The 66,514-nt window shown below is 37.7% G+C and overlaps 2 protein-coding genes and 2 pseudogenes across 4 annotated transcripts; 2 read left to right on the plus strand and 2 right to left on the minus strand.

Moving 5' to 3' along the window:
- The first annotated feature begins 10,420 nt into the window (after nucleotides 1-10,420).
- Nucleotides 10,421-11,361, plus strand: LOC308642108 (olfactory receptor 52E5-like; annotated as a pseudogene). The gene has a single exon. The product of its transcript is annotated as an olfactory receptor 52E5-like (transcript).
- Nucleotides 11,362-21,631: 10,270 nt separating this feature from the next.
- Nucleotides 21,632-22,579, plus strand: LOC308642075 (olfactory receptor 56A3-like; the record flags this gene model as incomplete). The annotated part of the gene is made up of 1 exon (XM_081280676.1): nucleotides 21,632-22,579. One exon carries the CDS (start codon nucleotides 21,632-21,634, stop codon nucleotides 22,577-22,579), a length of 948 nt encoding a protein of 315 aa, XP_081136802.1.
- Nucleotides 22,580-29,917: 7,338 nt separating this feature from the next.
- On the minus strand, nucleotides 29,918-33,216 carry LOC308634788 (olfactory receptor 56A4-like; annotated as a pseudogene). The gene is made up of 3 exons: nucleotides 33,168-33,216; nucleotides 32,443-32,666; nucleotides 29,918-30,613 (listed from the first exon to the last, which is right to left on the minus strand). The product of its transcript is annotated as an olfactory receptor 56A4-like (transcript).
- Nucleotides 33,217-50,305: 17,089 nt separating this feature from the next.
- On the minus strand, nucleotides 50,306-51,235 carry LOC308642135 (olfactory receptor 56A4-like; the record flags this gene model as incomplete). Its single annotated transcript, XM_081280741.1, has 1 exon — nucleotides 50,306-51,235. One exon carries the CDS (start codon nucleotides 51,233-51,235, stop codon nucleotides 50,306-50,308), a length of 930 nt encoding a protein of 309 aa, XP_081136867.1.
- Nucleotides 51,236-66,514: the final 15,279 nt, after the last annotated feature.

Here is a 66,514-nt window from a genome sequence, read left to right on the forward strand (position 1 = left end):
CTGGCCCCCACAGCACCCAGCAGGACCCGGACCAAGAAGCAGTTTCCACGGGTTCCCCAGCCCTGGGCCAAAGCAGCTCCAGGAGCCTGAACCCGGCCGCTCCGAGCTCAGTGCACGCTCTGCTAGGACCAGGCTCCAAGAAGCAGTCTCCGCGGGTTCCCCAGTCCTGGGCCAAAGCAGCTCCAGGAGCCAGAACCCAGCCGCTCCGAGCTCGGTGCACGTTCTGCTAGGAGAAGGCTCCAAGAAGCAGTCTCCACGGGTTCTCTAGCCCTGAGCCTGAGCTATCTGTCTGTGAGACGCAGGCAAATAACAGCCTGAAATCACCTGTTCCGTAGCTGAATGAGCTGAGATCAGTAGAAAACAGGGATGATTACGTCAGCTCTCCAAGATGGCGGCCACTGGCCTCCTCCGTGGTCCGGCCGGTGTGGAGAACCGAACTGGACCGCTTCCCTCCTCTGTCTCAAACCCAGAACTAAGCACTGAGCACAGCCATTGCACCGCTGGTAGGAGCCCACAGAATCCGCAGCGCTGCACCTTCTTGCCGCCATCTTGCCGCTTCCCAGCGCGCGCCGGACTCCAGCCGAGGGGCTATCTGCCGAACAAGCAGTGCGACCCTCCGTGTGGAGAAATCGCCCGCGCCCAAGCCCCCGCAGCCAATCCTCGCGCGATGAAAATCCCTCCACTCCCATTTATCCCATGTTAAATGGGGTATTTGGCAGTGAGCTCACTCCTAATCAAAGGACAGGGAAATGTTTATAAAAACAATAACAACTCAAAGTGTGTATAATCTAAAATGTGTAAATTTAAGTCACTATTAAAAAATTCACAATTAGTTTATTCATTCTTCAAAACAACAATAATAAGATCAGTATCACCATTTTCAAGGTAAAGAAACCCATGGTCCATGAGCTTAGCCCAAATTCATGAAACCTGAGTACACAAATTTAGCCAAATTCACTGATATGAGAGTTAAATTCTATCTATCCAGACTATCCTAGTGCTAGTCTTCACTGTATAAAAGTTAATTTAGTGCTGGCTATAGAAATAAGGATCTGTGTTAGGTACTGTAAGAACAATAATATCACCAGGCTCAGGGGCATGTGCCTGTAATCTCAGCAACTTGGGAGGCTTATAAAGGGGGATGTCAAGTTCTAGTCCAACCTAAGTAACTTTGCAAGACCCTGCCTCACAATAAAGACTAAACAGGGTTTGAGGAGAGATGTAACTCAGTAGTAAAGTGCTACTGGGTTCTATCCCTAGTACCAAAAAAACCTAATTAATTAATTAATAATAAGTAGAAAGGAATGGGGATGTAGGTCAGTAGTAAAGTACCCCTGTATCAATACTCAGTAGTGGAAAAAAATAAAGACAAGGGGTAAAAAATTAATGGCATAAGACATGATTTTTGTTTACAAGTAGTTACAAAGGAAGGAAGGAAAGATATGTACTGTTAAAATGCCCATTTTGTTACACACATTTAAATCTTTTTTTTATCTTTTTAGCAAAAGGAGAAAATTACTTTTTAGCTTGTTTATTGAAAATTTGAAGCAGAAAATAAAAAATAAAGATCTTTACACAAGTTCATTAAGTTTCATACTTTAAGGACTAAAATATCTTTGTACAAAACTATTTCTGTTTTATTTATACACCAACCAATCATACTTTTATTTCAATTATTTTTTAAAAGCAATAGCAACCATCTTTTAAATAGTTACAAAGAACTATTAAAAATCTCTTTTTTTATTGGTTGTTCACAACATTACAAAGCTCTTGACATATCATATTTCATACATTAGATTGAAGTGGGTTATGAACTCCCAATTTTACCGCAAATGCAGATTGCAGAATCACGTCGGTTACACATCCACAATTTTACATAATGCCCTATTAGTAATTGTTGTATTCTGCTACCTTTCCTATCCCCTACTATCCCCCCTACCCTTCCCTCACATCTTCTCTCTCTACCCCATCTACTGTAATTCAATTCTCTCCTTGTTTATTTTCCCATTCCCCTCACAACCTCTTATATGTAATTTTGTATAGCAATGAGGGTCTCCCTTCATTTCCATGCAATTTCCCTTTTTTTCTCCCTTTCCCTCCCGCCTCATGTCTCTGTTTAATGTTAATCTTTTCTTCCTGCTCTTCCTCCCTGCTCTGTTCATAGTTGCTCTCATTATATCAAAGAAGACATTTGGTATTTGTTTTTTAGGGATTGGCTAGCTTCACTAAGCATAATCTGCTCTAGTGCCATCCATTTCCCTGCAAATTCCATGATTTTGTCATTTTTGATTGCTGCTTAGTACTCCATTGTGTATAGATGCCACATTTTTTTATCCATTCATCTATTGAAGGGCATCTGGGTTGGTTCCACAGTCTAGCTATTGTGAATTGTGCTGCTATGAACATCCATATGGCAGTATCCCTGTAGCATGCTCTTTTAAGGTCTTCAGGGAATAGTCCGAGAAGGGCAATAGCAGGGTCAAATGGTGGTTCCATTCCCAGCTTTCCCAGGAATCTCCATACTGCTTTCCAAATTGGGCGCACCAAATTGCAGTCCCACCAGCAATGTACAAGAGTACCCTTTTCTCCACATCCTCGCCAGCACTTGTTGTTGTTTGACTTCATAGTGGCTGCCAATCTTACTGGAGTGAGATGGTATCTTAGGGTGGTTTTGATTTGCATTTCTCTGACTGCTAGAGATGGAGAGCATTTTTTCATGTACTTTTTGATTGATTGTATAGCCTCCTCTGATAAGTGTTTGTTCAGGTCCTTGATTTACCTACACACAGAAAAATAAAAGTAATCATGTAGAATTAGAAAGATGAATAAAATACTGTCTCAGATTAAAAAAGCTTAGGACATTGTCTGAGAAATATAGCTACTTGAGAGACATATATACTGGAAGAGGGGCAGGGGTTCCTGGAATCTAGAGCCCAAGAGCACATTATGGAAAAACCTAAATGTCAGGAATTGAGATTGATTGTGAGGCCCGTGGGGACACTAACGACATCATCAGTGAGGGAGAAGGCAGAACCAGAACAAATATCTTAACCACAGTCTCTCACTGCCCTCCTGTTGGCATGTTCCCTTTTCTGAATCCAACCTGATGCCATCAATCAAAGGAAACTATCACTGAAGTACGTAGTCCTGAGTCCTCAGCAGAGTACAGTGTACACCTGGATACACAAAGGAGGTCACAGACAGCACACTGGCCCAAATACATGAAGAGCTGAAGGAAAACAGACTTGAAGGCCAGAGTTTTTACAGATTCCCTTTTCAATTATTTATTTGCTCTTTATTTCAGGATTTTTATCTCTAATACTAGATACTGTGTCCCTTTTTGTTCTGAGTTGTTAGAATAGTTTTGCACTATTTTAGATAATTCAAGAGTTAACTAAAGTGATGTTGATTTAAAAAAAATCATTTACACTAATACACTTTGAAATCAAATCTAGTATGTTTGCACTGAGGTTGACATGGGAAAAAACGAAACAAACCTTGTAATCATCACACATATTACCTGCTTATACTCCTAGGTTTCTCACACAATTTTATAGAATTAATTGTACAAGGTCCAAAGTGGCATGAAGAAACAATTGACATGTTAAGAGTATCCTTTCCTATTAGAATATTCACAGATATTGAAGAAAACATTGCACTTTTAAAGCTTTGATGAATATTGTAATTTAAACAAATGAACATAATAATGTATAGTGAAATTATCAAACTTTATAAATAATACCTAAATTATCAGGAAAAGTTACCAATGTCCTTTATATTTGGTTGTCCATCATAGTTATACAAAGTAGTGGTGTTCATTTTGACAGATTCATAAAAGCATATAACATAGTTTAATCCATTGCAATCCCCAGTACTTCCTCTTCCCTGCTTTATATTACTGTATTGCAAAAGAAATAAGTGATTCATCATGATAAAATTGTTTTAACCTTGGAGATATTCAAACAAAGATATGCCTAAAATACCTTCAAAGTTTGCAGTTAGCCTGATAGCTCACAGAAAAATTCACATTGTTTGTTTAAAAACTGTAGTTGATTTGATGATTACATATACATATTACTCAAAAGACAAAAAAAAGTTAATTTAGCTTTAATTTATTACCCATTTATTAATATTATTATTTATTTTATTTAACATATAATTAGTATTGTCTCATCAGAAATTCAACAAATGTAGACTCAATTAATCAAGGAGCTTCAGATTGGCATAAGAGTATTACTGACATCTAGTGGCCAAACTAAATACATTTCTTGAACAAATAAATGAGGGTCCTTTACATGAGCAATCTAGTGAACTAAAAGGGTAACTGCTATTGGTCCATCTGATATTTAATCTGGTTTTGAGCACCAATAAATTCTATTTCAAATAAGTCATAATAATGATGTTCATTTCAAAAAGAGTATGGCTCTGTTTTCAAACACACTGCTACTCAAGCCACATGTATTCTTTCACTTGTTAGAAAAATTATGTGAAATGTATATTGTCTTTTTTATGACTCCTGGGTGTCTCTGACATCCAGGTGTTAACTTCAAATATAAGGTTGTTAAAAATTATAAAAATTACCAGTGTTTGTTTATCAATAAATGCCTAATAGTTTCTGAGAACTTTGCAAGAATTACATTATTATATCATTACAGAAATCCTACATGTTGACATAATATTTTCTCATTTTCCATGTGAGCAAACCAAAACGAGGACTTAGAATGACACATGAAGTAGATCAAAATCGTAGAACAAATTAAGTGGATCAGAAGTCATATTTTTAATCTGTACACTAAACTTATTCCCTTTATGTATATATATATATATATATATATATATATATATATATATATATATATATATTTATTTATTTTGTGTTTCTTTAAATTAATAACATATAGAGAGTTAGAGTCACTAAATGCTCATGAAAATCATGTAATATAATTCTTACAGTTATAAACCTTGATATATATATATATATATATATATTTCAAGGATTAGAAACAAGTTCAAATCATATCTCTGCCACTTATGCATGTTTCTGAGTTGACTTTGAGGAGTTTCTGGGTTTTCCTACAGTGCTCTGTTTTTGCCTGTGCTGTCTCTCTGCCAAAAGTAACACACTGGGATTTAAGGTGTTGGTGTGAGGCCACTATTCCTTTGGCTGACTAGACTTATGGGACCTGTTCAGGAAATAGCACTCACTAGAGGTTGCACAGATAGCAAGTGACTGGGAACCAGAAGTCTCTGACTAGAAAACAGAGCTCTATCCTTGGGGATATGAAAATCCTCTATCCCAGGTCCAGAGACATAACCTGCTTCTGAAGGCTTTTCCCAGGGGACTAGAGTGGCTGTCAAATTTCTTGGCCCTGGCTTGTGAGAACTCAGTCACATTCAGTTTGCAGTCTGTGGCATACAGTCCTTGAGGAATGACTTCTCAGATGCTGGGCAGAGGTAGGTGAGTCAGCTCCCCTGGTTTTGTTGAAAGGGGGCTCCAGTGACAATAACCAAAGTGATCCCAGGAGTGATAGAGCTCCAGTGAATCAGCCAGTGCTTCTGTAGAGGGCCATTTCCAAGGTCTTCAGGAAAAGACAGAGGAGTCACGTTGAGAATAATCTGGATCAATTGCCACAAAGCAGACACTACACAGAAGCACACAGCAAAACATGCACAGTGACAAACAAGCAATCCAGTTTTAGCAAATGCAGGAGCATATGCGTAGACACAAACATATGAACAAATGTTATTATATGAGAACACTCATGGTAACCTACCAGTTGGCCTGATTGAAGTTTTTTTCTCTCTAAATCCTTTCATTTTGTCACTCAGAAGAGAAGCTCTTAATAGTCATTCCAGGAGGAGAAGGTTTATCGACTATACAAAAATGGAGAACAGATGGTTTGCGGGATGGGAAGCCTGTGAGCCTGGGTAGAGAGGTTATTAAATATTCTGCCTCTGAGGTTGGAAGGCAGTCATTAGAAAAAGTTCAACATAGCTGAACTGGGGAATTGAGTATCTGAAAAGGGAAGAGAGGTTCAAAAAGGAAAAGGAAGAGAGAGGCACAGAAAGTTATGGTGGAAAAAGACAACATGCATGAAAGTGCATATTAAACAGAAAAAAAGTACAAAGTATATAAAGGTGAAAATTATTGCACTAGTAGTTGTCACAATGATGGTAGCAGTTCGCAGAGAAGTAGTGACATAATAGAACTTTATTTTATTTTTTTCTGCTGTTGCTAAGCTTATTGAATATTCTGAATTTGTCATATATTTAGAGTATCAAAGGAAATTTTAGAAAGAATATTAATAAATAAGAGGATTCTAATAACATCAGAAATCTTGTTTGAGACCAGGAAGCAAAATATTGCAATACTAGGATTTAAGACGCATGAATTCAAGAACTTTGACTAAATGGCTGGTGTACACCTGCATTTGGAGCAGCACCTGCCACAGCATGCTATAAATGTTTCTCTTATGGGAACTTCTGTAATATACTTGATGGGGTCAGAAAATGGTAGTAGTGGTTAAGTTTTCAGATAATTCTTAATATAGGAGGTGGGAGACTTAAGTGACTAGAAGCAGCTAGAACATGTAACAATATATAAGGTTTTAGGATGTTGGCACATGAGCTATGTTGCATATTAAAAACAATATAATAAATAAATACATGTGAAATTAACATCAACCCCCACCCACTCATTCTATGTGCTGTCACAAGGCGCCAATGGGATTTCTAAAATATATATACATATAAACATACAAGATATATATACATATATAAATTTTTGAGGATGCATCTATACATACCCTCAAACCCTTTTCCTTATCCCCTCATGGAGTTCTGCTCCCTTCTCCCGTCTCATAGCATGTAATCACTGCTTCCCAATCTCAATAATTAATCTCATTAATAATTAAGGTCAATATGTTGATCCATCAGATGTTTTTCAAAATGGAAAAATATGAAGGACTTTTGGTGAAAAGAAATGAATTAGGGGGGAGTTATGGTAAGAGATATACTATTAAATCAGTATCAGTAGGAGGAAAGAAAAACTGATTGAACAGCAGTTTCTGAAGATTAAGCCTACAAAATTATTTTTAATTTGACCTGCTCTGGACAACCTCCATCACTAGCAGTAGGGTACACCATAATGTCATCTTCAATCCAATGTCAGTGATAAACTTGTAACTGATTTGGCTACATGTATGCTTCCTGACTTTAATACACTTTTGACAGTGCAAGCAGATTACGGTTTTTGAATTGCAGTTGAATCATGTTACACTGAAGCTTAAAGCTTACATTCTTTTCCATTGTTCTTAGCAAGATAAAACTTGTTGGATAACCACAAGAGCCTACATTCTGGTTTTCTATCCCCTCTCATCTCATCTATTCTGTGCCTTCTTTCTCAGCCAGGGTCACGCTGACCTTCCATTCCTTCATCTTTGCCTTGTCATTCCTCACCACTCAAATCTTTTCCCATTCTTTTCCATAAACTAGATTTTTTTGTCCCCGACTCACCCTTCCATGTATCCATTCTCATCCTTCTGCTGTCAATTTAGCCAAAGCTCCTCAAGAAATCATTCCCCAAAAATAATGACCAGGTTAGTTAAGCCCCTAGTGTACAGCAACTCCTCTTTGCAATCCAGTTGCCACTTAAATGATCTGATTAGTGTTGGTCCTCCTCACTAACCTATTTGACCCACAAGAGCAGGACCAGTATGTCTAGCTCCTTGAGCATTGATACTGTGAATGCAGTGATTATCTAGTATTTAAGTGCACTTGAATGAAGAATTGATGAGTGTTTAGAACTGAAGAGTGAGGAAATGTAGAGAAGAGGAAAGTACTGAGGATGTCTCCAGGGTTTCTTTCCTGGAACAATGTGTGTATCACACAATTAAGTAGGGTTGAGGTAAATGGAAGAGGAATGGTTTCAGAGTGGAGATGATTAAGTTGAAATGACCTTTATTAAATAAGATGTTACATATGTGAAAGTTGTTTTGTAAGCAGCTAATGAAGCCTGGGGCCATAGTTTGCAACCCCAGAAGATGAAGATTTCACTTGCTTCTGTAATGAATTTGATTTAAAAAGAAAACAAAACTATTTCAACATCCAACACAGGACAAAGGCTACCTTAGACATTAAACCTAGAAATATTTTTTCATTGATAAGAGAATTACTAGAAATTTTTCATTTGCCGAGTTTAATTATGAAAAGATTACTGAGGTTATTGGGAGTTAATTCACTGTGACGGTGTTAGTGGGCAAATTCAAATTCTGACACCAAAACTAGTTTAAAACTTTAAGGAAACAATACAATTTTCCAATGCTAATACATTTTTTCTTTTTAGTTTTTTAATAGGTTCCCACTTATACATAACATTAGAATTTATTTTGACAGAATTATAAATGCATGGAGTACAGTTTGCTCCAATTCAGTGGCCAGTACTTACCCTTGCCCTCTGCCTCCTCTCTCCCCTGTTCCCTACTGATCTGTCCATTTATCTACATTATTTTTATTAGTATCTTGTGGCATAATGGTAAAATTCACTGTAATATATTCATATGGGTATATGGAAAAGTTAGGTCAGATTCATTCCGTTCTTTTTCCCTTACCCCTACTATCCATTCTCCATCTCAATTTCCTTTTTCCAAAGCTAATATCTTTAGAAAATATAGTTCTTGTAATAAGTATAGCCTAAAGGTTAAAAAGAACAACCATTTGACTGAATGTAGCATATTACAGAAGAGGACATGAATTTAAAGTCATAGAGAGCTGTGAAAGTATAAAACGAAATTTAAACCTTGCTACTTTTGCTGGTTTTTATCATTGTGTTTCTAATGCAGCCAAATTTAGGTATTCCTTATTCATTCTTATTTTGCTGATAAGAAAAAATTATTTAGCTCTAGAATTTAAGTTTTTTCTCCTAAGTTCTTTCTGCAGCTTCTTCATTGATATAACTAATATTATTAGGATGTATAACCTCTATTTTAATTTAATATTTATAATTAACATAGAGAAATTAAACATGTGGTTGATCTTTCTAGAAGGTTAGATTGGAGGAAGTATGAAGACTGAAAAACCACATAAAACAATGTGGAAATAGCTCAGAAGAACAAAGTTGGTCAGATGTTTCATATCAGTAAAAATAAAAATAGGTAAAAAAATAAAAAGTTGAACATGGATATAAATAGAACTTTCCAAAATTGAGCCAATGGGACATAGTAACTATACATGGAACTTCTCAAGATATGTCACTGCCTAGATACAACTAGCCCAGTCTCTATCTGAATCCCACCTATAACCCTATCGCAGAGCATACATTGTCGAGTTTCTAATAATGTCCTACCTAGATTCATGCGCACCTAAGCACCACATTATTTTACAGCTTGCCTCCATGTCATAGGGGAAACTACAACATAAGTAGAACACAAGGCACCAGACATCTTCAATTATGATAGTAAATTATCCTGCAGCCAACTTAGACATATGATTTCCCATCCCTATCCCTATATCAGAAACTAGCTACAGAATTAATACAAACTAGACTGTTCTCAGGTTGAGGCAAGTATTTAGCCTTGGTCTTGCTCTAACTTTTAAAAAGACAGAGACATTGCCACTGTCACTTCCCTGGTAGTATGAAGGGATTGTCCATTTACATAACATGACATGAAAAAGAATAAATTATAAAGGCTCTGAAAACTATCTGGGTGAATCCAGTGTTTTCTGTTCAGCTAAGGAATGTAAAGTGGTGAAGGACACAATGTTTTAGTTCTAGGAAGGAGCATTGTTTTCTTGAAATTATATAAAAACACCCAGTTGCATCTAAATGTTGTAATTCCATCCCAAGTTCAGATCTAAATATCAGTTATCCAATCATCCACTTTTTCTGGATTTTCTCACAGATAGCTTCTTCTTAATTTCTCAGGAATATTTTGCAGGAAAATATCATTGCTCAAACCACTAGACAGGTTGGTTTATCATCTCCCCCTCAATCACAGTTTCACAATCTGATGATATTTTACACACACACACACACACACACACACACACACAATCTCAGTTATTCTTTACATCATCATTAGTAATTATAATCAACAGTTAGTATTTGCTAATTTAATACCATATGCAGTGTCTTCCTTAGAGACTGACGGGACAAAAGAGATGGAAAGTTCAGGATTGTTGTTATATTCACAAAATTTACAAGTGGATTTTCTATAGATGAGGAAAATATTTCAAAGCAAATGTATCTGTTAACTGTCCTTGATATTCCCTCTCTAGGTCTCCTCTGCTGTGTTATGGAAGTAAAGAATAGACGTCCCATTTCTCCAAGAAATAGGCAACATGCTATGACAGAAGTCAGGGTCTGTCCCTGGAAGCAAGAAATCTTCTGTCAGAAATGTTTCTATAACCAATTCCCACCAACATGCTCCAGATCAACAGCACACAGTTCCACCCGTCCTCCTTTCTTATGATAGGTATACCAGGGTTGGAAGATGTGCACATGTGGATCGGCTTTCCTTTCTTTGTAGTATATCTGATAGCCCTGCTGGGGAACATCATTATCTTGTTTGTGATTCAGACTGAACACAGGCCCCATCAACCAATGTTTTACTTTCTGGCCATGTTGGCCTGCACTGATCTGGGCTTGTCCACAGCCACCATCCCCAAGATGCTAGGCATTTTCTGGTTCAATCTCAGAGAGACTGTGTTTGGTGCCTGAATCACACAGATGTACACCATCCACATATGCACTGGCCTGGAATCTATGGTGCTGACAGCCATGGCCATAGATCGCTATATTGCCATCTGCAAACCCCAACATACACCATGATCCTAACCAACAAGGTGATAGCCATTCTGTGCATAGTCATCTTAGTTAGGAATTTGGTGTTAGTGACTCCTTTCATCTTTCTCATCCTGAGATTGTCTTTCTGTGGTGTCAGGATTATCCCCCATACCTACTGTGAACACATGGGTTTGGCAAAGTTAGCTTGTGCCAGTATTAGGGTCAACTTTATTTATGGCTTCATTGCTTTCTCAGTGGGATTCATTGACCTTTCAGTGATTGGATTTTCTTATATTCAAATTCTCCAAGCAGTCTTCCATCTCCCATCCTGGAATACATGGATGAAGGCACTCAGCACCTGTGGCTTCCATGTCTGTGTCATGTTGGCCTTCTACCTGCCAGCCCTCTTTTCCTTCATGACATATCGCTTTGGCCACAATGTCCCCCACTATATCCACATACTTTGGGCAAATCTGTATGTGGTTGTTCCCCCTGCCCTTAATCCTGTTATCTATGGGGTCAGGACAAAACAGATAAGAGAGCGAGTACTAATGATGCTTCATCCTAAAAGCCATTGACATTTAGCCCCAAGAGTATCTTCCACAGTAGTCCAATAAGGAAATAATGAGATCACACCAGATGTAAACACTGGAAATATTTTTGTTAAACTTCCCTAGTAAGTCAATAATGAGATCATAAATAGCAGGAACATTTTGTTTAACTCCTCTGACATTCCTACACAAGCCAATCACATTATGTGTCCCTCCATTGCCCATATCTCCAGTACACCCATTGAAAGGCATAGCATAGAGATTCCACAACAAACTCTCTACTATCATCCATGAAGAGTAAAAATAATGTTCATGTTTAAATCTACTGGTATCTCAAAATTCCTGAAGGGAGTAAGAGGTTTTGCAAAAACTTGTTGCAGCAATAAGTACCTTGAACAACTTCCTCCCACCTGGAGATTTTCTCCATTCACATTCACAAGGTCAAGTTTATGGGTAGAAAAATGATGTGGGATTTCTTGTAAACCAACTAAAATACAGTGTCCAGAAAAATTAACTGATAATCTTAAATTTTACGTACACATTCGGGTTCTGGACTTATCTAGAAGTTTGACCAGAGAATTATAGTGAAAACTCTTTGAACATCAATATCCCTGTCCATAAAATGTTATAAAATAATATTAATTCAGTACTAGGAACTTGAAAATACTGTAGTAAAAATCTTCACAGCTTGTAAAACATTAAAAGATTTGGAAAAAGAGTACATACTAAGGTAGTGTTGTTGTGCCTTCTAGCACTGCTTCTAGATTTAGCTTACTAAATCCAGTTTCAGTGCACAGTCCCTAGTCCCAAAATTGATAATCTTTGTGGTCCTCTCAGCCCTTACCTTCAGAGACACTCTCAGGCAGGAGGAATAAAGCCTTGACTAGTTTAAAGTTCTCTATCTGGGCTTGAGGGATCAGAGAAAACCTTTGCTTAACAATCCTCCTTGAGATGAGCTTTGGGAAAGACTGCAATGGTGGCTCCTGCAAGAGCATAAAGTTATTCTCACTAGGGTGTGGAAGCTAAATAAGAGCATTGATTCTTTGGGTATTCTAGGAGCTGCAAAAACATGAAACTGACTTCTAATTGAAAATAATACCCTGGTTGAAACTCAGGGTGCATTGAGCAGAAATACACAGAGAATGGGACTAAGGTAACAGTCAATGTAAACTGAAAGAGGAGAAAGAAAAATTTGAAGAACTGAAACAAAGACACAAAGAAAAAAATGGTCAGGAAATCTGTATTTTTTCCCCCAGTGCTGGGGATCAAACTCAGGACTTCCCATACACCAGGGAAGCACAAATCCTTAGCCCTTAATTTTCTAAACAGAAAGTTTTAAATACCAGAAAGAAGAGCTCAAAAGACTAAAATCAAAACATAACAAAAACTGAAGATGACAAAAGAGTCATTTCAGATTGTCTTCCAAATAAATGTCAAGACAATATAGCTTTTTAAATTTGTTTTATTGTTACATATGAATTACTCTGAATAGTGGGTTTCATTGTGGCATATTCATGCATGTACATATCATAATTTGAGTTTCCTATACTATATTAACTGTTCCACAGAACTACAAAATTCAAAAACTTGCAAACTCAGTTTCAAAAATTAAATTATCCTTATGGCAAAATCAGAAAATAAACAATAAAACAAAACAGAATAACTTAATAGAGAAAAAATTTATCAAGAGAAAAAGATACATAGGTTAACCCGACATATGAATATAGATAAAATTATAAATTTTACATCAGTTTGCTTGTATATATTTTATTAACTTTTAAATTAATTACCACCTTATAATTGTAGATATTTTTGGAATACAGTGTGATATTTCATACATGTGTGGATTTTCTAATGATCAGAACTGACTGATACATCCATAATCCTATTTATCATTTCTTGTGTTGGGAACATTCAACACCCTCTCTAGTAGCTATTTTGAAATATACAATTAAATGCTGTCAGCCATAGTTACTTACTGTGCTAGAGATCATTACACATTATACCTTCTGTACAATTGGACACCTGTACCTTTTAATTATCCTCTATCTCCCCCTATTCTCCACACTTCCGAGACTCTGCTAACCACTATTCTACTCTCTATTTCTATTAGGTCAACGTTTTATCTTCATATTTGAGGAAGAGTGTACGGTATTTGTCTTTCTGCACCTGGTTTATTTCATTTAATAAGTGTCCTCAAATTGGTGCCAATGACACAATGTCATGATTTTAATGGCTGAATAACATTCCTTTGTGTATTTATACCACCTTTGCTCTGTCCATCCACTCACCAATGAACACTTCGGTTTATTCATACCTTGGATATTGTGAATACTACGGCAATAAACATACGAGTGCAAATATGTCTTCAACATACAGATTTCCTCACCTTTGGATATGTACCCAGTGGTGGAATTACTGTATCCGGTGGTAATTTTCTGAGGAACTTCCATACTGTTTTCTATAATGGCTCTACTAATATATGGTCCCATCAAATGAGTTATCAGATTTCCTTCTCTGAATTCTTGACTGACGTTTTTTACTTTTTATTTGTCATTCTAATTGGAGTGAGACAATATTTCATGGTGGTTTTGATTTGTATACAAATTGTTTTAAATTAAGTTTATCCCTATTACAAAACCAAATGAAAAGAGCTGGACAGATTGTGGAATGTCTGACTCTAAAAGTTAGCTACCCAATATGTGCAGAGTTAACTTTGAGGGGAATTAGAGGATGATTTCAAGAAGCTAGTCAATAGTCCACAAGAAATGACCCTAGGCTATAGAGGCCCATAGGCAACAATTTTTTAAAATTCTCTGAGCCAAGTAAATTATTTTTTATAAAATTAACACAAAACCAGCAATTATATGTACATGTGTTCCAAAGACTGGGCACTGATTTGAGATTAAGATCCATGGACAGTTTTGTATAATGGGCTCCAATTTGACTAGCAGCAAACATTTAGTTATTGCTCATTAGCATTTTCCCCCCAAACATACTGAGAAGCCTATTTTTAGGGATTAGTAAAAATAATATTAATAATTATAATAATAATAACAACAACATTGAACCACCAACAAGAACCTCTAAGGGCTTTACAAACATTCTCACATTCATTTTTTCCAGTAAATAAACAAATTAGAAATATAATATTCTAATAATTTGTGCAATTTGTCCAGTGTCAAGACATGGAAACAAAATTCTGTCCTACCCAAATTCTAGGCTTGAATCCTTTATTACAAGGAAGGCGACTAGTCAGAAAAAAAGAAATCATTACCACAAGTTCAGCCATATATTTTACCTGCAGGTACTAATGGAGTAAATTATGATAAAGTTAAGAATAATCAATCTTTCTGGATGCACACACAAGTGGATATCCAATGAAATGCTATAATACACATGTGGATATGAGGGATAATGAGGGGAGTGGGAAGAGGGAAGAGTTTAAAAAGGGAGGAAAACCCAAGGTCCATAAAAAGAACAAGTTTACAACTCCCTACTAAAATTCTATTACTTTGTTACTTTTGCTCTTGCAATAAATTTTTTAGCTTGCTTTAAAAAAAAAAAAGAATGTGTCAAAAGAACAAGAATAGGACTCCCTGAAAATTTCACTGAAGTGGTTATTTCCCTAGATACAGAAAAATTAAGAAGCTTCTTGGAGTGTATTATAATTACTATGAGCTATCAGTGTAGGAGGACACATGGTTGCATTTGTATGCAGTGTGTCTACTCTTTATCAGTACCTTTCTGGAAATTTGGAACTTAGTGCCCATAGGCATTTGCATTAGAACCTTCTTGACTTCAGGTTTTGCTTGTGTGTAAACAATCACTACTTTTATTTCCTAAGTATCACGTCTTCCTCATTCAACTGGTGCAAGGTGATCAGCTCAGACTCTCCCTAACACCTTCAGTGGCAATAGTAACTCTACCTTGTGAAGGATAAGACATCAAGAGCTAAGAGCATAGAGGAGAGATTTCTCCCCTGAGAATAAGAAAATGTTGGACTCCTGATTCTTCAGCCTCTTCAGGGCCAGCAAGGCCACCTTTCTCTGGAGAAGCAGAAGCAGCTGAATTTAAACATCAATTCTCCTTTCTGAGAAGCAGAGTATAGAATATTGAGTCAGATTCAGGAACATTTTTTTTTCAGTTGCAATCTTTTTTTATTTGTTTTAATTAGTTACACCTGACAGTACAATGATCTTGACATATCGTACATTTGAGTCAGATGGGATATAATTTCTCATTTTTCTCAGTGTACAGGTTGCAGAATTACATTGGCCATGCAGTCACGTATATACCCACAGCAATAATAATGTCTATTTTATTCTGCTGTCCTTCCATTCCTCCCTTCCCCTCCCCACATTCAGGAACATTTTTGCCTGACAGAGTCTGGCAACATGGGAATACGAAGGCATCAAGTCACCACTCTGATGTTAGACACCTGCCTAGAACAGGGGTTGTGATGTGATGAGAGCTGGGCTTGCAACTGGGAAAGCTTTGTGGTTGAAGGCTGGGGATCAGGTTTGAAAGCAAGTAGAGAAGAGCCCTTCACCAGAAAATTGTCCCACTACCCTGAGGCAGCTCTGCTATGAGGGAGCCCAAGTTAGTCATATGGAGAAGGCTCGGAGAAAGGCCAATGCCTAGCCATTCTGTTGTGTTTGAGCCATTCCAACCAAGGAGCCAGACCTATGAGTAAAGAAGCCATATTGGGCACTCCATCTACAGTAGATGCCCTGGGGTCCTAGAATGTAACTCAGGGTTACATGGTGCAAGGATATCAACTCAGACTCTCCCTAACACATTGTTTTAAAAAAATGTGGGAAAACTGAAGAAACAGAAGAAGGTAAAAGAATGTGACTGGGAGAAATTAAGCAACTAGGATAAAGAGGATCAAAAAAGGCAAAAGACGGAGAGGAAAGGACATGAGGATGAAAAGGGGTAGAAGTTCACTGTAAGCTCTGATCCCCACCTCACCCCAGAAACAGCAGAAGCAGAAGGAAGGAGGATCTTTGGATGCCCAAACTATAGTCCATGTTTCTCTGAAGGAGGCTCAATGGTAAGGAACCAGATTGTCTTGGAAGAATATGTACAGAGCAGAAGGCTGATGTCAGAGCAGGGATTCCACTCACTGAACCAGTTTCAATAAACCCATTTCCAGATTCAAGATAATGAAATCACACAAGATATGGTAACCTGACTGGCTTGCTACTTTGTGAGATCATCTTTTAGATAAGCCAGAATAAGTGGTCAAGTGGTGATAAAAGGTAAAGTTTAAAATTCCCATAGACTTCAGCTTCTAGCTAAGATGGAGTAAAAGGTACTGAATTCGCATTAATAACTGGGAAAAAAAGAGCAATCAAAACTGAGTGAGATATATTAACTAATGGTTCTAATACAGCAGACAACATGCAAGTGAGAACAGAGACCCCTGCGATATGGGAAACAAGTGAGGCAGTTGCTCCAGTTTGCTGCCTTGACTCAGTTCCCAGGCTACCGTGAGGGAGAAGGGATGGAACTTAGGTGGGATTCAGTGGAGTCCCTGAATTGAAGAGGTCTAGTTGGAAGTATTTAAAGAAGAATAAAGCTACAGTTAACAGGGCAGAGTTCTGGGGAAGAAAGAACTGCACACAGAGAGAATGGTCACAATCTTCAAAGAATCCTCAAGTAATGAGTGTAACAAATGAGGAAGCTACATGAGGTAGGGGGAGAAACTACAGTACCCTAAGGATTAAAAAAGAGAGTATCCAACTCTCACATGGGCCTAAAGAATAGCCATTCTACCAGCCAGCAAAGGAAAAAAAAAACATAATTCATGAGGCTTCAAACAGAATACTCAAAGGAATCTTTCTTCAGTTCTGAATCAAAACTAGTTCTAGACCAAAATTTGTTCTAGTTTGTGCTAACAGAGCCCAAAAGTATAAAATTGTTTCCAAGTAACTTACATGCATTCAGAGAAAATATTAAGAATATTTGCAGAATTAAAACTAAATTAAATATAGTATCTAAGCAAAATCCAAAATGTGTGATATACAATAAAAATTTTCTAGAAATGAACATAAGTAGAAAATAAACCACAAATAGGATGAGGAAGGAAATTAATTGGTCAAAATTAGCAAATTAGAAAACAAAAACATTGAAGCAATAAAACTGAATCCCATATATTCAAAAACATTAAGTAGAGTCATAGAAGACATTCAGAAGACAAGGAAAACTGCCAAAGATGAAAAGGTAGATTGATGGCATCAAGGGTAGATTATTACTGCATAAAGAAAAAAAGTTGGATTTGCTTCATTAAATTGAAAGATTCCTGCTGAATAAATTGCAGCATACACTATGATTTTCATGGTATTTTTAAAGGTCCATGACAAATGCCATGAGGAGTTAACTTTGATTCATTCAATTGAATAGGCTGTACCTATCTAATAAGCATGTGCCAGAAGCCCACAGAACTTCTGAAGGAGTTTTTGGAATATGCAAAAGGTTCTGAATGTGCACATGTAAATGAGCATGAACATACGTAGATGAGTAAATAAACTTTCTACCCAGGAGACCACCTGTTGCACAGTATTGGGCTAAATTACCAGGAGAGCATTCAGAAAGAAAGAAAATCACTTTATTTTTTCATCCACCTGCCTAACCTAGGAGGACCTTTTAGGCCCAGGGGAAGGGGAATTGAGAAGTTCAAAAAAGGTAGTGTCCCTGAGCATCTAGAGTATAATTATCTGCAGATACCTCTGGAACCAACCAGAGCCTCAATTCCTGTGAACCTGACCCCATGCTTCATCTCTTCTGTAAGGGAATCTTAGCACAGGTTGCTGTACTGAGTTTAACCAGAAGACAAGACACCTATCTCAATCTGTTTTTCTTTCCTGAGTCAGTACTGCTGAAGTAGTCTGAAAAGGGAGAAATACAGACCATCTCCTCATCAGGTAAAGAGGCACAAATGGGTGTCTGTGCTGTGGGACCTTCTCTGCTTGTCCTCCTCTGGGAACTCTGTAGCACCAGAAATATAACAGCTGGAGTTTGTCCAAAGGATATTAATAGCAGGTAGAAGAACTAGGAAGTGCATCCTCTGGAACCCAGTTGAGAAAATTTGGAGATTTCAGCCATAAATATAAAAATCTTTGATCATTAGCTAGAAATTACATTTGGTCTATGTAACTTCAGAGGCAGGGGACAAAGACCACAGCTGGGTGGCAGTAAGAAAGTAGTAGTTGAGCAAATTTCAGCACAACCCAATCAATTGGTAAAAGATATTGCTGCCAAAATAAAAGAAAAGTGTACCCAGAAAAGTAAGGAGCTACCTATCACTATCTGCACACAATAGTAGCTGGAACTACATGTGCAGAGATGCCTTCCATGCCAGAATTTTATCCAACTAGGTGATCCCTCCAACAACCTTTCCACTTCTTAAAACAAGGCTTCCCTGGTGCCATGCTGTGGGCCTGTTGTGCAGCCTAGGGAAGGGCTTGGACTTCAAGGACTTTGATTTGATTTTAGACTTTCAGCTTCCTGGCTTCCTCATCCTGTCTCTGGCTGGAAACAGAAAACACAAGATCTTAGTTCTCATCACCAGTTCGGCCTCTCACAAATATTTAGTGATATCATGGGTAAAGTATATTTCATTTTTATAAGATTGATGGCCAAGCATATTTGCATGGAATTATTTGCAAGGCCTAAAGGGGTTCTGTAAATTAATTATATCCAACCTTCTGTGTAAAGTGGGATTAGGATTAGAATAGTACAGCATGGTTGCCTACCAACCCAGATTGCAAACCAAGATTAAAAGAGGAGGGGAGGCCAAAGGACAAGTGCTTTGCTAGTAGGGCTGAGCAAGTCACTCAGAGCTTTTTAGATGACTTATGAGTGAAGAACATGCAGAAATGTTCAGAGAAAGGAGAAGTAAATGAATGGGAGACAAAATAATCTTATAGTTCTTATATTGCCCTCAGAAATGCCATGCTAGGGTAAAAATAATTAAGGGACAAAAAACCCCCACATATTTCTTCCCCTAGGCTTCTCCACAAATATGGCTGAATTGCCAGTCCTTCCATTTGACTTGCACTTCTATTTCTTACACATTTGAATCCAATCAGTTAAACCATAGAAAAGGCATAATATCACTGAATCTGAACTTGCACAGTGAAAGTCAGACGGATAAAGTAGTCAACTTACCCTACCTACTTCAGAGCATTGTGAGTCACAAATGAAACATTTTGTTTAAAATTGATTTTGGACTTGCCAAAGTCATTGCTAATATACTCTATTTTAGCAAGAGAAAAATAATTGGGAGATTTTCTAAGTATCAGGCAGGAGAGCTACATCTGTCAGATTTGCTTGGGGAAGCAGAGGTGAAAGGGGGAAACCAGGGAAGGAATGTCCATCCTCCCTCCATGTAGAGCAGCCAATATCACTAAAAGTCTCCCAAATGAGAAGAATCTGAGATGAGCCAGCTGACAGGATTGGAATGGCATTTGGGGAAAAAGAAATACATAACTGAACAAGTGTACTATTTGAATCTCTTGAAAAAGTTATGCCTCTATCAATGTGTCAATATCACACAGTTTGGGGTCTACAGTATAATTACAACTTCCTTGTCACATTGACTCTACCACAAACTATTCCTTCTTTAAAAGATTCCATTTTTTAAATGATTAGTTACATCATGGGTTAAGTATATTTCCTTCTTTATAAGATTGATGGGCAAGCAAATTTTCATGGAATTATTTGCAAGGCCTAAAGGGATTCTAGAAATTATCTGTATCCAACTTTCTGTGTAAAGTCGGATTAGGATTAGAATAGTGCAGCATGGTTGCCTACCAATCTGGATCTTGAGCTCTCAGTTCCATATTTATAAGATATATTTGATAATATAATATATTTTACTATATATAATACATTGATGATTAAATGTAATAAAGTTCTAGAATATTTGAACACACTTCCCTGGAAATAGTAAGGGTTCCAAAAATAATTATATAATTTTATGTTATATTGGAGAGCCTAATGAAAAAGAAACAGGACAATTCTTAAATGCTCACTGGAAAAGAGCTTATAAACCCACAAAATAACACCTTAATAGAGATTTCTGTCCCAGTAAACAGACTTAAGTACAAAGGACTATATGATTTGAAAGGCCTGACTAATACTTTTGCCAAGCGGCAGCATTCTTTGGGATCTCCTTAACAAATACATGTTCAATTCTTTTTCTCCAGCCTATCCCTCAGGTCAGAGGTAGCCATCGCTCTTGCAGATGTCATTATCGTTGTTCATGTTGTTTGTTCTCATTAGTACCCATCAGCCTCCAGAATCATTTTAGTTTTACTCCTTCACAGTAAGAGTGTTTCTTTTTCACTTTGTGACCCTGTCACCTTATGGAATAACAGGGGAAGACTAAATAAAATGAAAAAAGTGGCAATATTGAACTACTGTCTGGAGGGTGAGAAACATATACATGGATCATTATATTCAAGAGAGAAAAGGAGCATGAAAAAGGGATGGAAGGCTGGTAAGGTACCATGTAGCCCCTCCCCTGCACAATTACAATCAGAAGATTTTCACTTGTTCAATGACACTTGTTACTCCCTTGTAACTGTGTGAAATTGCTCATTCACTTTAAACTTGTTTCTTCCAGAAATTAGCTATTCTCCAAATATGAAGATCCATCTAAGAAGTAGAGGAGGGTACAATTATGTGGTAGGGTCATTTTACCAAATAAAAGTGACCTCTTACATAATCGGAAGTTAATTTTATTTTTAGTATATAATAAATAAAAATCTCTAATTAAATAAAAAATAAATTCAACTAAAATCTCGAAATGTAAATTCCATGGGAACTAGGGACATTTATCTGTGTCCCTTTTATGTCAGGCTCTACCAGGCATACTGTGAAAATTAAATTGCAGATATGATAGTTTATGTGGCTGTGAAAAAGAAAACAGGAAAAATTTACAGATACATATTGAGAATCTCATCTGTCCCCAAAGTTTCCTAAGTAATTTTTTTTCCTTTTAAGTTTCTGAAAGTACCCAAGAATTCTATTGAAAGCAAAAATTGATTAAATCAAGCCTATAATAAATCACATTATCTCATTCCTCTGCACTGTATAGTAATAGGAGTAGCCCAAATAGCATGGCATTATGGATAAACAGACAAATAACAATGGCCTGAATATACTGCCACAAGTTGTGTCCACATAAAGAAATTTGTTCTGTTTTCGTGTACTTAGAGTCATCAGATGATTATTATCCTCATTTTACAGATCACTAAAAGAAAGTTGTAAAAATACATGACTAAATATGGTGGCACAGCAAAATGACACCGACCCCAGTGGAATTTCAGACTTCCTTCTGAATTGTTTTGTCACATCTCCCTGCTTGCAACTCTGGCTGTCCCTGCCCCTCAGTCTCCTCTTCCTCCTGGCCATGGGGGCCAATGCTATCCTTCTGATCACCATATGGCTGGAGGCCTCCCTGCATGAACCCATGTACTATCTGCTCAGCCTCCTCTCCTTGCTGGATATTGTGCTCTGCCTCACTGTCATCCCCAAGGTCCTGGCCATCTTCTGGTTTGAACTCAGGCTCATCAGCTTCTCTGCCTGCTTCCTTCAGATGTATATCATGAATAGCTTTCTAGCCATGGAATCCTGTACATTCATGGTAATGGCCTTTGATCGCTATATAGCCATCTGCCACCCACTGAGATACACATCCATCATAACTGACCAATTTGTAGTCAAGTCTATAATTTTTATTGTGGCCAGGAATGTCTTCATATGTCTGCCCATCCCCATTCTCTCAGCACGACTCTATTACTGTGGGAGAAATGTCATTGAAAACTGCATCTGTGCCAATATGTCTGTCTCCAGGCTCTCTTGTGATGATGTCACCCTCAATCGCCTTTACCAGTTTGCTGGAGGCTGGACGCTACTGGGATCTGACCTTATCCTCATTTTCCTCTCTTACATCCTCATACTGCGAGCTGTGCTAAAACTCAAGGCTGAGGGTGCTGTGGCCAAAGCCCTCAGCACTTGTGGTTCCCACTTCATCCTCATCCTCTTCTTCAGCACCATTCTTCTGGTCTTTGTCCTCACACATGTGGTCAAGAGAAAGGTCTCTCCTGATGTGCCAGTTTTGCTCAATGTCCTTCACCATGTCATCCCTGCAGCCCTAAACCCCATTGTTTATGGGGTGAGAACCCAGGAGATCAAGCAAGGAATCCAGAGATTACTGAAGAAAGGGTGGTAACAAGGGCAACTGACTCTCTGCTTTCCTAATGTAGGATGACTTGATAATCACTTGATGGAAAATTGGGCTGAGACCTATAACTTGGAGACAGGATTTCAAAGTAAATGTAAGTACTAGTTCTGAAATAAGTTCCTGACTCCTTACACTTTAAATCCAATAAATTCTTCCAAAACACACACGCAAAAAAAATAGAAAAAAAATTCCAACATCTTAGTAACCTTTCAATGATTCCTTAATATTTATGATTCTATTTTGTCTAAAATATAAGAACTCAAGAAGATGAATACTATAGTAGAGAAATAACTCCCAGTGAATACTAAACGTACATCTTTAAGCATTTATTTTTTTAAAACAAATATAACTGTGGATATCAGTGGCCTTGATAATAACTTGCTATTATAAATATTACTATTGTTATCCCATCTGCATAATGCAATTGGGAAAAGACCATGATAGTTTAAATGTCAGTATTGACAGTGGTTAGTGTCCATAATCTCTTTCACTTCACTCCAACCAGAATAATACCTTTTTCTCCCCCTCCTCTTTTTCAAGCAAAGCCCTTTTTTTGTTGGCAGAATCCTCAAAAAAATAAATCTCCTGTAAAAATTAAGGACACATGGAGTAATGAGTTTTTCTGGTATTACCATAGAAAGCCTTCTCCTTAATGTCTTTTCGCCACATGTAGGAATCACAGTGACTCCACTTGTGATCTGTGGACAGGACTCTGCTAGAAAATTCTCATATGTTACAATATCAGAAAACACCCTAGAAAGGACACTTAAATATACTAGGGTCTATTACCAATGGGGCAGAGGTTTCCTAAAGCAACTTCTTTCTTCCTGGAACTTGGTTAGAGAACTGGTAAGTATAAAGACACATAGAACAATTGGCAATGATTGAGAAACTCATATGGTATTTAGACAAAAATATAAAACAATCTGGGACCTATGATTATTAAAGAATATTTTATCCTATGTAAAAAGACAGGAAAAAAATGGGGTACAAATCCAGAGACAGTGGTGCATACCTGTTATCCCAGATATGTGGGAGGATGAGGAAGGAGAATGGCAAGGTCAAGAGCAAAACAGTTCATCAAAATTAAAAGAAATAAAAAATAGGTACATACACATTCAGGAAATGACTCAAATAAGAGAAAACCTGAGATGTGAGATGGTGAGTTTCATGTTCTGCATTGTGGTGCTTGAACAACCATAGGTGCCATAGGTGACTTCTGTGGCTAAGAGGAACCCAGGAGTATCACTCACCTTCAGGATCCTTGTCTGTCACATGAAGGCCGAAAACTAATTGTTTAAAATGGCAGAAGACATTCTTACTAGCTTTCTGTATGTTAAACAGGCTCACAATGAACTACATTTAAATCCAGGAAAATGTACATTGTAATTACTTTTATCAATGAATAATAAAAAATAATAGCATTAAAATAAGCAATAATTGTTTAAGTTAGGAGTTAAAGAAATAATTGCATCCTAATTTTTATGTCTCAAGATAAATTTGCCTTCAACAGATTTTCACAATTCTATACATCAATATCAGAAACTGGCTAATTTTAATTGTAATAAAAAAATTTAGGGAGCACATAAGATATATGGAATACTTCATAACCTACCATTCAGTAAGGAACAGATATAGAAAATCTCATCCTTTGAACAATGGAACACATAGATAATGTTAAAATGAAGAATTTGTCAGTAACTTTTTATGTACCTTTATTGTATTTATTTATTTTTGTATGGTGCTGAGGATTAAACCCAGTACCCCCTCACACATGCAAGGCAAGCATTGTACTGCTGAGCCCCAGCCCCAGCCCTGATTCGTCAATAACTTTAACATTACCTGGAATTAGTCAATCTTCTATGTGCATCCTACAGATATCAAAGGAAATATTTCACTAGAGAGTGATAAGGAAATATTGATCAAAATTGCAAAGTGTCCACAGCACAGCAGTAGCCCTGCAGGCCAAATCTGAGCACCAGCTATTTCTTTGTCCAATACATATTCACTACCTGATAAGTGTCACACATTCTATGTGCTGACTACAGGGGCACGAACAAGACAAGATATATGTATATTCTGAAGGGAAATTTAAGACATTAAGTAAGGAAACAAATTTTTAAATTACTTCAGAAAGTAGTACATTCTATAAGAAAAAAAAAGATGTTATAATCTATCTTTCCATTAGAGAAGCCAGAAGAAGGACACTTTGCAGTAATTTCATTCTTCTTCATAACTGAGTAAAACTCCATTATGTAGATATGCCACATTTTTTTATTCATTCATCTGTTTCCTTGCAACTTGCCAGTAAATAGAAGGAACTGGAGAATATCACACTAACAGAAATAAGCCAAATTCAGAAAGTCAAGGGTTGAATATTTTCTCTCATTTGTGTAAGTCTGAGAAAATAAGGAGGGGATGTGGGCAAGGAAGACGCAGGAAAATGGAAGGGAAATTCAGTGGTGTAGATAAGGAAAGTATGAGGAAAATATGAGGAACTGTGGAATTAAGTTGACCGAATTATGCTGTTTCCATGTGTGAATGAACCATGGTGAGTTACACCTTTATTTATACCTATAAGTACTAACTTATAAAAACAATAAATTTATGCCGGGCCGAGGCTATGGGAATAAGAAGTGGGGATGCCAAGGGAGAAGGAAAGAGAGTGAAGAGGTACTGGAGACTTAAATGGAACAAATTATAATCTATGCATGTGTGATTATATCAAAATGAACCCCACAATTATGTACAGCTAATTTTTAAGAGGCCACTTTTCATCTGATTATTAAGAACGTGATCTCTGTCTAGTACAAGATAATTATTTATATGGGTTTGTCTCTGTGTCTTCTATTCTGCACCACCCATCTACATTTCTGATTTGGTGCCAATACCATGGCATTTTTGTTACTACAGCTCTGTAGTATAATTTAATGTCTGGTATTGTGATGCTTCCTACTTCACTTTTCTCACTAAGGATTGCTTCAGCTATTCTGGGTCTCTTAATTTTCCAAATGAATTTCATGAGTGCTTTTTCTATTTCTGTGAAGAACATTATTGGAAATTTAATAGGAATTGCATTAAATCTGTATAGTACTTTTGGTATTGTGGCCACTTAGATAATATTAATTCTGCCTATCCAAGAGCATGGGAGATCTTTTCATCTTCTAAGTCTTTGCCTAATTTCTCTTTCAGTTGATTGATCACTGATGTATAGGAAAGCATTTGATTTATGAATGTTAATTTTATACTCTGCTATTTTTCTGAATTTATTAGTTTTAGAAGTTTTCTGACTGAGTTTTTTGGGTCTTCTAAATATATAATCATGTCTTTGGCAAATAGTGATAGTTGAGTTCTTGTTTTCACATTCATATCCCTTTAATTTCTTTTTCGTGTCTAATTGCTCTGACTAGTTTCAAGGATGAGGTTGAATAGAAGAGGAAAAAGAGGGTATTCTTGTCTTGATCCAGTTTTTAGAGGCAATGTTTTCAATTTTTCTCCATTTAGAATGATGATGTCCTTGGGTCTAACATTAACAGCTTTTACAATGGTGAGGTCTGTTCCTACTATCCCTAGTTTTTTCTAGTGTTGTGAACATGAATGGGTGCTATATTTTCTTAAATGTTTTTTTTCTGCATCTATTGAGATAGTCATGAGATTGATGTCTATAAATCTATTGATGTGATGAATGCTTATAGCAGCTCAATTTACAATAGGTACACAATAAAACCAACCTAGATGCACTTCAACAGAAGAATGGATAAATGCAATGATGATATGTTGTATATACACAATGAAATATTACTCAGCCATAAAGAGAAATGAAATTATGGCATTTGCCAGTAAATGGATGGAATGAAGACTATCATAATAAGTGAGTAAGCCAATTCACAAAAACCAAAAGCCAAAAGTTCTCACAAATATGCAGATGCTAACACGAAATTGGGGGTGGGGAATAGAAGTACTTTGGATTAGACAAATGAAATGAAGAACAGAAAGCAAAATTAAGAGTAGGAAAGTTAGTAGAATCAATCAGACATTACTTTCCTATGTTTATATATGAATTCACAATCAATGTAATTCTACATCATGTACAACAAGAAGGATGGGAAGTTGTATGCCATATATACATACATATTTATATATTTATATATTTTGTTTTGTTTTTCTAAAATACATTCTACTGTCATGTATAAATAAAACAAAAAAAATTAGAAAGAATGTGATTTCTGTGAAAATTATTTTTAAACTAAAATTATGCATATTGAATATTGTTCATTTGCATATAAAGAGTAAATCTGTGTCAGTTATATAGGACAGTAAATACAAAGTCTAAGCCTAGAATAAGTGGAAGTCCAAGGAGTAGTGGAGATCCCAGCAGGATGATAGGATACAGTCATGGGAAGCGAAAGGCAGAAGACAGGTCAGTGGAATCTGAGGAATTCTGACTACAAGTAGAAGGAGTTCTTTCTCTAAACAAAGTAGCCCTGATCATGAGAAGGTGACTTTCAAAGCCCAGACCTGGCAGATGACTGAAAGTCAATGCAAAATGTTAGAATGGGAACATGAATCAGAAGGAGAGCCCTCCCTATGAGCCAGAGCCCATATAAAGGAAGAGAATAGGCCTTAAAATCTGTATTCTTATTGGTATATTGGTACTGGAGAAGGAATACTATAACCCAGATACATTATATCTTGGATAAGTTTAATTATTATGGTGCTCAACTCTAAAGCATACACCTCAATTATTCCATCCTTATTACTTCTTGACAGGAGGCATCTAAAGGCAGATCTCAAACAAATGGTAGAAAATCATTACAACAGGCTGATGGCTATAACTAAAGGGAACCTAAAACAATCATCCATCCAACATATTTTACAAGGAATTCTTGGATGGAAAGCAGGGGGTGGGATGTTGTACACATTCAAGGAGTCTTCTTAAATTCTTTCTGTGGAATAAGTATGTAATATCTCATTTTTATTGGTGTCTCTTTAAAGCTTGCTTTAAAAGTATATCTTCCATTTTAAATATAGAAAGTCCATTTCTCTGCTACATTACACTAATTAATACTTTTAATATTATAAAATAACATATGTTTTAATATGTTTGCGAAAACAACTATATGAAATATAATAGATAAGCAGTGCTGTCTTTGGAATGAGACTATACTTGAAAAATCCCTTGGTGGAAACAAATGTCTTGACAGAAGCAAAAACAAGTTATTATATAGTATTATATCTAATGCTAGATGTTACAGATGCAAAGAAAAATGAGTTCACAATCTATTGGTAGTAGCAAGAAATTGTGAATGCATGTTATTCAACAGATGAAAAAGTTTCTTGAGTGAAGGGATGGAAATTAGTGATCCTAAATGAAACATCTAAGTGAGATTAAAATACCATACTAATGAAAAGATTTACCTTGCTCTTGGATAGTCAGAATTAATATTGTCAAAATGACCATACAACCAAAAGCACTATACAGATTTAATGCAATTCCAATCAAAATCCCAATGACATTCCTCATAGAAATAGAAAAAACAATCAAGAAATTCATCTGGAAAAATAAGAGACCCAGAATATCTAAAGCATGCTTAGCAAGAAGAGTGAAGCAAGTGGCACCACTATACCAGACATTAAAATATACTACATTTTGGAGGGAACTTTAGCACACACACATCAGATGGAGCACTAATCTCTAGGATATATAAAGAATTCAAAATCTTAACACCAAAAAAAAACAAATAAACCAATCAATAAGTGGGTCAAGGAACTGAACAGACACTTCTCAAAAGATGATATACAATCAATCAAAAATTTATGAAAAAATGCTCAACATCTCTAGCAATGGAGAAATGCCAATCAAAACTATTCTAAGATTTCATCTCACTGCAGTCAGAATGGCAGCTACTAAGAACACAAACAATAATAAGTGTTGATGAGGATGTATGGATAAGGGCACACTTATACATTGCTGGTGGGACTACAAATTGGTGAAACCAACCTGGAATGTAGTATGGGAATTCCTTGGAAAAAGGGGAATGGAACCACATTTGACCCAGCTGTCCCACTCCCCAGTTTATACTCAAAGGACTTAATAACACATACTACAGGAACACAGCGACATCAATTTTTATAGCAGCACAATTCACAATAGATAAATTGTGGATCCAACTCAGATGCCCTTCAGTAGATGAATGGTTAAAGAAAATGTTGTATATGAAAACAATGGAATACTACACAGCATTAAAAGAGTATAAAATCATGGCATTTGCAGGTAAATGGATAGGAGGAAAACAAATGCCAATGTCTGCTCTGACATAAGGATGCTGATTAATAATGGGGATGGGAGGAGGGAAACATGGGAGGAATGAACTTCAGATAGGGTAAAGGGGAGGGAGGGTAAGGGAGGGAGGATGGGTGTAGGAAAGATGATGTATGAAAACACAAATGGTGTGAATCTAATTTGTGTTCAACCAGAAACATGAAAAATTGGTTCGACTTGTTTAATACGAAATGAATTGCATTCTACAGTTGTATATAACAAATTAGAATAAATAAAATTAAAAATTTTTTAAATACCATTCTGATGACTCAAACTTCTATTCTAAGCTTTTATCTTACCCTGATAAACATCAGTTGCTTACTTCTTCACTCAGATACTTTAGTTATTTCAAATATGCAGTCATGAAAAGAATTGGTACAGAAATGAAGTTCATCAAAAGTGGATCTCCTGATATTATGGACCAAGTTAGCTTCTCAGTTAATGGAAATTTCAGTATTTCAATTGATCTTGCTAAAAGCTGGGGAGTCCTCCATTAATCCATTCCAGCTTTTACACTCTTCAAATAGACTCTCTGTAAATATGGTGAACCCATAACTTCAATATTCAATCACAACCTTAACATAAGTTATTATCATTTTTAACACAAATTATTGAAAGAAAGGCTTTATTGTTTTTCCCAATCCTGTTCATACCCACAATGTTCCTTGAAAGTGCTTCCTCATTGTTGCCTATAAATTAAATGAGACTTACTCAGAATGTAAATACAAAAAAAAGAGCATAGAAAATATTAAACACTTATTTAATGAATAATTAAGAGATTGTGGTGGTACAAAGTAAAATAAAGAATGTAATGGATACCTAAATGTGGGTTTAGCACATATTTGTAAAGAGAGAATGAGAATGAGTATTTTAAAAGTAGTTTAGAAAGTTTGGGATGAAGATGAAGATAGACACATGGATGCCATATGATATCCCTTGAGATACTCAGATGAAATCAAGACATGTCCAGATTTCTACAGTGTCTGATCTTGGATTCATATCTCTCAAGACCAGGATTTGAATAGTTTGTTGATCCCCTGCTTAATTTCCTGGGTACAAACTCCATAAACAATGGAGTTGAGGGCTGGTGGGATGAGGTGATGCAGGACGTTGAGAAGAATAGGTACCTCTGAGGGTATCTTCTTTCCTGCCTTGTTTGTAAACATGAAGACTAGCAGCAGTGTATAGAAGAAAAGTATAAGAATAAGATATGAGCCACAAGTACTCAAAGCCTTGGTGGTGGCACCTCCCGACAGCAAGCTTATAACAGCCCTCAAAATGAAGCAGTAAGACAGCAAGATGAGCACCAGGTGATAACCTAGAAGGCACCAAACACTCACGAATTGATAGAGATTATTGAGGTGAATATCCCCACAGGAGACCTTGGCTACAGAAATGTTGGCACATATACACTTCTCCACCATGTTGCTGGCACAGTAGTTGAGCCTAGCAGCCAGGACTGGAGTAGGAAGTGTGGCTAGCAGATAGCGGAAGACAATGAAGATGGCTACATTGATGAAAAACTGCTCTGTGATGATGGAGAAGTATCACAGTGGGTGGCAGATGGAAACATAGTGATCATAGGCCATGACCACAAAGGTGGAAGATTCCATGGGGAGGAAGGTATTCATGATGAACATCTGCAGGAAGCAACCTGAAAAGCTAATGTTCTTCATGTTGAACCAGAAGATGAGCAGGACCTGCCAGAATCATTGTTCTCAAAAACACTGTATATTCATTACCATGTTAGAGCACCTAACTCTTATGAAAACGCTCAGAGTTTGTTAAAACCAACCCACCCTCAAACCACAGCCCCACAACCCCCCGGGACAGTATCGTCATTTCAAATCCTTTCTAAACCCATCTCAATCTCCAAAGTCTAACTTATACCCTTTCCTAATTCTACAGACCAACCTTTGGTTTAAAAAAAATGCTTATTTGTAGCCCTGTCCTCTCCTGATCTCTATAGTTCTTTTTTTTAAATTTTTTATTGGTTGTTCACAACATTACAAAGCTCTTGACACATCATATTTCATACCTTAGATTGAAGTGGGTTATGAACCCCCAATCCTACCCCAAATGCAGATTGCAGAATCACGTTGGTTACACATCCACAATTTTACATAATGCCCTATTAGTAATTGTTGTATTCTGCTACCTTTCCTATCCCCTACTATCCCCCCCTCCCCTCCCAACTTCTCTCTCTACCCCATCTACTGTAATTCATTTCTCTCCTTGTTTATTTTCCCATTCCCCTCACAACCTCTTATATGTAATTTTGTATAGCAATGAGGGTCTCCCTCCATTTCCATGCAATTTCCCTTTTCTCTCCCTTTCCCTCCCACCTCATGTCTCTGTTTAAAGTTAATCTTCTCTTCCTGCTCTTCCTCCCTACTCTATAGTTCTTACTCAAACTCCTGTAGGCTTATCTGCCCATCACGGAAATTTTCAAGAAGAAACATTTTACACATAAGAAACATTTTACAATAATGTTTCCTATCACAGTGAATGATACAAATGTACATCCAATTACATTTAGAAAGGAAATTCTAGAGCCCTGGAGTGTAGGAGTAGAATAATTCAGACGTTATGATAGGTAAGAAGAGAATTTAAATTTTAAATATCACTTAGATATTGAGAGATGATCTGTCCACTGGAAATAATGAAAACTTAAAAAGACATGAACATAAAAATTAAGAGGGCATATCTGTGTGGGATGTGGTGCAGTGGTTTTCCTTTAGGGATGGGGAGGATTCATAGAAGCAAAACAGCATACTGTGTAAAGAAAGAAGGATGAAATCTGGAAAACAGTATTTAGATTCCTTAGAAAATTTAGAATGGAACCACCATTTGACCCAGCTATCCACTCCTTGGTTTATATCCAAAGGACTTAAAAACAGCATACTAGAGTGTTGCAGCCACATCAGTGTTTATAGCAGCTCAATTGACAATAGCTAAACTGTGGAACCAACCTAGATGCCCTTCAATAGGTGAATGGATAAAGAAACTGTGGTATATATACACAATGGAATATTATTACTCAGCAATTAAAGAGGATAAATCATGGCATTTTCAGGTAAATGGAAGGAGTTGGAGAATATCATGCTAAGTGAAGTAAGCCAATCCCAAAAAACCAAAGGCCAAATGTGATTAGTGGATGCTGATCCATAATGAGAGGAGAATATGGGAGGAATGGAAGAACTTTGGATAGGGCAAAGAGGAGGAAGGGAAAGGGAGAGGGCATGGGGGTAGGCAAGTTGGTGGAATGAGATGGACATCATTACACTAGGTACACGTAAAAAGACACAATTATGTGAATCTACTTTGTATACAACCAAAGAAATAAAATATTGTGCTCCATTTATATACTATGAATCAAAATGCATTTGGCTATCATGTATAACAAATTATAACAGTAAGGAGGGAAGAAAGGAAGAAATGGAAGGAAGGAAGGAAGGAAGGAAGGAAGGAAGGAAGGAAGGAAGGAAGGAAGTTGACTGTCTGGAAGAAAGTCTATAGAGGGTCTGACCTTGGGGATGACTGTGAGGCAGAGGATGACATCCAGCCCAGAGAGGATGGCCAGCAGGTAGTACATGGGCTCATGCAGAGATGCTTCCTGCCAGATGGTCATTAATAAAACAAAGTTGGCTTCCAGGGCCAAAACTAGGAGAAGAGCCGATAGGATAGAGAGCCAGTGTTGTGTATCTTGCATGTCTGGAAAGCACATCATCAGGAATTCAATCACCTGTGTCCCTGTGTTGTTGGAGGATTATACCATGACCATCAGGTGGGGCTGGAAATGGCTGAAAGAAAACAGTCAGCAATTATTAATAAACTCCTAACTGATCTGTCTACCTCTATTCTAGGCTTTCAGTTTTATCCACAATTCTACTGAATAATAGTCTCCATTAAGTTTAAATTAGGCCTGCGTCTCACAGACAAATTACTCAGGCTCAGTGCTAAAGAACCCGCAAAAACTGCTTCTTGTAGCCTGCTCCTATCAGAACATACACCAAGCCCAGAGCGGCCGAATTCCGGCTCCTGGAACTGCTCTGGCCCACAGCTAAAGAACCCACGGAAACTGCTTCTCGGTCCAAGTCCTGCTGAATACTGTGGAGGTAAATACTAACCGAGTTTTCATAGGCAGTGGCAACAGGATTGAGACGGGGCTTGTGAGGGCCGTTCAGGACTCACCCGTTGCTTTGGTCACCCGGCAAAGGGAACGAAATGCTGCCATTTGCATGGGATACCAACATGGCAGAGATCTGAGGTCATCAGAATGCAGCAGAGGAGATAACTTCATCGATACCAGCGGCGACAAAAACAGTTGGTCTCCTGGTAAAGAAAGTGAGTCACATACACCCGAGTCTCTCTCACTTTGTCATCAGGCCAGAGGGGCAGAGTAGAGCCGCTGCCAGCGCCCGGAAAAGGCCCAGCGACCTGCAGGCGTGGTAGTCACATCACCCCAATTGGAGTAGGGGCAGAACAGAGCCGCCTCCCATGCCCGGAACAGGCCCAGTGACCCGCCGGCATGGTAGACACATCACCCCAATTGGAATAAGGGCAGAGCAGAGCCACCACCCACGCCTGCAAGGTAGGCAGACTTGCGACTGACGGGCAGAACAGGCCCAGGGGTCCGCGGGCATGGTAGAGAGATCACCCCAATTGGAGGAGGAGCACAGCTGCCGCCCGCCCCTGCAAGGGAGACTTTTCAACTATACAAGAGCAATATAAATATACAGGGGGGAAATTTCAAAAACACAACAGTTTCACCAAGCAGAAAGAAACGCAAGCAGTATGAAAAGACAAGGAAAGAAACGACCACAATCAATGCAGGTCAACTCAACTTTAGAAGAGGTAATAGCTGCAGCAGATGGAATGTCAGATAAAGAATTCAGGATACACATGCTTCAGATGATCTGGAGTCTCAAGGAAGACATTAGACAGCAAAATCAGACAATGAAAGATAACTTCGACAATGAATTACATAAACAAATCCAAGAAGCAAAAGATCATCTATACAGGGGGATGGACATTATGAAAAACAAACAAACAGAAATCCTAGAAATTCAGGAAGCAATAAACCAACTTAAAAACTCAATTGAGAATACTACCAGCAGAGTAGAACACTTAGAAGATAGAACATCACAAAATGAAGACAAAGTATTTCAACTTGAAAAGAACATAGACAGCTCAGCAAGACTGTTAAGAAACCATGAGCAGAACATCCAAGAAATATGGGATAACATAAAGAGACCAAACTTAAGAGTCATTGGGGGGCTGGGGATGTGGCTCAAGCGATAGAGTGCTCGCCTGGCATGCGTGCGGCCCGGGTTCGATCCTCAGCACCACATACAAACAAAGATGTTGTGTCCGCCAAAAATTGAAAAATAAATATTAAAAATTATCTCTCTCACTCTCTCTCTCTCTGCCTCTCTCTTAAAAAAAAAAGAGTTATTGGGATCCAGGAAGGTATAGAGGTCCAAACTAAAGAAATGAGCAATCTATTCAATGAAATAATACTAGAAAACTTCTCAGACTTGAAGAATGAGACAGAATCCCAAATCCTAGAAGCCTACAGGACGCAGAATGTGCAAAATCATAAGAGATCCACACCTAGACACATTAAAATGAAGATTCCCAACATACAGAATAAGGAGAGAATTTTAAAAGCTACAAGAGAAAGGAAGCAGATTACATTTAGGGGTAAAACAATCAGGATAACAGCTGATCTTTCAACACAGACTCTGAAAGCTAGAAGATCCTGGAATAACATATTTCAAACACTGAAAGAAAATGGGTTCCAACCAAGAATCGTGTATCCAGCAAAATTAAGCTTCAGGATGGAAGATGAAAATAAAACCTTCCACGATAAACAAAAGTTAAAAGAATTTGTAGCTAGAAAACCATCTTTTCAAAAAATCCTTGGCAAAACATTACAGGAAGATGAAATGGAAAATAACAATGAAAACCAACAGTGGGAGGTAGGACAGTAAAGAGGGGAAAAATAATCAAAGAGGAAAACAAACCATGTTTAGTAATATAAATAAACAAATATGGCTGGAAGAACAACCCATATCTCAATAATAACCCTAAATGTTAATGGCTTAAAATCACCAATTAAGAGACACAGGCTAGTAGAATGGATCACAAAACAAGACCCAACAATATGCTGCCTACAGGAGACATATTTGATAGGAAAAGACATACATAGACTGAAGGTGAAAGGTTGGGAAAAATCATATCACTCATATGGACTTCAGAAACAAGCAGTAGTGTCCATACTCATATCAAATAAAATAGATTTCAAGCCAAAGTTAATCAAAAGGGATAAAGAGGGACACTACATACTGCTCAAGGGAACCATACACCAACAAGACATAACAATCATAAATATATATGCCCCAAACAATGGTGCATCTATGTTCATGAAACAAACTCTTCTCAGGTTCAAGAGTCTAATAGACCACCATACAATAATCATGGGAGACTTCAACACACCTCTCTCACCACTGGAAAGATCTTCCAAACAAAAGTTGAATAAGAAAACTATAGAACTCAATAACACAATTAATAACCTAGACTTAATTGACATATATAGAATATACCACCCAACATCAAGCAGTTGTACTTTTTTCTCAGCAGCAAATGGATCCTTCTCAAAAATAGACCATATATTATGTCACAGGGCAACTCTTAGACAATATAAATGAGTAGAGATAATACCATGCATCTTATCTGATCATAATGGAATGAAACTGAAAACCAATGATAAAAGAAGGAAGGAAAAATCATGCATCACTTGGAGAATGAACAATAGGTTACTGAATGATCAATGGGTTTTAGAAGACATCAAGGAGGAAATTAAAAACTTCTTAGAGTTAAATGAAAACACAGACACAACATATTGGAATCTATGGGACACACTGAAAGCAGTTCTAAGAGGAAAATTCATTGCTTGGAGCTCATTCCTTAAAAAAAGAAAAAACCAACAAATAAATGATCTCATACTTCATCTCAAAATGCTAGAAAAAGAAGAGCAAAACAACAGCAAAAGAAGTAGAAGGCAAGAAATAATTAAAATCAGAGCTGAAATTAATGAAATCAAAACAAAAGAAACAATTGAAAAAAATTGACAAAACTAAAAGTTGGTTCTTTGAAAAAATAAATAAAATCGACAGACCCTTAGCCATGCTAACGAAGAGAAGAAGAGAGAGAACTCAAATTACTAGCATACAGGATGAAAAAGGCAATATCACAACAGACACTTCAGAAATACAGAAGATAATCAGAAATTATTTTGAATCCTTATACTCCAATAAAATAGAAGATAGTGAAGGCATCAAAAATTTCTTAAGTCATATGATCTGCCCAGATTGAGTCAGGAGGATATACACAACCTAAACAGACCAATAACAATTGAGGAAATAGAAGAAACCATCAAAAGACTACCAACTAAGAAAAGCCCAGGACCTGATGGGTATACAACAGAGTTTTACAAAACCTTTAAAGAGGAACTAATACCAATACTTTTCAAGCTATTTCAGGAAATAGAAAAAGAGGGAGAACTTCTAAATTCATTCTACGAGGCCAACATCACCCCGATTCCTAAACCAGACAAAGACACCTCAAAGAAAGAAAACTACAGACCTATATCTCTAATGAACCTAGATACTAAAATCCTCAATAAAATTCTGGCGAATCGGATTCAAAAACATATCAAAAAAATTGTACACCATGATCAAATAGGATTCATCCCTGGGATGCAAGCCTGGTTCAATATACGGAAATCAATAAATGCTATTCACCACATCAATACACTTACAAATAAGAACCATATGATCATCTCCATAGATGGAGAAAAAGCATTCGACAAAGTACAGCATCCCTTTATGTTCAAAACTCTAGAAATCTAGGGAAAATAGGAACATACCTCAACATTGTAAAAGCAATCTATGCTAAGCCTCAGGCTAGCATCATTCTGAATGGAGAAAAATTGAAGGCATTCCCTCTAAAATCTGGAACAAGACAGGGATGCCCTCTCTCACCACTTCTGTTCAAAATAATTCTCGAAACACTGGCCAGAGCAATTAGACAAACGAAAGAAATAAAGGCATAAAAATAGGAAAAGAAGAACTTAAATTATCACTATTTGCAGATGACATGATTCTATACCTAGCAGACCCAAAAGGGTCTACAAAGAAATTATTAGAGCTAATAAATGAATTCAGAAAAGTGGCAGGATATAAAATCAACATGCATAAATCAAAGGCATTCCTGTATTTCAGTGACAAATCCTCTCCATTCACAATATACTCAAAAAAAAAAAAATACTTGGGAATCAACCTAACAAAAGAGGTGAAAGACTTATACAATGAAAACTACAGAACATACAGGTATAGCGATACCAGAGGTCAAACTGTACTACAAAGCAATAGTAACAAAAACAGCATGGTACTGGTACCAAAACAGGCGGGTGGACCAATGGTACAGAATAGAAGACACAGAGACTAATCCACAAAGTTACAACTATCTTATATTTGATAAAGGGGCTAAAAGCATGCAATGGAGGAAGGATAGCATCTTCAACAAATGGTGCTGGGAAAATTGGAAATCCATATGCAACAAAATGAAATTGAATCCCTTTCTCTCGCCATCCACAAAAATTAACTCAAAATGGATCAGGGAGCTAGATATCAAATCAGAGACACTGCGTCTGATAGAAGAAAAAGTTGGCTACGATCTACAAATTGTGGGGTCGGGCTCCAAATTCCTTAATAGGACACCCATAGCCCAAGAGTTAACAACCAGAATAAACAAATGGGACTTACTTAAACTAAAAAGTTTTTTCTCAGCAAGAGAAACAATAAAAGAGGTAAATAGAGAGCCTACATCCTGGGAACAAATCTTTACCCCCCACACCTCTGATAGAGCCCTAATATCCAGAATGTACAAAGAACTCAAAAAATTAAATAATAAGATAACAAATAACCCAATTAACAAATGGGCCAAGGACCTCAACAGACACTTCTCAGAGGAGGACATACAATCAATCTACAAGTTCATGAAAAAATGCTCACCATCTCTAGCAATCAGAGAAATGCAAATCAAAACCACCCTAAGATACCATCTCACTCCAGTAAGATTGGCAGCCATTATGAAGTCAAACAACAACAAGTGTTGGCGGGGATGTGGGGAAAAAGGTACACTTGTACACTGCTGGTGGGGCTGCAAAATGGTGAGGCCAATTTGGAAAGCAGTATGGAGATTCCTGGGAAAGCTGGGAATGGAACCACCATTTGACCCAGCTATTGCACTTCTCGGACTATTCCCTGAGGACCTTAAAAGAGCGCACTATAGGGATACGGCTGCATCAATGATTATAGCGGCACAATTCACAATAGCTAGACTGTGGAACCAACCTAGATGCCCTTCAATAGATGAATGGATAAAGAAAATGTGGCATCTATACACAATGGAATATTATGCAGCACTAAGAAATGACAAAATCATAGAATTTGCAGGGAAATGGATGGCATTAGAGCAGATTATGCTAAGTGAAGCTAGCCAAGCCCTAAAAAACAAATGCCAAATGTCTGCTTTGATATAAAGAGAACAACTAAGAACAGAACAGGAAGGAAGAGCATGTGGAAAAGACTACAGATAACAAAGACGAATGGGGGGAGAGAAACGGAGAGAGAAGGGAAAGCATATGGAAATGGTAGGAGACCTTCAAGGATACATAAAATTGCAAGAGGCTATGAGGGGCAAGGGGGAGGGGAAAAAAAGGGAGAGAATTGAACAACAGCAGGGGAGATAGAGAGGGAAGATGGGAGGGGAGGGGAGGGGAGGGGAGGGGTGATAGTAGGGGTTAGGAAAGGTAGCAGAATACAACAGACACTAATATGGCATTATGTAAAAATGTGAATATGTAACAGATGTGATTCTGCAATCTATATTTGGGGTGAAAATGGGAGTTCAAAACACAATTTGAGTCTAATGTATGAAAGATGATATATCATGAGCTATGTAATGCTTTAAATAATCAATAAAAAATTAAAAAAAAAATAATGAATTGGAAGATTTAATTGTACTTTATCTATTGCTATCTCTAGATTATAATTTTTTAATAAATTTGTAAGTGTGGCATAACATTCTAGCAATGTGTTTTTATCTTTATGTGCCAATAACACATCATCCATATAGTGAAATATTTGTAGTTCAGGATTTTGATTTCTAAATGGCTGGATTGCTTTGTTAACATAAATTTCACACATAGTTGGACTTTTAGTCATCACTTGAGGGAGTACTTTCCATTCATATCTCCAATTAGGACCTTCATGATTTAGTGCAGGGATAGTAAATGCAAAATGTTGACTATCCTCAGGATGAATTGGAATTCAAAAAAAAAAACAATCTTTAATATCTATAGCTAAAACATACCAGGTTTTTGGTAAAGCAGACAATTGGGGAATCCCTGATTGAGCAGGTCCCATAATAACCATCTCATTATTAATGGCTCTTAAATCTTGCAATAATCTCCATTACCAGATTTCTTTTTAATGACAAAAATGGGAGTATTATGGGAAGATATGGAAGATTGTATATGTCCCTCCGCTAATTGTTGTTTGACCAGATCATGGGCTACTTGTATCTTTTCTTTAGTCAGGGGCCACTGAGGAACCCACACTGGTCTTTCTGATTTCCAAGTCATTTTGATTGTCTTAGTGGCCCTTTCTGAAAATCCAATCCATGTCTATTTATTCCTTGATCTATTTGAATTGGTGCTGCTATACCTTGTTCTTGTTCTTTTTTTTTACATTATTAAAAGGTTATGATTTATTCAATATAAATCAAAATATAACATCTGTTGTTTTCATATTTCCAATTTTCTCTAACTCATAAGAAAATGTATAGATAAATAGATAAATTCTCTCTTCTCACTTTAATCAACACCTATCCAAAAATCTTTGTTTGATAAATCCATCATTTGAACACTTATCCTTTTTTTTTAATTATTTTATTGTTGGTTGTTCAAAACATTACATAGTTCTTATTATACCATATTTCACAGATTGATTCAAGTGGGTTATGAACTCCCATTTTTACCCCGTATACAGATTGCTGTGTCACATCAGTTACATTTCCATTGATTTACAAATTGCCTTTCTAGTGACTGATGTATTCTGCTGTCTATCCCATTCTCCACTGTCCCCACACCCCTCCCCTTCCCTCCCCTCCCCTACTCTCTCTCCATCCCCTCTACTATAAATCGTTTCTTCCACTTATATAATTTTTCTCCTACTCCTCCTTTCTTCTTATATGTAATTGTGTATAACCCTGAGGCTCACCTTCCAATTCCATGCAATTTCCCTTAACTCTCACTTTCCCTCCCACCTATCATCCCTGTTTAATGTGATTCTTCTTCTCCAGCTCTTCGTCTCTACCCTGTCCTTGGTTACTCCCCTTATATCAAAGAAGACATTTGACATTTGTTTTTTAAGGATTGGCTAGCTTCACTTAGCATAATCTGCTCTAATGCCATCCATTTCCCTCCAAATTCTATGATTTTGTCATTTCTTATTGCAGAGTAATACTCCATTGTGTATAAATACCACATTTTTTTAATCCATTCATCTATTGAAGGGCTTCTAGGTTGGTTCCACAATCTTGCTATCATGAATTGTGCTGCTATGAACATCGATATAGCAGTGTCCCTGTAGCATGCTCTTGTTAGGTCTTTAGGGAATAGACCGAGAAGGGGAATAGCTGGGTCAAATGGTGGTTCCATTCCCAGCTTTCCAAGAAATCTCCATACTGCTTTCCAAATTGGCTGCACCATTTTGCAGTCCCACCAACAATGAACAAGTGTACCCATTTCCCCGCATCCTCGCCAGCACTTGTTGTTGTTGGACTTCTTAATGGCTGCCAATCTTACTGGAGTGAGATGGTATCTTAGGGTGGTTTTGATTTGCATTTCTCTGACTGCTAGCGATGTTGAGCATTTTTTCATGTACTTGTTGATTGATTGTATGTCCTCCTCTGAGAAGTGTCTGTTCAGGTCCTTGGCCCATTTGTTGATTGGGTTATTTGTTATCTTATTATCTAATTTTTTGAGTTCTTTGTATACTCTGGATATTAGGGCTCTATCTGAAGTGTGTGGGGTAAAGATTTGTTCCCAGGATGTAGGCTCCCTGTTTATCTCTCTTATTTTTTCTTTTGTTGAGAGAAAACTTCTTAGTTTGAGTAAGTCCCATTTGTTGATTCTGGTTGTTAACTCTTGTGCTATGGGTGTCCTATTGAGGAATTTGGGGCCTGACCCCACAGTATGTAGATCATAGCCGACTTTTTCTTCTATCAGACGCCGTGTCTCTGATTTAATATCGAGCTCCTTGATCCATTTTGAGTTAACTTTTGTGCATGGTGAGAGAAAGGGATTCAGTTTCATTTTGATGCAAATGGATTTCCAGTTTTCCCAGCACCATTTGTTGAAGATGCTATCCTTCCTCCATTGCATGCTTTTAGCCCCTTTATCAAATATAAGATAGTTGTAGTTTTGCGGATTGGTTACTGTGTCTTCTATTCTGTACCATTGGTCCACTCGCCTGTTTTGGTACCAGTACCATGCTGTTTTTGTTACTATTGCTCTGTAGTATAGTTTGAAGTCTGGTATCGCTATACCGCCTGATTCACACTTCCTGCTTAGCATTGTTTTTGCTATTCTGGGTCTTTTATTATTCCATATGAATTTCCTGATTGTTTTATCTATTTCTACAAGAAATGCTGTTGGGATTTTGATTGGGATAGCATTGAACTTATAGAGAACTTTTGGTAATATCGCCATTTTGTTCTTTTAATCTTTTTTTTTTCCTAAAGCCTTGTCTAGCCCTAGTAGTGGGTGCGGTAGGATTGATGTTATTTGTTAATGTCAAACCTAATAGATCTAGGACATCTCATCCCCATAAATTTATAGGAAGATGATCCAATACATAAGGCTGTATAGTTCCTTCACATCCTTCAGGATCCTTCCAGTATAATACCATTGCACTTCTATGGGGATTAGTCGCCACTCTTAGGCCTCGAAGCATTTGAGTGGCTTGTTGTAATGGCCAGTGTTTTGGCCATTCTGGACGAGATATGATGCTAAGATCAGCACCTGTGTCCAGTAGCCCATTAAATTCATGTCCTTGAATATTTAGTTTTAGCATGGGGTGAGAATCTAAATTTAAAGAAAGCATAGCCCAATCTACACATGTGGAGCCTAATCCCCTGGAACCTCTTTCTACAGAACGACTGAAAATTTTATCATGTTGGCTGGGTATTATTAATAACTGTGCTATTCTATCTCCTGGTGAAATTACTGATATACCTCTTGGAGAACTAGCTATAATTTTTATTTCACCCTCATAATCGGGATCAATTACCCCAGGACTTCTCACAAGTCCTTTTAGTGTAGAAGAACTGTGTCCCAATACTAAGCCTACTGTTCCTTGGAGAAGAGGTCCTTTTACCCCTGTGGGAATGATTTGAACTCCCATCTCTGGAGTTAGTACTGCTCTGGCAGAGGCACAGATGTCCAACCCTGTGCTCCCTCTAGTTTGTCTGATGAGGGATTTAATGGATAATGTGTCCTGGGCACTACACTGATGGTGTTCCTGGGTTCCTCCATTGCCCCGTATATTTGTGGTTTGGAGCCCCGGAGCGTTGGGCCCCCCAGTCTGTTTTTTGGCAATGGAGCCTGATGCCTTTCTCCACGATATTGTGGGTAAACACTTGGTAACGGTGTACCCTCTATGGTGGTTTGAGAACGGCATTAATTAGCCCAATGTTTCCCTCTACGGCATCGTGGGCAAATACCCGGTATTCTATTCCTTTGATACCTAGCTTTGTTAAACCCTCCTCCTAAGGGGCAAGCCTTTTAAAATGTCCTGTTTAATCACAATTATGGCATATTTTTGGCCTGGCATCTACAGCCTGTTGTACTGCTGCCAAGACTTGCCCTTGTTCATTAATGTCTCTACATAATTTAATATATGTGTTTAAATCTTCATGTCTCCATGGTCTAATGACCTCTCTGTAGCAATGATTTGCTTGGTCATAAGCCAGTTGTTTTATAAATGGCATTGCCTGTTCTGTATCCCCAAATATTCTAGAAGCTGTTTGAATAAGCCTATCTACAAATTCAGTGTAAGGTTCATTAGTTCCTTGTATTACCTTAGATAATTGTCCTTGTAAATCTCCACGCCCCTGTAAAGTTTTCCATGCCCTAACCACATCTACAGCAATTTGTGCATATACACCGGGATCATATTCAATTTGTTGCTGTTGACCCTCATAAGGTCCTTTTCCTAACAACATATCTAGATTTCTTTGAGGGTAACTGGCTGCTGAATTTCACCTAGCTGTCTCCATGCAAAATTCCTCATTGGCAACCTTCCATAACAAATATTGTCCTCCATTTAGCACAGATCGACACGTGTTAGCCCAATCTGCTGGTGTCATGTCTAAGTTGGTAATGGATTCAACCATGCTCACAGTGAAGGGTGCTTGCAGCCCATAGGTTGTTACAGCTTCCTTTAATTGCTTCACTGTTTTGAAATCTAAAGCATGGTGAATTTGTTGCCCTCCTGCCTGCTCAAGTACAGGGCATGCTAATCTTTGGGGTCCTGCCTCAGGATTCCGTCCATCAACTACGGGAGTTGAGGGCCGCTCAGCTGTAGATGGAGCTGTTGGTTGAATTACGCCCTCTGGTGATAGAATGGAGTTAGTAGCAGCCTCCTGTTGTAATTCCCTGCCTGATGGTTGTTTTTCCTCTAAGCTTTCTTCCTTCAAATTTTCCTCTGTCTGACTAGCTCGAGAGACCTTCTCTTTTGCTTGACCTAACATGTTTTCTACCATAGTCTGGACCTCTAACAATTTACTTAACAGTCTTTCAGTTTGTTTTTTACTAGCTTCTAATCTACTACAATGGTAACACAACCCAATAAGAGCATAAAACAAAACTGAAACAGAATGAAACAAAAAATAGTTGTATCAATTTTCTCTTTCTCAGGGCTGAACAACTTCAAACCTTGAGCCAACCATTTTTCCCAGTTTGCCTGAGAAAATTCTAGGGATAGGCAGCTTGAAACAAAAACAAAATAAATCAAAACAAGAACACATTGTTTTTTGAAATGGTCATGCATTCTCTCGCCTTCCCTCAGGGGCGAGCAATTTTACAAACCTCCAAGCTTCAGGCGTTCCCCGTATGGGCCACAAATTGCCGCAGTCTGGCTGGGCACAAAATCACAAGCCACTCAAGTAGGAACAAACTTTATTTTTTGAAACTGCCGCCAATACCCCGTACGCGCCCGGGAAGATTACCAATCCACACACACCGCCTTATCCCGGATCCCCAGAGGAAGTTCCTCCTCCGGAATTCCCTCTTACCGCACTTCCCCAACCAATGGGAACTCTCCAGGAGTCCAGTAGCAGGACGAGGTGGACAGCAGGAGTGCAATAACCATAAGAATGCAAATCTTAACATAATCATATCATCTCAAGGACTAGCCTGAGTCACCTTTCAACCAAAAATGCCATACATCATATTACTTGGCTGAGGCTCTTAGCAGTGCCCAACTAGTGCAGAAGGACTTCATGGGAGTCTAGGAATCCCTGGAGCTGAGCAGGAAAGGCTGTAGTGGAAGATTTCTGAGTCCAGGCATTTTGTATTTTTCTCAATACTCTCTGTGTTGCTGAGTCTCTCTCAAGGCTGACTTAAGACTAAACTGTGCATTTTCAAGAGACCAGGGATCATTGCTGTCAGACATAATGAATCAATTATCTGTGTGTCTCAGGTCTATTCTCTGGAGCTCTACCTCTTTCTTATTAGGCCAGTATCATGGACACTCTGCTTCTGTGACCTCCTCCAATAGCTATGTGTGCTCTTGTCTCTCCCTCTTTCTCACTCTCATAGAGTCCAGGCCAGTGTCAAGAAGAGAATTAAGGAGAAGGGTAAGGTCACATCAAAGAAGAGACTTTCTGCTTAGTGACAGTAGTGATCCCTCATGATCATAGGAATTCCTTCATATCTGACAAACATCTGGGATTCCACTCTCACCTCTCAGGTCAGAGAGGTTCAGCAAGGCCAGTTCTGTCACAAAGCAGGGTGAAGAACACTGAGGCTTAGCCCCCACCTCCCTGCTCAAGAGAACACTCCACTGTCTGTTACATCATCCTTATGCTTTAAGTTGAGCCTCTGACTTATCAAGTTCCAAAAATTCTCAGTTCCTGTAAGATATTCATGTTCTTATTCATTTATTCTTTAATTTAGTCATGTGGGTGTTTATTTCACCAACATTCCTGAGTACCAACTAGATTCTAGGGCATTCTGAAGTTTGTGCTGGGGCTGCTCCAGTAAGGAAGGCATAGTCCTGACTCCTCAAGGACTGACACTGACTGGTTTTACAGTGCAGAGTAATCAGTGCACTGACAAAGAAGTGAGGAGACTGGGATGGGAAAGGGCAGGAGCCACATCCTGCTGCCTTGCAGCACTGGAGGACAGCCTCATGGAAGAGAGGCTGCTTGCACTGGATTTACAAAAACAAATAGGAGCTGAGCAACATCAATGCTTTGCTCACCAATCTCTTTGCTTCCTGGTCAGAGAGTTAAGGGCATCTTCCCCTTCAGGTTCCTGGGAATAAAGTCCCTTCTGCTTTTCCTCTAAGGAGCACAGAGACAATTCTTGTTACTTTAACAGCTAATATTTAACAAGCAGTTCTAGGCTTTTACTGTGGCTCAGGAGTCACCCAGGACAAAGAGGAGGTAGGTTATACTCAGCACAAGCTTCTCTCATCTCTCCTGTACCCACAGGTGGGCTTCAGCCTCAGTGCTCCTTGGATGCTGCCTGTGTTAAGGCCAGGGCGCCCTGCACATGTGTAGCTGCTCTTTCACTTCTCAGCTAAAAGACAGGAAATGGCCTTAATCTCGTGGCAGAAGAGGGTAGCTAAGAAAGCAATCAACTGTCTCACTGGGTGAAATGTTAAGTACTGAAAGGTGAATTTTTTATAATTATGAGATTCCCCTGGAGGTCTCAATAGTAATGTCACTGATTTTCTAAGCTGATTCTGGATTAAAAACAAAGACAGGGAGACACATACCCGCCAGGCAGTTCATTTTTTTATTGCTGATATTTTTAGAGTTTTGGGGCAGTATTTAATCATTATTGACTTAGGAAAAGGCACACGGAATGATCTCTGGGTGCTCAGTCCACAAAAACTGAGGCCTTCTTGATTATATTTACATTTACATGTGTAAACCCTCAACACAGAAAAACATTATTTCAGAGTGCCATCTGTCTTTTAAAACCAACATGTAGACACAAACGTACAGATTCAGATTTTTGTTTTGGTGCTTGAGGTGTTAAAAAGTGGTTAAGTAGAACCCTAATTATTTGGCGCTTGATATTTACAAGGAGGGTGACAGAGACTGAGTTATTATAGCATCATGATGAGAGACACAACAACAATCTGAAACACAGAAAGAGATTTATGTAGATCAAGAAAAAAGAAATCTATGATCTCATACTAATTCATCCCTTATTATTACTGTTAATAACTATCATTTATAGAATTACTTATGTATCAAGACTTTACATGTAGTATTTCATTAATATTTATTATAAATCTGTGATTTGATCTTATTTATCCTAAGATAAAGCCTTTAAGAGTTTAAGTAGACTGCCAACAATTCATTCCTAGAATATGAAATGGACACAGCTTGCACCTGAATCCTTTAGTCCCCAATGCTTGTGTTTATCTTACCACATGAATTTTCTACCATGCTAACATGTAATTACCAAGTATAATGAACTATGATCCTTTCTGTTGAAACAAACCACTAAGATATTTTTTATAGTTTTTTATTGGTTGTTCAAAACATTACAAAGCTCATGACATATCATCTTTCATACATTTGATTCAAGTGGGTTATGAACTCCCATTTTTATCCCAAATACAGATTGCAGAATCACATCGGTTACACATCCACATTTTTACATAATGACATATTAGTGACTGTTGTATTCTGCTACCTTTCCTATCCCCTACTATCCCACCTCCCCTCCCCTCCCATCTTCCCTCTCTACCCCATCTGCTGTTGTTCAATTCTCTCCCTTGTTTTTTTACCCCCTTTCCCCTCACAACCACTTATATGTAATTTTGTGTAACAATGAGGGTCTCCTTCCATTTCCATACAATTTCCCTTCTCTCTCCCTTTCCCTCCCACCACTCGTCTCTGTTTAATGTTAATCTTCTCCTCATGCTCTTCCTCCCTGCTCTGTTCATAGTTGCTCTCCTTATATCAAAGAAGACATTTGGCATTTGTTTTTAATGATTGGCTAGCTTCACTTAGCATAATCTGTTCTAATGCCATCCATTTCCCTGCAAATTCCATGATTTTGTCATTTTTAGTGCTGCATAATACTCCATTGTGTATAAATGGCACATTTTTCTTAGTCCGAACTGTACTTTGCTTCTGGTTTGACCTACAGACTTATAACACATGTATCTTTCTGATCTCAATACACAGGTGTATACGATAATGAAGATACATTCCTTTGAAAACATTAGAGATGGAAATGTACAGAGGAAAATAATAAAGTGGGTTTCTACTTACAAGTTAGACTCTGGTTGAAAAACTCTTCATAAATTAGGTCATCTAGCACATTGAAAAATCAAGAAAAACTGCATAATAATAGAGGAGATATCATCCTTCTTTAAATGAGAATACTAACTCAGATTGAGATCTGTGAGTCAAAAGTCACACATCTTATAAATGGCCAAACTGATGTGCTCAGGGATTTAAATAAATCAGTCTCATTTCAAGATAAGCAGATTTAGCAGGTGCAGTGGCACACATCTGTAATTCCAGTGACTCAGGAGACTGAGTCATGGCCAAGTTGAAGGCTAACATCTGTAATTTAGTGAGACTCTAACTTAAAAAAAAAACCTGTTCATGTAGCTAATGGTAAATTGCTTCTGGCTTCTATCCCCAGTAGAAAAAAAAAAAAAAATATATATATATATATATATATATATATATATATATATATATATATATATATATAGTACCAAAATAAGAAACCTTAGAATTTTATGGTATTCAAGTTTCTATTGAACTGTAAGTTATATGCAGCTTTTTGCTAAGTGTTTTGGAAAATATATTAATGACTTGATTCTCTGAGCCCTTTTCAAAGAAAACAAAGAACAAACTGTGATGTTTTATTAACTTTTATTCACCAAATGTAACAACATGTAAAGCACTGTATTAGCAAATCTATAAATTGAAAAGATTAGTAAAACTCTTGACCAGATTCAGAGGCAATTACAATCTAGAAAAGCACGAGTTAGGAGCTGGCAGAAGAACAAATGAAGAGAAGAGTGCTTGAAAAGTATTGTGTTTTGATTGGGCTCTGTCTTGGGAGTTGCAAAACAGAAAATGGAGATTAAAGATATTATTTTGATGAAAGACAACATCATAGGAATGATAAATTACTTTATAAGTCCTCCAAGAAAAGGGTCAACCCAGATCAGCTAAGTAGGAAAGCATTCTCAAACGACTCATAAAATACTATATATGAAGCCCTCAATTACTATTCCAAAAGGGACCTGATTACTAATGTAAATGAATAACAGGAAATATCAATCAATCACCACCAATCAATCAGTCACAATCACTTTCAGAGCATGATTGGGATGAGAACTGTAGAGTTAAAAACATTTGTTCTCATTTAGCCACCCACTAATTCAAATGCCTGCATTCTATAGAAAACTACACTGGCCCCAGAACAAGATATGAAGATTGACACAACACTGCTTCAAATAGGATGAGGAATACAATTTAAGGTATATCTAAAAAATGAAGGAAAGGATGGGAATGTAAATGGTACCTGAAATCTGAGAGAGAAACCAGGTAAGACAGTATGAAATTAGACACTGATAACTGGGTTGGGGGGACCATAATATTTCAATTAAAATAAGACATGCTCCTGTCAAAATAGCAAATAATAAAAAATGTTGGAAAGGATTTGGGAAAAAATTTACGTTCATAAATTTGGTTGGTGAGACTGCAAATTAGTACAACCACTCTGAAAAGCTGCACAATAGCCAAACTATTGATGCAACCTAGGTTTCCTTCAACAGATGAATGGATAAAGAAAATGTGGCATATATACACAAGGGAATATTACTCAGTCGTAATGAAGAAGAATGAAATTATGGCATTTGCCAGCAAATGGATGGAACTGGAGGATATAATGCAAAGTGAAATAAGCCAGTTCCGAAAGTCAAAGGCCAAATGTTTTCACTGTTATGAAGAAACTAATCTAAAATAAGGTGAGAAGGAAAGAGAAAAGAAAACAAAAGGAGAGAAATCTTTAATCAAAATGGAAGAAATATAAGTAGAGTAGACAAAGGGGATTGAGGAGTAGAATCAAAGAAATACAGGAAGAGGGAAAAAGTATGGAATGAATTTGACTGAACTTTCATGTGTACATACATGAGTTCACCACAGAGAATTCCAACAACAAGTATACCGACAAAACACTAATTTTTAAAAATACTATAAATAAACACCAGAAAGATCATTAGACTACAGGGAGAGAAGCATGGACGGGTGGAGCTGAAGGTGCTAGGGAATGAACTAGAGCAAATTATATTCCATGCTTTTGTGATTATATCAAAATGTACCCTAATGTTATCTATAACTAAAATAAATCAATTAAAAATAGATTAAAAACATGTAACCATGCAAATATAAATCATCCTAGAATTTAACAAAATTTATTACAAATAAGGAAAAAACTACAGAAAATTTATACAGCAGAGAAGTGGCCTTTTCTCAGGGAGAAAAGAAGCAGTGTATAACACATGCCACTCACTCTAAATGAGACCAAAGTTCTGGAATCAACCTCTGTAGCTCCAAAAGAGACTCAGTGATGGCACAAAACCAGGTTCAGCCATATCAAGGAGAATAAAGAGATCTAACACATATGAGTTAAACAGTTTAGGAAACTGAAGGGCATTTACAACCATTGAAATAACATTTCTTCTTTATTTGACAAACCATATCACTCCAAGTTCCTGAAGCTATGCCTTGATAAGTCCCTTTCAATTGATAAGGCAAGAAAAAAACTTACAAGTTATTCCAAAAGACAAAAGTCAAGCTTCTAGTCAGTGTAACAGAAAACAGGCATCAATATATGAATCTCCCATAGTCAGCAATTGAGCAAAGCAACAGACAAACTTACTCTTACATGAAATATTTAAAGTTCCTATGCATTGTGAAAATTAATTCCCATTGTCAATTTCTGTTTCCAAGGTCAGGTCTCACTCATTTGACTTCTTAAAAGCTTCTCAGCAGTTTCTGGATTCCCTGCTTGATTCTTTGGTCCTTACACCATAAACAATGGGGTTCAGCTCTAGGGGAATGAGGTGGTGCAGGATGTTGAGAAGGATGGGGACATCAGGGGAAATTCTCTCTCTGGCCAGGTTAGTGATGACCAGAACCAGCATCACTGTGCTGAAGAAGAGGATGAGGATGAAGTGGGACCCACATGTGCTCAGGGCCTTGGCCACAGCACCCTCACCCTTGATCCTTATCACAACTTTCAATATAAAGGAGGAGGAGAGAACAATAAGGATAAGGTCAGAACCCAGCAGCGTCCAGCCAGCCACAAACTGATAGAGTCGGTTGATGATGATGTCATCACAAGATAGTTTGGACACAGACAGGTTAGTACAGATGCAGTTCTTGATGATGTTTCCTGCACAGTATCTTAGTCTAGCAGAAAGGATGGGAACTGGAAGAGAAAAGAAGGCATTTCTGGCTATAACAAAGACAGCAGCCCTGACCACAAACTGGCCAGTGATGATGGAGGGGTACCGCAGTGGATGGCAGATGGCCACATAGCGGTCATAGGCCATCACCATGAAAGTGCAGGACTCCATCATCAGGAAACTGTTCATGATGAACATCTGGAGGAAGCAGGCAGAGAAGCTGATGGGTCTGAGTTCAAACCAAAAGATGGCCAGGACCTTGGGGATGACAGTGAGGCAGAGCACAATGTCCAGCAGGGAGAGGAGGCTGAGCAGGTAGTACATGGGCTCATGCAGCGAGGCTTCCAGCCAGATGACAATGAGGAGGGTGGTGTTGGCCCTCATGGCCAGGAGGAAGAAGAGGCTGAGGGGCATGGACAGCCAGTGCTGCCAACTCTGGTAGTTAGGGAAGCAGAAGAGGAGGAATTCAGAGATCAGTGCAGTGGAGTCGTTGTTGGACAATGCCATAAAAAGTATCCCAATAAAACTGGAAATATAAACTACCTTACAATGAAGTACTGAAGTATATGATCACAGAAAGTATGTATCCTTGATGTGGTGGACTTCGGGTTTACACTGGAGCCCAAACCTGTCTCAATGAAATTTTAAAATAATCACCAACATCATCATCATTATCATCATCATCATCATCATCATCATCAACAACAACAACATCACATCGTGAAAATTATTAACATCATCAACATCATCATTGTCATTAACAGCAACAGTTATCTGAGCATGTGCCGTGTGCTGGGCACTATTTTGAATGGTTTACATTCATCATTTCATTTCATTCTTTTAAAAAAATATGGAAGAGTAATTAGTATTTTCCTAAATATTTTACCAATAACAAAAGGGAGATTAGAGAGAACAGAGTGGTTAGATTATACAGAGCCAGTAAGTAGAAATGCAAGGACTATGAGCCATAGAGTCCAACAGTAGGATCCCTGTTTACAGCCACTAATCTACTCCACCTGCATCCAAAAGCATATTTACCTAATGGAACCCTTTTTCCCTTTCTTCTTTAATTCCTCTCTTGCTTCCTTATATGGAGAGCTTCAGGAATAATAAGGGTTTGGTTTAGCCGATTCCATGTAGACCCAAGGAATGCCCAGCCCTCTACTCCTCAGACCTAGACAGGGCCTGACTTGAGGATTCTTTAGTTTCATTCTTCAGGAAGCACTAGAGTATAGAGGCAGAGAAGCCCTTGACAGCTGCCAAGAGCAATAATTTCTTCCCTCCCCAAAGAGGATTTCATTTTAAAGCCATGGGGTCTGCCATTTACTTACTGAATTATTTGCTGTTGTTTTTATTTGTAAAGTCTCAAAAAGACTTTCTTTGTTTTGGTTCCTCTGGAGAGGACTATGATTATCTCACCCTAGTGACAGAGACTGGGGAAACCAGGAAGAAGATGAAAACTTGTGGGTGCTTCTTCAAATGGAAGGATCTTTGAAGAGCTTTTCAAAAGCAGAACATACCTTGAATCTTAGAAGACAGGAGAAATATTTTGTTATCCTGGGAAGAAAATTGAGAGAGGTCCAGAGGCTTTGGGAATGATAAGGATTTGGGTCTAACAGTACCCTTCCACATCTGGAGGTCTGAGTGGCATGACTACCTTCAGCTGGCCCATGTCAGTCTCTTGATTTATACTGCTCTTATCAGGCTATGAGCTAATCTGTCACAGGAATATTGTGCAAAGATGACCTGCTCTTAAGCTCCCTTGAGTTCTATACTATTAATTCTTTCTTCTCATTCTCTGAGAAGCACAGCCTCAGACAGTTCACTATGAAAAAGGAAGGTGAGACAGAAGTACTCCTGGTCTCTGTGGAGGCTGCTTCTTACTCCACCATCAGGATGACTCTTCAGAAGGACCCTCTGAATTGTCCTGTCTCCAAATTTCATCAAGCTTTTGCCTGCTCCTTAGATTGTGATCCCTTTCCTTATGTCAAGGGCCATTTCTTTATTTATTATGGACATTAAGACATGAATTGATGGTGACATATGGCTGTAATCCCAGTGGCTTGGGAAGCTGAGACAGGAGGATTGCAAATTCAAAGCGAGTCTCAGCAACTTAGTGTGAGGCTCTATGCAACTTAGCATGACCCTGTCTCCATATAAAAAATTTAAAAAGGCCTGGGGATGTAGCTGTAGTTCAGTGATTAATCACCCATGGCTTCAATCCCTAGTACAAAATTGATTTGAAATGACAATCCATAATCAAAGTCAGAAGAATTACTTGTGGATGATGACAGAAAAGAAGCACTCAGGATTCATTATTTAACCATACCCAAACATGTACTTGCCACTTGTTATCAATCAAGGTAATGTGAAACACACTGAAGAAAGATGAATAAGACAGGGCCTTAAATCTTATTTTACAGTGTTAGTGATTAGATTCTATTTTTGAGCTTGTGTGACAGAAAAAATAAACTTTACTGAGAAATTAGAGATGAGAATGGGAGAGAGAAGAGGATTTCAAAATAGATTTATATTTAAAGTTTTAACCCTGAGATATTGGCAAAATATCCAAGTAAAGTTTTCCAGATATCATTCAAAATATGATATGTCTAAGAAATTCAGACTGCAAGTGAAAATGTGCTTTTTGCTTTTTTGAGGGGAAAAAAATAAGGTAAAGAAGCTATTGGTATGTTTTCAAACGTGAGAAAGATCTAAGCATGTCTTTAAAGTTTAGACTAAGCATTTCCAAGTGGTATTGGTAGTTGTTAATTCAGAAGGAAAAGGAAATATTTGATGGAATAAAGTTTCAGAAAAGATAGCAGAGGGTTGTTTCAATTCCATCAGTGAGAGCTCTTGAATAAAACAATGACAGGGACAGAGTTTCTGGCTTCACACCACTCCTCTTTTCACCAAAGAAATTGTCAAGTCTGGAAGCCAAGAGTGAGTACTTATGAAAAAGGTAAAACCTGTTGCTTTGTGTTGGGTAGTTTGGTGATGGGGAAACAAACAAACAAACAAACAAACAAAAACAGAATGAAAACCATGAGACTGGCTCTCCCACAGAAAAAATAAATCCATGTTGGATCCCCAGCTATAGTAGTATTTTAAGTTGCAAATGAAAGTAAATGTCCAATTACCTGGCATCAAAATGACTTTTCCTCTGAGGTAGGAGGAAATTGACTGTGTTCATGGATATTTTGAAGATAAGAGGGAAAGTTCTTTCTTCTTTTTTTCATAAAATACAGTTACTTTCTGATATCTTAGCCACCTCTCTGCCCCAAAATGCATTTTATCTTAGAAATCTTCCAAAGATTATTTTTCCGTACTCTGTACATATTTTTAAATCATACATGTCTGACACAGCAAGAATTCCCAACATAGGTATACAATAGAAGGCTCTGCCAGGAGATTAGATTACCATCAGGCCATCCCCTAGCCCCAGAGCAAACTCTCTCCTTTCCTTTCAATATCTATTTTCTTTGGAATTAATTTCACATCTTAGTGAAGAATTCCTATTAAAGATAGAGTATCTCAAAGATTCTAAGGAGATCAAAACTCTCTCACAAGACACTGAGGACCAGAACTAGATACCTTCAAGAAAAGTATAGAAATAGTTGAGGTTCACCAAAGGTTGAGTAGAAAGGGTGAGTTTTAGACAAAAAAGACCTAGGCAATTCATTTCCTTGTAAGTAAAATTGTCAATGCTTCCCTTTTTCCTGGCTGTAATTGTCCTAGTATATGGGATCCACATTCTGAACATTTATCTGCTAGGATTCCAGTTGTATCTTTGAGGGATACCATCTGTTTTTTCTCTGATTAAAGAGCAAGTACTAAGAAGGATAATAGCTACCACAGACAATAAAGCAAGAGAGAGCCAAGAAGTCCCAGCAGGATGAGAGAGAGGGGCCATAGTCATATAATCCATGTGGCTGGAATTACTGTCCCATTGGATAAGTCTCCTCTAGGAGAGATGAGGTTTGTTTAAGAAAGTATCTGACTTCCTGAATAGAAAATAAAGATAATAAACATGATCCAAGGACCTCCACTTTGAAAATCTCAAGCTTTCCAAACACAGATTGTACTATAAAAGACAGGGCTGGGCAGGAGGAGCCTTCTACCCATCATAGGGCTTTATGACAAACTAGAATTAAGGGCTTAAAACTGGAATAAGGACAGTTCTGTATCGGTTTCCACTCCACTTACATATATGATTAGGAAAATGACTCTCAGCATGAATCTGAGAGGTAACATGCATAGGAAACATACCACCACTGGAAAGGCTTTTCCTTTCCAATAATCTCAGATATGACTCCAAAGAGTGTCTTGGTCAATTTGAACAAGTGAGAAAATCAGAGCACTTTTACAAACTCAGTCCCTAGGCTAGACCCACCCAAAATATTCCTGAAATCTACCTTCACATTCTGCTTTGATGATATCAGGAGCATCCAAGTATAGAACATGGATTAAGCAAAAATTGCTATCTTCTGAGAGCTTACTTAATTAATAGAGAAAAGTGGCTTTAGAATACACATTTATAGTACAGTTGTGAATGTCATAATTCTGATTATAGAGCAAAGGGAAAGGGACAAAATACAAGTGAATGAACAAGTGGGATATGGTATGGGAGGAATAAATAAACTCTAGATAGGGCAGAGGGGTGGGAGGGGATTAGCAAGGATGGTGGAATGTGATGGACATCATTATCCAAAGTGCATGTATGAAGACACAAATTGGTGTGAATATACTTTATATTTATATAACCAGAGATATGAAAAATTGTGCTCTATATGTGTAATATGAATTGTAATGCATTCCACTGTCATATATTTAAAAATAACATAAGTAAAGTAAACTCGCTAGCATCCAGTTTTCCCATTTATGAAATAGAACAAATAATACTTAAGCATAGGTGCTACTGTGAGAAGGGAAAAATGCTATAATTTCCTAAAGTCCTGTTAGGTCCGGGAACATAGAAATCTAATAGCAAATAAGAAAGGTGCAGAAAACAGGAGAGTGAAGTATCTCCTTTTAGGCAGTGGTAAGAACAGAAAGACCTGTGTAGGGTGATGATAGTGATGAGGCATTAGGAGCTGGTTCTTTAGAAGAGGGAGGCAGAGAGTAGAGTACCAGGGTACAATGTTTAAGGTAAGCAGGGGCAGCTTTGTGAAGATCCTTAGTCATTTTTCTGAGAGTAGGCATCATCATGTGCACTACAGAGAGTGAATATTTGGAAAAGTGGGGGATTTCCACATGGCGGCGGGTGCGGAGAGATCCATCTTGTGACTTCCTCAGCTGCACTGGCAAAGAGAGATGTCAGATTGACTGAACGCTGTTTGCTCAGGAACATTTGGCAATGGTGAGCTGAAGGGGATCTTGGGCGAGCAGTTTGAGCCTCTCAGAGGCCATACTGAGCTTGGCGTGGGTGAATTCAGGCGGCCCATGTGCAGTTTCTGGCTGATTGTTTGTGTTCCGCCACCAAACCGCTACAACTCAGTGCTACAGAGACGCTGGAGGGGACTAGAGAAACAACTCTTCAGTTTCCATAGGCCAGCAGATCCAGAGCTGAGGTGGGACCTGGGAGAGACAGACTAGACCCACCCTTCCCATCAGACACCCAGGCAGAGATAAAAGCATCCACCATGGCAGAGAACTGATGTCACCAGAATTCTGAAGATGGGATAGCTCCGCAGTAAGAGCACTGACTGCAGGTGTGTGACCTTCGGCTCCCCCTCTCCACACAGCCAGGAAATTTCAAGGGCCCCTCCCAGCTCTCTCTGAGCGTGATTGTCGGACCCAAGAGAGTCAGGAGGGGCACCTGACCCCCCGGCTACGACTCCCACCAGCGCTGACGCTGACAACTGAGGCCTCTTTCACCACCTCCTGGGGGTGTGGCTGCCGGAGGGAATCAGGCAAAATAAGCTGAGGGCCCCCAGCCCCGTGCACCACAACCTTGGGGTATGGGTGAATGGCAAACAGAGAGAGTGCCCAGTCATTCAAGAAAATAGGGACCCAGGGAGAAGCAGGCCTGGTGTGTAGCTAGTTCTGTGGTGAAAGTCACCAGTCACCAGTGAGCGGGGCCTGGCTAGCAAGAGAAGCGGGGAGGTGGCTGGAGACAAGGAAAGGCCCTGGGCGACCAGGATTGAAGAGCCACAGAGTGGGGGAGGAAGAGCCGCCTCACAGGGATTGTTTCCTTCATATTGAGAGGAGAAGCTTGGCCCAGTGGGCACAGCTCCACCTACTGGAAGAGGAGTTAATCGAACTCTAAGAATGCATTTATCTTTTTTTTAAATTTCTTTTCAATTTCCTTTTTCCACTTTTCTTGTATTCTACCTATTTTCTCCTTTCTCTCATTCTCTTTAGTGACTTCTCCCTTCCACTTCTTAAACCTTTCCTCCCAAGCATTACGACTCTGTTTATGTGTAGTTTACTAAATGTATATAGGTAAATGTTCTGAGGCAATCTATAGTGCTCCCAAGTCCCTAGATACCCCCAAATACCTCGGACCATTCTCCTGTTAATATCCTCCTTCAGTAGAGCAATCTTCCAAGGTTGCAAGATATACCAACCCCTATACCTTCACATCACCCGACCTAAATATAAAGTGCCGAGACCAAACGGCAGATCGCTATATGCCATCAGAATCCGTATGCATTTTATGAAATGAATGGATCTGCTTTAAAGTACAATAAAGCCCAACATCTCTAGACATAGTCTCCCATCACACAGGAGAGACCCCAGAGATATACAAAACCAAAATAAATTTATAGGGGTAAACAGTAACTCAGCAGTCAAACAGAGCCAGAAGTAAAATGAGCATCATGAAAAAACAAGGAAGAAAAGGAGTACAAACAATGCAGGACAGCCTAAATCTACAGGAGAACCTAGAGGCATCAGAAAAATGGTCAGATAAAGAACTCAAGGAATACCTTACTCAGATGGAATGGAATCTTAAAGAGGTCATTAGAAAGCAAATACAAACAATGAAAGAACACATTGAAAATGAATTACATAAGCAGATTCAATAAGCAAATAAACAACTCTACCTGGAGATAGAGATTAGAAAAAAAATTAAACAATAATCCTAGAAATGAAGGAAACTATAAACCAAATTAAAAACTCAAACTAGAGTATCACTAGTAGATACTCTAAATGAATGTCAGAACATCAGACAGTGAAGACAAAATATATCATCTTGAAAAGAGTCTAGACAACTCAGAAAGGCTGGTAAGAAACCATGAGCAAAACATCCAAGACACATGAGATAACATAAAAAAACAAACTTCAGGGTTATCGGGATAGAGGAAGGTATAGAGGTACAAAGCAATGGAATGAGAATCTGTTGAATGAAATACTTTTAGAAAACTTTCCAGACATGAAAAAGGAAACAGATGTCCAAATTCTAGACGCATACAGGATGCCGAGCATACAAAACTACAGTAGACCAACTCCAAGACACATTGTTATGAAGATACCCAATATACAGAACAAAGAGAGAATATTAAACCTACAAGAGAAAGGAGGCTGATTACATTCAGGGGTAAACCAATTAGGTTAACGGCTGATTTTTCATCATAGATGCTGAAAGCGAGAAGATCCTGGAACAACGGATTTCAAACACTGAAAGATAATGAGTGCCAACCAAGAATTTTGTATCCAGCAAAATTAAGCTTCAGATTCGACAACAAAATAAAAATCTTTCATGATAAACAAAAGTTAAAAGAATTTGCAGCCCGAAAACCAGCACTGCAAAGCATCTTGGGCAAAACACTACACGATGAGGAAATGAAAAACAACAACCAAAACCAACAGTGGGAAGTACCTCAGTAAAGCAAGGGTGGAAAAAAAAAACTAAATCACAGAGGGAAAAACAAACCAAATTAAAAATAAATAAATAGATAAATAATCAAACAGAACTGGAAGTACAAACCATAAATCAATAGTAACCCTAAAAGTTAATGGCTTAAACTCACCAATAAAGCGACATAGGCTGGTAACCTGGATTTAAAAAACAGATCCAACAATATGCTGCCTTCAGGAGACACATCTGATTGGAAAAGACATACACAGGCTGAATGTGAAAGGTTGGGAAAAATCATACCACTCACATGCTCCTCGGAAGCAAGCAGGGGTGGCGATCCTCATATCTAATAAAATCTACATCAAGCCTAAGTTAATAAAAAGGGATAAGGAAGGACACTATATACTGTTAAAGGGAACCATTCACCAACAAGACATAACAATTATCATTATTTATACACCAAATAATGGTGCTGCTACGTTCATAAAACAAACTCTCCTCAAGTTCAAGAGTCAAATAGACCACAACACTATAATTATGGGTGATTTCAACACACTTCTCTCACCATTGGACAGATCTTCCAAACAAAAGTTAAATAAAGAGACTATAGAACTCAATAACACAATTAATAACTGACATATATATAATATATCAACCATCATCAAGCAGATATACTTTTTTCTCAGCAGCACATGGATCCTTCTCAAAAATAAACCATATATTATGCCATAGGGCAACCCTTAGAAATTATAAAGATGTGGAGATAATACCATGCATCTTATGTGATCATAATGGAATGAAACTGGAAATCAAGGATAAAAGAAGGAAGGAAAAATCCTACATCACTTGGAAAATGAAAAATATGTTACTGAATGGTCAATGGGTTACAGAAGACATAAAGGAGGAAATCAAAACATTATTAGAGATAAATGAAAATACAGATACAAAATATTGGACTCTAAGGGACACAATGAAAGCAGTTTTAAGAGGGAAATTCATTGCCTGGAGTTCATTCCTCAAAAAAAAAAAAAAAAAAAAGAAAAGAAAAAACCAACAAGTAAATGATCTTACAATTCATCCCAAAACCTGAGAAAAAGAAGAGCAAAACAACAGCAAGTGTAGCAGAAGGCAATAAATAATTAAAATCAGAGCTGAAATCAATGAAATTGAAACAAAAGAAACTATTGAAAAAAAATGACAAAACTAAAAGTTGGTTCGTCAAAAGAATAAATACGATCAACAGACCCTTAGCCATGCTAAGGAAGAGAAGAAGAGAGAGAACTCAAATTACTAACATACGGAATGAAAAAGGCACTATCACAACGGACACTACAGAAATACAGAAGACAATTAGAAATTATTTTGAGACACTATACTCCAATGAAATAGCAGATAGTGAAGACATCGACAAATTTCTTAAGTCATATGATTTGCCCAATTTGAGTGAGGAGGACACACACAACTTAAACACACCAATATCAATGGAGGAAATAGAAGACTACCAACAAAGAAAAGCCCAAGACCAGATGGGTATACATCAGAGTTTTACAAAACCTTTAAAGAAGAAAGAATACCAATAGTTTTCAAGTTATTTCAGGAAATAGAAAAAGAGCGAGCTTTTCCAAATTTATTCTATGAGGCCAACATCACCCTGATTCCTAAACCAGACAAAGACACTTCAAAGAAAGAAAACTACAGACCAATATTTCTAATGAACATAGATGCAAAAATCCTCAATAAAATTCTGGCAAATAGGATACAGAAACATATTACAAAAATTGTGCAACATGATCAAGTAGGATTCATCCCTGGGATGCAAGGCTGGTTCAATATACAGAAATCAATAAATGTTATTCACCACATCAATAGACTTAAAGATAAGAATCATATGATCATCTCAATAGATGAAGAAAAAGTATTCCACAAAGTACAACATCTTTTGTTTAAAACACTAGAAAAACTAGGAATAACAGGAACTTACCTCAACTTTGTAAAAGCTATCTATGCCAAGGCTCAGGCTAGCATCATTCTAAACGGAGAAAAATTGAAGGCATTACCTCTAAATATGGAACAAGACAGGGATGCCCTCTCTCACCACTTCTAGCAACATAGTTCTTGAAACACTGGCCAGAGCAATTAGGCAGACAAAAGAAATTAAAGGCAGAAAGATAGGAAAAGAAGAACTTAAATTGGCACTATTTGCAGATGACATCATCCTATACCTAGCAGACCCAAAAGGTTCTACAAAGAAATTTCTAGACTAGTAAATGAATTCAGCAAAGTGGCAGGATATAAAATCAACACGCATAAATCAAAGGCATTCCTGTATATCAGTGACAAATCTTCTGATATGGAAATGAGGGCAGCCACCCCATTCATAATATCCTCAAAAAAAAAAAAATAAAATACTTGGGAATCAACCTAACAAAAGAGGTGAAAGACTTATACAATGAAAACTACAGAACCCTAAAGAGAGATATAGAAGATCTTAGAAGATGGAAAAATATACCCTGTTCATGGATAGGTAGAACTAACATCATCAAAATGGTGATATTACCAAAAGTTTTCTATAGGTATAATGCAATGCCAATCAAAATCCCAATGGCATTTCTTGTAGAAATAGATAAAGCAATCATGAAATTCACCTGGAAAAATAAAAGACCCAGACTAGCAAAAGCAATTCTAAACAGGAAGAGTGAAACAGGCGGTAGAGTGATACCAGATTTTAAACTATACTACAGAGCAATAGTAACAAAAACAGCGTGGTACTGGTACCAAAACAGGCAGGTGGACCAATGGTACAGAATAGAGGACACAGAGACCAATCCACAAAATTACAACTACCTTATATTTGACAAAGGGGCTAAAAGCATGCAATGGAGAAAGGATAGCATCTTCAACAAATGGTGCTGGGAAAACTGGAAATACATATGCAACAAAATGAATCTGAATCCCTTTCTCTCACCATGCACAAAAGTTAACTAAAAATGGATCAATGAGCTTGGTATCAAACCAGAAACTCTGCATTTGATAGAAGAAAAAGTTGGCTCTAACTCCATTTCGTGGGGTCGAGCTCCAAATTCCTTAATAGGACACCTATAGCACAAGAGTTAAAATCAAGAATCAACAAATGGGACATACTCAAACTAAAAAGGTTTTCTCAGCAAGAGAAACAATAAGAGAGGTAAATAGGGAGCCTACATCCTGGGAACAAATTTATACTCCTCACACTTCAGATAGAGCCCTAATACCAAGAGTATACAAAGAACTCAAAAAAATTAAACAATAGGAAAACAAATAACCCAATCAACAAATGGGCCAAGGACCTGAACAGACACTTCTCAGAGAAGGCTATACACTTAATCAACAGATACACACACAAAAAAAAAATGCTCACCATCTCTAGCAATCAGAGAAATGCAAATTAAAACCACGCTAAGATACCATCTCACTCCAGTAAGAATGACAGCCATTATGAAGTCAAACAACAAGTGCTGGCGAGGATGGGGGGAAAAGCGTGCACTTCTACATTGCTGGTAGGACTGCAAAGTGGTGCACTAATTCGGAAAGCAGTATGGAGATTCCTTGGAAAGCTGGGAATGGAACCACCACTCGACCCAGCTATTCCCCTTCTCAGACTATTCCCCAAAGACCTAAAAAGAGTGTACTATGAGGATACAGCTACATCGATGTTCATAGCAGCACAATTCACAATAGCTAGACTGTGGAACCAAACTAGATGCCCTTCAATAGATGAATGGATAAAAAAAATGTGGCATTTATACACAATGGAATATTACTCAGCACTAAAAAATAACAAAATCATGGCATTTGCAGAGAAATGAATGGCATTAGAGCAGATTATGCAAGTGAAGCTAGCCAATCCCTAAAAAAACAAATGCTGAATGTCTTCTTTGATATAAGGAGGGCAACTCAAAACAGAGCAGGGAGGAAGAGCATGAGAAGAAGATTACCATTAAACAGGGAAGAGAGGTGAGAGGGAAAGGGAGAGAGAAGAGGAATTGCATGGAAATGGAAGAAGACCTTCATTGTTATGCAAAATTACATATAAGAGGAAGTGAGGGGAAAAGGGAAAAAATAAGGGAGAGAAATGAATTACAGTAGATGGGGTAGAGAGAGAAGAGGGGAGGGGAGAGGAGGTGAGGGGGTATAGTAAGGGATAGGAAAGGCAGCAGAATACAACAGACACTAGTATTGCAGTAGGTATAAACGTGGATGTGTAACCAATGTGATCCTGCAACCTGTACACAAGGGAAAAATGGGAGTTCATAACCAACTTGAATCAAATGTATGAAATATGATATGTCAAGAGCATTGTAATGTTTTGAACAACCAATAAAAAATAAATAAGTAAATAGCAGTAAGATCAGTAGAGGGAAGAGAACAGGGGAAAGAGGAAGGGGGGAAAAGGAAAAAAATGGGGACTGAATTAGCACAAATTATATTCCAGGCTTTTATGATGATGTCAAAATGAATCCTAATGTTTTGTATAACAAAAAATAAGAAAACTAAAATTAAGCTAAAAAGTGTAGTGTCAGTATAGAACCAGTTCATAAATCAATGGAATAAAATTGTGAACTGAGAAATGAACTCATATTTATGACAACCTTCGATAATCATTCCCTGGAAGAAATAATAATCTCTTCAACAAATCATAGAAATACAACTGGATATCCCTCACTATATACAAAAATTAAATTAAATTAGATCAAAACCTAAACATAATATAATAATAAAACTCTTAGGACAAATTATAGGAATAAATCTTCGTCCTCATCTTTGGCTTCTTAAGCAGGACTATAGAAATGAAGCAGTTAAATAAATAAGTTGCATTTCATCAGGATCAAACATTTTTGTGATTCAGAAAATTCTATCAAAAGAGTGAAAATAAAATCAATAGGATAAGTTAAATTATTGAGAAGTCATATATCTTATAAAATCTAACAGCTAGAATATATAAAGAATTCTTACAATTCAGGAAGGTAAAATAAACAACTTTAGCAATGCTAAAATAAACAATCAAACACGAGCAAATGTCTTCAATACACATTTCTTTAAAAAAGATGTAAAAATGTCCAAGTGCCCTTTAAAAGATGCCCAATATCATTAGTCATTAGGGAAATGCACATCTGAAACATGGTGAGATACCACTCGGAAACCATTAGGATTGCTTCAATTTTAAAAGTTCAAAAATAACAAATCTTAGAGAGGATGTGAGAAGTGGAAACTCACACATTGTGAGAATGTTAATTTTGCAGTCATTATGGAAAACAATGTGGTGTTTCCTCAGAAAGCCAAGCAGAATTATAAGACCCCAAATTCCAATTTTGTGTATATATGCAAAAGATTTAGAAACAGCTGTTCAAATAAAAACTTGTGCAAAAAATGTTTACAGAAACACTAGTCATTTAAAGGGGTGAGATATTGCTTCATGCTATAATACGTATATACTCTAAAACTATTAGGCGAAGTGAAAGAAGCCATACACAAAAGACTACATATTACATGACTCCATTTATAAATCATCCACAAATTTTCAAATCCCAGAAAATTCATAGAAGCAGAATTCAGAGTAGTGGTTCTCAGGAGATGAAAGGAAGGAAGAAAGGTAGTGACTGCTTAATGGATATAGCATTTAGTCTTAGAGTAATGAAAGCTATTTGGAACTAAATAGCAGTGATAATTGCAAAACAAAAAAAAATCACTGATTTGTAAATTTTTAAATAGTAAATTGTATATCATATGCCTTTTGTGAAAATAAACAGAAAACAGTTACTGATTATATAAATACCCAACAGTTCCCAAAGGATTATTCCAAGTAGTTCATAAACTGACAGAAAGTTCAGAAAGGAGAGCAAAAGATAAAATGGGTCTTGTCATAAATATTATGTGCAATAACAAGAACTGACAACTGACTGAGTCAGAGTCAGAATCTTCAGAGATTTCCCTAAAGGTTCTCTTTAGCTGATGTAATAACAAGGGGGAATTACTATTCACTTGAACAGGAGATTCTCTGGCACCTAGAGACTTCATTACTAACCCCCTACCCCAACTTTACTAACACTTTGAAGGTAGCTGATGATTTTTTTCCAACCATATATATACACGAACTGAAGGCACAGTTGTTACATGACTCCCTGAGACAAAGGAGGAAATTTTGGTAAGTGTTTGCAGTGTATGTTTAGACTTGGAATTTGGATTCACAAAAATTGAGTCGAGCATACTGGGTTAGGGAGTGAAATGTCACATATTTGTGATCTAGGAAGAGAGAAGGAAGAATAATTTGGGAAGAAGTAAGGGTAAAACATCCTTGCTGGGCACCTATAATATTTCAGACATATATGACCTCATTTACCCCACCCAATACTATGGTGGATAGTACTATGCTAATTTATATATGAAACCAGAATTCAGAAGGTGATGTAACTTATCTAAAGTCAGAAGGCTAAGAACGGAATCAAGACTCTATCCCATTCCTTGGTGCCACACATAAAGAGCCTGTGTTTTGTTCATTCTTTCTGCACATATTGCCTTTATGGACATAGAGTGTATAATACACAAATTGATTTTTTTTAAAACCATAGTAAGCAAAGGCTAAATTGATGAACTTGAAGTCTTTGCAGTTAGATGGCTGCACACACACCCTGCTAAAGAAAAGGGTGCAACCTGGTGATCAGCTGCTGGTATCTCTTCCCACTTCATACTTCAAAGAGATAGACTGAAACCAAAATTGATTATTTGGAGATATGAATTTATGACTGAGTTCAGGGGCCCCACATAAGGAATGAGGTAAAATGATTAGATATAGCAGTGAAAAATGATAGCTTTGTAACTAAATGAGCAAATTTATGTTAAAGAATTTGGCTTTGCCCCAAGAGAGTTCTGAGTTTTGCTCTTGGTTCCTGGGCTATAATCTACACCACACCTGGTAGCAGTGTCATTTTTTAAGTGGGGATTTGAAATACCAAGTCTTAGGATAGGGACTGGCCATGCCAGGAAGACGAAGAGTAGGATTTGGGGTGGAAGTTTTTGATCATGTGGCATCAGTTAACCTCAATATATGCAACAAAATGCATAATATAATGCCCTCCTCCACTCACTCTCCTCCCCTACCATGGCTCTCTCTTCCTCAACAGCACTGGGGATTGAACTCAGGATTGCTCTACCACTGAGCTACAATCCAGCCTTTCTTATTTTGATTCTGAAACAGAGTTTCACTAAGTTGCTCAGGTTGCCCTTCAACATGTGATCCTCCTGCCTCAGCCTCCTAAATTTTGTGGATTACCATCATGAGCCACCACACTCAACAATATTTACTTAATACTTGGGTGCTAATGTATGTTTTGTTTTGTTCCACTCTTTCTTTTTCTACTCTTTTTTTTTTTTTTTGGAAGTAGGTACACTAACACAGCTTCATAGAAAGTATCAAATCCCAGTAGCGTAAATCTTACAGACTTACTCTCCTGTGAAGAAGTTTTGTCTATTTTAGATCTTTTACTCTCCTCAGGCCTTATCTTTCTATCACTACTTCCATTAGCAAGTATTGCACAGTCAGATCCAAATCAATGGCACATAGCCTAGTTTAAAACTGTTTCCAAATCTTGGACTTTTCTGCTTATTAACTTCCAAACAAACAGGAATTTAATAAATTTATCGAAAGCTTTCTCTTCCATAAAAGCAGATCTTGGTAGTATTTTGTGTCAGGGAATCCTGGGGAGAACTAAACAAGATGATACATGTAAATGACATCAGATGCAATGAAAAATAGCATATGTCAAATTAATCATAGCTGATATATTGTGGTAGTGATCATTATCATCAGTGTTCTTATCCTTTATAATGTTCTTTTCTTGAATAAGAGGAAAGTAAGTACATTTTCTACTCTGAACCCATAATTTCACAAGAGGTATGGTGTTAGCTTCTAATCAGCTGCTCATCCTCTCCCACTTCCAGTATAAATAAGGAGT

The sequence above is a fragment of the Spermophilus citellus genome (genome assembly GCF_964194105.1).
Source record: "Spermophilus citellus genome assembly, chromosome: 2".
Lineage (NCBI taxonomy): Eukaryota > Metazoa > Chordata > Mammalia > Rodentia > Sciuridae > Spermophilus > Spermophilus citellus.